General features: G+C 49.1%; 1 protein-coding gene across 1 annotated transcript; it reads left to right on the top strand.

Annotated features, from left to right (window-relative positions):
- The first annotated feature begins 21,484 nt into the window (after window positions 1-21,484).
- SEMA5B (semaphorin 5B) lies at window positions 21,485-62,365 on the top strand. Its single transcript, XM_049628307.1, has 21 exons — window positions 21,485-21,741; window positions 26,897-26,996; window positions 31,893-31,938; window positions 42,202-42,264; window positions 42,588-42,686; window positions 43,213-43,426; window positions 44,110-44,395; window positions 46,728-46,863; window positions 48,048-48,255; window positions 48,353-48,560; window positions 55,612-55,729; window positions 55,871-56,052; window positions 57,066-57,209; window positions 57,410-57,557; window positions 57,676-57,901; window positions 58,098-58,316; window positions 58,795-58,965; window positions 59,069-59,218; window positions 59,540-59,584; window positions 60,024-60,229; window positions 60,458-62,365. Exons 1-21 carry the CDS (start codon window positions 21,588-21,590, stop codon window positions 60,614-60,616), a joined length of 3,282 nt encoding a protein of 1,093 aa, XP_049484264.1. The 5' UTR covers window positions 21,485-21,587; the 3' UTR covers window positions 60,617-62,365.
- The last annotated feature ends 8,560 nt before the right edge of the window (window positions 62,366-70,925 follow it).

The following is a 70,925-nucleotide window of genomic DNA, read 5'->3' as shown; positions in this document are numbered from 1 at the left end:
CCATCTGGGAATGATAAGCCACAGGGCAGTACCCAAGGACCAAGTGTTGGTTGATCCCTCCCTTTGGAGGGAGGAAAAGGATGCCTATAACTCCCCAGGTCTCCTGGCTTTTGATCCAGCCCTTCTTATGAGAGTTGCCCCAATGGACAGAGCTCAGAGGATCCTCTGAAAAGAAGAGGCCATTCTGTTCACCTCCCAGAAAGAGGACAGAAGAGGGGCCTTATTTCCTCTGTGGAGTTTGTTGGCTTGGCAAAGGGGGCACTGGAGTTAGGCTGATGTGGATTCCAGGCCCAGAACTGTCACTTCCTAGCTGTGGGGCTGAAGCAAGTTGTAAACATCTCTGCACCTTAGCTCTTCAGCCGTAGTGGGGCAATAATCGCTGCCTTCCAGGACTGCTGCAGCCATTAAATGAGATCCTATTCATGAAAGTTTCTGATGCATGTTTGCCATTTATTAGATGGGTGGCCACCCTTCCTTCAGTGTACAAATGACTTTCAACTTCTTAAGGACATGATTACCTCTGGAGCTGACACTTACTGAGAAAAGCCTAGCAAGTATTAGAAGGTAAGGACGTATCAGGCCCTCTGTTGTAGGACCACTAGGCCAGAGCAGTGGTTCCTGAAATGTGGCCCTGGACTCGGCAGCACCTGGGAACTTGCTAGAAATGCAAATCTTGGGCTCCACCTCAGAACCACTGAATCAGAAATTCTGGGGAAGGGGCCCAGCAATGTCTTTTAACAAGCCCTCCGGGCGATTCTGATGCATGCTAAAATGTGAGAACCTCTGGGCTGGAGACTGCAAATTGGCTGTCAGGGGGCCAAATTCTTCTACAGATGTGTTTTGTTTGGCTTCTGTCATCAGCTGGAGCTGAATAGCAGCTGCCCCTGAGGAGTGGCTGTGTCCTTTTGAAGGGGTTACAGTCTTCACTCTGCTGCTCCCTTCTGCGTTACACCAGCTGGCCCCACTTACTGGGCCGCCCAGCCCCTGTCGGCAGGCATCTGAATTTGCAGCCAGGGCTCTGGGTCAGGGGACTGTGTAGATCTGACTCATAGAGAGGCAGCAGCTCTGCTTCAGCTGCTCCTGAGCATCAGGAGGTCAGGAGAATGCCCAGAGATGCTGAGCCACCCGGCCCAGCAGGAAATAGGTACAGGGTAGCGGTTTTCTCCTTCCCCAAACCAGCAGTCAGGTCCTGCTGATTTCACTTCAGGATTTGGTTTGAAGTGTTGTGAATTCCCAGCACATCATACACACCCACATTCAACTCTAGGTCCAAAAATACCTTCCGCAGCCAAATAGAGATGATTTTTACATTCCCCACTACCTTGGATTATCTGCCTGGCTGCTCTGTGCCACCCCCGCTATTGGCCCAGCTGATGAGCAGTGACTGGAAAGTGATGGCTAACGTGGAGGAGCAGAAGGGCCGGTGCCTCCAGCTCCCCAGCAGTGAGCAGCTCAGCTAGGTGTGGGGACTTTGTCCACCCCAGAAGTATCAATACAGGTGGGCTCTGGGAAGGCTTGGAGGACCGGGGCGGCGGGGGGGGGGGGGGTGCTGTGATGTCTGGGGGATGGAGCAGGATGGAGGTGGAGCTGGGAGCTCTCATTGCTGAGGCTAGAACAGAGAAGCACAACTGAAAATGGACCCAGAACCCTGCATGGAGTAGGATGGGATGGGATGTGGGGCGGACGCTCTGGGCTGTGGGAGAGGAACTGAGCTGGACTCAGCCTTGGACACAGGGGTGCAGAGGAGACTCAGGAAGCTTCCCTGTTCTGTACCCCCATGCCACCCCAATGCCCGCCTTCCTTCTAGAGGGAACACCCCTCTACAGGAGCCCCGTCTAGAGACAGGAAGCAGGCTGGCTAAGAGCACAGGCTTTGGCATCAAACGGATCTGAGGTCAGATCCCAGCTCAGCTCACTGCCTGTATGACTCTGGACAAGCCACCCAACCTCTCTGTTTTCTCACCTGTCAAAAGTCAGTAAAGCCTATTTTATAGGCATTTGGTGAAGATAAAATGAGACAACATTTGTAAAACAATTAGCACACTGTGTCATAGAATAAAGAACACAAAAAGCTTACATATAATTATAATTATCAGAGAGCAGAAACTGTATTTTCCACTGGAAGACCTGGTATTGAATTTTGGCAAGCTGGGATCATTGGTGAGGAAAATGGATTCGGATGTAAGCATTAATAAGTGAGCAGAAGGTCATGTAATTCTCAAAAGAGGAGTCCCCCAACGAAAGAGACACTGTCCTTCCCCAGTACTTGGGGCCCGTGGCATTTATTAGGGCCCTTGATAAGTGTTGGTTCATGTAGCAGAAGAGATGCAAGAATGTCCTGTTAGTGATGGGTACCAGACACTGATGAGGTCACTGAGAGATGTGGTTAATGTGAAGTGACCCCTCCCCTCCTCAAATCCAGCTGCCTTGGAGTGGGGAGGAGCTATTTTACCTAGAACCTGGGGAGAATGAACAGAATTACCTCAGATGTCCACACAAAGCATTATTAACCCCAGGAAGATCCAAATTTTTACCTGCTTTCCCCCTGCCCTTTCTTACAAAGAAATGATTATTTCCAATTGTGTTTGGTGTGGGGTTTGGGATGCAAATAACTGCCCTCTTTTCCAATCTAAAAGGGACAGTTCTTGGGCGAGGGACGCCTCCGGCCCTCTCAGCCCCACCCCCACCCCACTGCTAGATCACCCCCAGGACCACTGTTCCTTCTGACCCAGGTTCATTGCTTCTGGGGAGACTAGCCCTGAAAAAAGGGCCTGAGGTGGGAGATTAGCATCCATGCATTTCTGATTCTGTCCAGCTGTGTAAGTGGCTTAGTGAAAACTAAAGCAACCCATAATTATCACAATTATAATGAGCAGGGAGAGCACGGGTGCAGAAGTATAATCCAAATTAAACTGCGAAAGGGAGTCACACTATCCCCCAAGGCTTTTTCTGCACAAATACCGTGTGAGTCTATGAGCCTAAACATTCCTGGGGGCCAACCCTGGTAATCGGGTGACATGGAGACCATTTGATTTCTGGATTCACAGCTTTCCAGGAAAACACTGTGGGGCCTTGGAAAGGATGCACACCTTTCCTTGGAGGAGGGAGATGCAGACACCAGCCCTGGCGAAGGTTCCAGCCCTGGCAGGGATGGAGGTCTGGGCCTGGCCCACACTTTGCCTTGCATACAGGGTGAGGGGAAGAGCCCCAGACCAAACAATGTGTGCAGTTTAGTCCCGACCCCAGCTCACTCCTTCCCCTAGCTCCTCATCAGCCCTCCTCTGCAAAGCCTCTGAAGGGCTTTTCTTAGGGCAGTTTCCCTAGAAGCGGAGCCTGACCTGGGATTCTTGTGCAAGTGATTGACTGGGAGAGCCCTTGTAAGCACCTGAGAGGGAAGCAGGATGGGACAGAAGACAAAGCCAGGTGAAAATGCACTGTCCGGGGAAGCCTGCCTGATCCCGCTGGGAGCTCTGGGGTGTGAATTACGCAACAGAACTTGGTACATCCAAGACAGGGGGCTGGGCTTTTATACTTCTGTGTCAGTCGTGATTGCCCCCTAGTCTCCCAGGCGTATCTCCACAAGGCGACTGCCCTGGGCTCAGGGCCAGCCTCTCGAGAAGGTTGCTGGGACATGGGGGATGGGTACCCTGGCCCAGGAATGGGGGTCTGGGCAAGGCGCCAACAGCACCTGCTACACAGCTATTCCAGTCCCACATCAGTCCTCTCCTCTTTCTCTCCTGTGAAAAGCCGCATTAATTAAACTCAAGAAGTTCCTCATGTACTTCTGAAGACCATATAGAGGTCATTTGTGGGGTGGTTGTAAGAGGGAAGTCTAAAGTTCTTCTCTAGCCTAAAGTCTACAAGATTGCACTCAAAAGTGAATAATTATTGGGATAATTCTTCCAAGACTAATCACACATAAAGGCTTATTTTAATAAACATTCTTACAATGAGATTTCGTGCTGACTTGATTCCCAAAAGGGCACTGCGAAACAGCTTTTATTATTATTCCCATTATACAAACTGTTGCTTAGAATGTTTATGTGTTTTACATAAGGTGACTCAGCTAAATCAAAGTAGTCCATTTCTAACAGTAAAGTTTCAGGTGGTACTACAGACATCTAGGGACTATTCTTTTTAGGGGAGCTCTTTCCTAAAAAGAGCTCTTTAAATCGTCAAACTCTTAGCACCTCTCCAAAGCATCAACCTCAAATGAAAATTTCTATCAACTGTCTTCAGTGTTCAAGACACTGGTAGTTTCTGGGGACTTTAAAAATATTGTGGCATCTGCCTAAGGGGCTTTCTTTCAGTCTAACCAGGGAGTCAGATATATAACAAAGAGGGAGGTTGGATCGAATGCCAACTGAGAGGATTAGGTGGGCATCATAGGAACTGGATGTGGGGGGGGGGGTCTTCTGAAGGTGAGAGGTGCTCCAGGCTGGCCTTGGAGAAGGGTGGGTCTTGAATCGGCTAGATTCAAGCTAGCTGCTAAATAATCCCTTCCTGCCAGCTGGTTGTCACTGGGAGACCTGTGCCAAGCAGTGGCACATCCGTCCGTTCATCCATTCATTCACACAACACGTGTCAGCTGAGTTCCCATTACATGGCAGGCTCTGTGCTTGGTTCTGGCAGGGCAGTGGGGAGAGGGCTCCCCCTGAAACTCACCATCTCATGCAAACATGGCCCACACTGCTGTCATCTTTCCGGTCCCTAATCCCTGGGCCTATGCAGTCCAGGCTGAGCAGCAGTGTCTGCTCTTTACTTCGCTCAACTCTACATAAGCAAGTGGTCGGTTTGTTCCCTCCCAAGAGAGAAGAGGTTTTAGAGGAGGGAGTGTGTCACCTAGGAATGCTTTTGGCTGCAAGCAACGGAGAACACCACCAGAATAACTTTAAACATGAGGACGTATTTAACCGCTCAAAGGTGGTCGGAGGTGACAGCAGCTGCTGGCCTTTGCTCCCTGGCTCAACAGCATCAGGATATTCTGATTCTCTCAGCCTGTCTCTCATTGTGCCAACGTGGCTACCATAGCTCAAGACATCACATTCCTCTGCGGGGCAGGAAGGTGGCAGGAGGGGCCAGCTGACTCTATTCTCTTATAAGGAAAGCAGCACTTTCCCAGAATCTGCAGCTGACTTCTGTTTATTTCTAATTGGCTGCACATAGCCACCTCACTGCATGCAAGTTGGGAAAGCATCTTACCCGGGGCTGGCAGCGTGGCCACTCTGCAACATGGGGGTGTCACTGAAGATGATGGGGGAATGAACGTCACTAGTGCTGCCGCAAGAAGAGCTGTGGACTTCCTTGTACAAACCTGGGAGGTGAGCTTCTGCCCCTAGCTCCTGCCCAAGAAACTTTTGTACTGATCCGAGCCCCCCCTGCTGAATCGTAACCTGCCTCTTTCTAGCCTGTCCTTTTCCCCTTCCTCACATGGAGACCGTCTCTCCTCCTCCCCACCCCCGGCCCACTGCCAGCCACAACCTCCCCATTCCCCGCATCTGCCTTCTGCCCTCCTGGTTTTCACTTTACTTTTACCCACCGTGGAGCCCCTTTGGGAAAGGAAAATGGGAGGGAGGATGAAAGAGCAGGGGAAGTGTTAATTAAACACCAGATGTTTAACTCTGTTAATTAATGGCTCTCTTACCCTGAGTGGCATCAGCCTTCTCTTATCTGTCTCCTTCACCCTTTCTGATCTCTGTAAACCTGAAGAGGCCAATATTGGTGCAGGGGGCCTGAGACCAGCAGAGGGAATATGGAGAAAGTGGCTCAGGAGGGGGTTCCTTTGTCCCGAGGGGGGGTTCCCTTGTCCAGGAGAGGAGCATGGACATGCTGGCATACTGGCGTTGGGAACAGAGGAAAGTCATAGTGGGAGAGAGGATGAAGCCCTGAGGTCACAGACCTGTTTTGTCTGGTGCACACAGGGACTGGAAAAATGCAAGTATTTGCCGCCATTTAAAAATAAGGGAATTTCAGGGCACCTGAGTGGCTCAGTCAGTTAAGCGTCCCACTCTTGATCTCAGCCCAGGTCATGATCTCTTGGCTCATGGGTCTGAGCTCTGCATCAGGCTCTGTGCTGATGGTGCAGAGCCTGCCTGGGATTCTGTCTCTCCTTCTCTTTACCCCTCCCCCACGTGTGCTTACTCTCCCTCTCCCTCTCTCTTTCAAAATAAATAAACATAAAAATAAGGGAATTTCACATAAATCCAGATGGATGTGTAGACTTTCTTTAAAAATGGGCAGATGTGGGATACCTGGGTGGCTCGGTCGGTTGAGCATCTGACTTCAGCTCAGGTCATGATCTCGCGGTTTTTGAGTCTGAGCCCCACATGGGGCTCGTTGCTGTCAGCCTGTCCGCGTCTGTCCCTCTCTCTCTGCCCCTCCCCTGCTTGTACTCTCTCAAAAATAGATAAATATATATTTTTTTAATGGACAGATCAAGCCCTATGTCCTGAGAAGGCAACAGTCAGCTGGAGAAGAGGGAACTGACACACAGCTGTCCTGTCCAGATGGAGTATGTGTCTTTCCATCCTCCACTGCCCCCTCCCTCACCACCTCGCTCATGTGTCCCTGCTGCCCGAGGACTCCTGGGTTTGGGATCCATTACAGAGACACAAGTCCCAGGACTTGACAATGGGTTGGGTATGGGAGATGAGGAAGGGGGTAGTCTGGGAATGCCGAGATGTGAGTCAGGATACCTTGGGGGGCGGGGGGGGGGTTGTAGTTCCATTGACAGAAATGGGGGACATGGGAGGAGTAAGTTAAGGAAGAAAAGTGACAAATTAATTTGGGGCAGGCTGCAGTGGACATGTCTGTGTGACCTGAGGTAGAGATGGAGTGTGACCACACTCCGTGTGGTCTGGCGTTTGAAGAGAGGGGCTGGAGATCTGGGCAGCTGAGGGAGCTGGAGTGCAGGTGGGAACACTGGGAAGAGGGAGCGGGGGCTGAGACCATCCTGGGAGCAGAGTGAGAGAAGAGGGAATTGAGAATAGAAACTTGGAGAACCACGTATCTTGGAGAAAGAGCTAGAAATGAAAGTTAGGGCCGACTGAGAGGTTGGGAAGAACGTGGACAGTGAAATGACAGAGAAGTAGGCATCGCGTCCAAGATTTTTATGGCACCTTCCTCTATATTACTTGCTTTGAAGCCCAAGGGGTACTTCCAGCAAGCTCTATGGCCCAAGGGAGGGAAATGGGGCTAAAGCCCTTGTTCCTCTGGTGCTCTGTGTTTGCTGGCTCCCCAAAGATGCGTGAAATCAAGCATTTACATCATGGCAGTTCTACCCTTTTCAGGCCACCCAGAGTCTTTTCTCTAAGAACTTTAGAATGAAAGGCTTTGTCCCTACTGGAAAGTTGCAGTATCATCCTGGAAACGACCCACTAGGTAAGCAGCAGCCCTGAGTGTGGATGTAGGAGGGGTACAGCTTCTGTAGCCAACACAGACACACAACTCCTTGCCACCCCAAAAATCTCTCCTCTCTCGGGAGAGGCGGAAGGAACAGGGCTGTGGAGTCAGAGAGGCCTGGGGCCAGTCCCCAGCCTGTGGCTGTCCTTTCTGTCACCTCTCTGCCGCTGCTTCGTCCATGTGCAGAATGAGGGAATGTTGCCATGAGGATTAAGTGGCTGGCTTTCGTGGGGTGGGGCCGTCCAGGCTGGAGTCTGGGCCCGTCACCCCCAACAGAAGCTCCTTCCCACTCCCCCTGACACCAGCAGCACAGAAGGCAGCAGATGTTACTCGTCTCACTTCATTTCAATAGATTTACAAGCATCCCTTTATGTGTTACTGAAAAATTGGGTGTAAATCCTATTTTAAGAACACAGTGGAACTCATTACTTGAAGAAAGCTTTGGAAAATCCTTTTGGGAAGTGAAGAATAATCATGCTTTGGTAAAACTTTTGTGCCAATATTCAAGAATTTCTTTGTCTGAAGTGCGGTTCACCTGTAAAGTCTTTCTCGTGACCTCCTCTTTTCATCTTGTGACCATCTTCTTTTCCACGGGACACACTGTGCCCCTTCCCTGTGTGTGCTGTCCAATGTGTAGCCCCCTCTCCCTGCCCCCTAGGGTTCTCCTATCACACCCCCTGACCACTCTCCCCCACCCCCAGACTGTGTGGCCCTGACTTGCCCGTGACTCTTTACTGGCTGCTGCTCTTCCTTCTTCCAAAATTCAGGCACAGATCAGTCTCTGGACATTAGATATGTTTGCCACGTGTGACCACTTGGGTGGGAATATGTATGACGGGTGTGGTAGGCCACTAAAGATACCCTTGTCCTTATCCCTGGAACCTGTGAGTATGTTACCTTATGCAGCAAAAGGGACTTTGCAGATGTGGTTCAGCTGAGGATGCTGAGATGGGGAGAGCATCCTGGATTATCCAGGTGGGCCCATCATAATCACAGGGGGCCTGAAAAGCAGAGACTCTTGGGGTGCTTGGGTGGCTCAGTCGGTTAAGCGTCCAACTTCTGCTCAGGTCACGATCTCACGGTTCGGTTCGTGAGTTCGAGCTCCGCATCAGGCTCTGTGCTGACAGCTCGGAGCCTGGAGCCTGCTTTGGATTCTGTGTCTTCATCTCTCTCTCTGCCCCTCCCAGCTTGTGCTCTTTCTCTCTGTCTCAAAAACAAATAAACATTAAAAAAAATTTTTAAAGGGGCACCTGGGTGGCTCAGTTGGGTTTCTGACTTCAGCTTCAGGTCATGATCTCATGGTTTGTGGGTTCGAGCCCCGTGTTGGGCTCTGTACTGACAGCTGAGAGCCGGGAGCCTGCTAAGGATTCTGTGTCTCCCCCTCTCTCAACCCCTCCCCTGCTCATGCTCTATTATCTCTCTCTCTCTCTCTCTCTCTCTCAAAAATGAATAAACCTTAGAGGAAAAAAAAAAAGCAGAGACTCTTTCCCAGCTTTGATAGAGAGGGATGTAAGTATGGACGAATGGGTAAAGGGAGCCAGTGTTGCTGGCTCTGAGATGGAATATGGGAGGCCTCTAGAAGCTAGAAAAAGCAAGGAAATGGATTCTCCCCTAGGGCCTCTGGAAAGGCAGGCAGCCGTACTGACACCATGATTTTAGCCCAGCAGAACCCAAGTCGGACTTGTTACCCACAGAGCTGTAAGAGAATAAATGTGTCACCTGAGGCCATGAGGTCTGTAGTAATTGGTTTCAGCAGCAACAGGAAGCAAGTGCAGGGGCAACCACCCTGTCTGTGGAGCAGTCTGACCTCACACCTGACCTTGTCTCTTTTGCCTCCTTCACCTCGTGCTTATGGACTCACCCAAAAATTCCCCCTTTTGCTGAGTGATTTCAGCTGGTTCTGGGGCCTGTGTCTCTTGGGTGCCCTATGGCTCCCCTCCATCTCTGGCTGCCCACACCTCATCCCTGAGCCGCTCGATGTCTCAGCCACACAGCCAAGCTGTGGATGGACAGTAGGGGGCCTCTTCTCACTCAGTTCAGGGGTAAGGTGTGCCAGTAGCTCACCTCCTGGGATCTCCTGGTCCTCCTTGGACCAGTGGATTTTAGGAGTTCTTTTTTTTTTTTTTTTTTAATTGTGTCAACATACACAGAAGATAAGACTTACCTTCTTAGCCATTTTGAAGTATACAGCTCAGTAGTATTGGTACATTCACATTGTTGTGCAACCATTACCACCATCCGTCTCCAGCTCTCTTTCCTCTTGCAAACTGAAACTCTGCACCCATTAAATAATGACCTCCCCATCTTCCCTTCTCCCTGGTTCCTGGGAACCACTACTCTACTTCCTGTGTCTATGAATTTGCCCATTCTAGGTACCTCATCTAAGTTGAATCACATATTTGGCCTTTTGTGTCTGGCTTATTTTATTCTGCATAAGGTCCTCCAAGTTCATCCACGTCACAACATGTGTCAGAATTTCCTTCCTTTTTAGGCTGAATAATATTTCATTGTATGTATGTACCACATCTTGTTTATCGATTCGCCTGCCAGTGGACACTTAGGTTGCTTCCCACTTTTGGCTGTTGTGAATAATGCTGCTGGGAACATAGGTGTCCAAATACCTTTTCCAGTCCCTGCTTTCAGTTCTTTGGGGTGTGTACCCAAAGTGGAATTGCTGGATCAGATGATGATTCTATTTTTTTTACGTTTATTTTACTTTTGAGAGACAGAGAGAGACTGGAGCGAGAGTGGGGGAGAAGCAGAGAGATTGGGACACGGAATCCAAAGCAGACTCCAAGCTCTGAGCTGTCAGCGCAGAGCCCGATGTGGGGCTCCAACTCACAAATTGAGAGATCATGACCTGAGCAGAGGTCGGATGCTTAGCCGACTGAGCCACCCAGGTGCCCCGTTTCTACTTTTAATTTACTGAGGAACCACCATGTTGTTTTGCATAGCTGCTGTGCCATTTTACATTCCCACCAACCCATTTTAGCCATTTTTAAGTGTCCAGGTCAGTGGTCTTCCATACATTCACACTGCTGTGCAACCGTCAGCACCACCCAGGGTGTGGAGAGCCATGCTCAGGAGAGTGAGTGGAGACGGGCCCTCTTTGCAAAGGTTTATGTCGAGCAAGTGAATCTGTCATTGAAACCCCGAGGAAGCCCAGGCCTTCAGCTGGATTTGCCTTCTATTTTTGAGCTGTAGGCATGTTTTCAAATGCAGTTTTCCTTTTATGCAGTAACTGAATATCTGATAGCAAAATGTTTCCACAGAGAGAGCTTGCCCATGGGGAGGAGGAAAAGGAGGCTGCTCTAATGAATAGATAAGCTTGATTTGTGTTTGGCAACATCCTTAGCATTTAATTCTAGCAATTAAAGTAGGCAAGTCTCCTTTGTTTTCCTTTTCCTTGCAAAAACAATAAAATATCACAGAATGTTTGGGGGAAGAATCCCTACTCATTGTCATACTACCTTTGTGGGACCACTATCACCATTCAGGACAGTTATCTGTGCAAGGCACGAACCAAACATTTATTCACCCTGCTTCGCTTAAGCTGCGTGGCAACTGTGAGGCAGTGTCCTGGGCCTAACCCATGGCATCTCCCTTCTGCACTCATTCTCTCTTTGTGCGTTTGGTCCAGCTTCCTCCACACACGTGTTGTTTCCTACAAAGTTGCCCCCATGAGGTTCACGTTTGCTTGCTTTCCCAAGTAATGTGAACATTCCCTTTGTACTCCTGTTTTCAATTCTTACCTTGTGTGGACATACTTTGTTCACAGGAGCAAGTCCAGGCTCCGTGATTATAAATACAGAATGACTGAATGCATTAGAGGGTTCCCATCTGCGAATGATCACTGGAGCAGCCTGAGCCCTGGTGAGAAGCTCCGGAAGCTATGTCAAATAATGCCATTTTCGGGGCGCCTGGGTGGCGCAGTCGGGTAGGCGTCCGACTTCATCCAGGTCACGATCTCACGGTCCGTGAGTTCGAGCCCCGCGTCAGGCTCTGGGCTGATGGCTCGGAGCCTGGAGCCTGTTTCCGATTCTGTGTCTCCCTCTCTCTCTGCCCCTCCCCCGTTCATGCTCTGTCTCTCTCTGTCCCAAAAATAAATAAACGTTGAAAAAAATAAAAAAAATAAAAAAAAAAATAATGCCATTTTCCTGCCTGGTGCACTGAGACTGTGTAAGGGAGAGGCTCTGGAGCCTGACTGCCTGGGTTTGGATCTGGATACCAGTTTGACCATATGCAAGCTACTTAACTGGTTGATGCCTCAGTTTCCCTGTCTATGAAATGGGTATGATAATAGTATGTGCCTCACAGGGTTATTGTGTGGATTAAATGGCATAACAAGCATAGAATACCACCTGAGGGTCGCCTGGGTGGCTCAGTCAGTTGAGCGTCCTACTTCAGCTCAGGTCATGATCTTGGGCTGGAGCCCCGCATCAGGCCCTGTGCTGACAGCTCAGAGCCTGGAGCTTGCTTTTGATTCTGTGTCTCCCTCTCTCTCTGCCTCTCCCCTGCTAGCACTCTGTCTCTCTCTGTCTTTCAAAAAAAAAATAAAATAAAACAGTAAAAAATTTTTTTAAAAAAGAATACCACCTGATGTATGAAAACATGTCTCTGTTGTTGCTCTTTACTTAGTTTTGGATCTCCCACCACCTCCCTGCCCAACCTTGAGCTAGATACGCTCCCCCAAGCCTCAGTTTCCTCATCTGTAAAATATGGGGTTGAACTAAATGATCTTCAAGAGCCCTTCCTGTTTAACTTTTTATGATCACCCTTTTCCTTTTATCTTCCCCCTGGGTCTCACTGCAGTTGGGAGGATGTGGGTGGGATGGCAAGGACTGCCCAACGCTGATAGGGCAAATGCACAACCTGGAGTTTGCTAGGAACAGACAGAGGAGAGGAGAACCCAAGCAGGGCCTGGCCTGGCCAGAGAGCAGAGAGCATGGTGCAAAGGCAGGGAGTGAACTTGACCTGGGACAGGGGGAGCATCCCCACCCCCACTCCCAGGTCCCAGAGCTGAAAAGTGCTAAGTTTTTCCGAGCCTCTGTCCCTCCCCCACCTGGTCCCAACCCTTCCCTCTGGGCCCCAGTCGCCCAGATGGTCTAAATGGGAAGAAAAGAGGAAAATCCGTATCCAATCTGCTCTATTCAGAGCAATGGGAAGGAATCTGCATCTCAATTTTATCTTTGTGCTGAGCCTGGCTAAACTTTGCCCCCCAAGTGGTGAGTGATGGGTGGGTGGGAAGATGGCATTGGTGGCCCCCGTGGGGGAGTGAGGGGCACCCCTGCGCCTTCCCCTCCTTACCAAACCGCAGACAGAATGCATTCTTTCCTGCTCTTGGTTTCCCCCTGTTTCCTCTTCTTTTCTTTTCCTTCTCTTTTTCTCCCTCTTTCCCAGGCAGGCAGCCAAGTGGGGACTTTGAATGGTGGCAAGAAGGGAGGGGCCGGGAAGGAGGAGCAGCAGTGCACCCTTCCTGGAAGGTACTCAAGGGCTCCTGGGCTGAGCTTGAGGTGGGGACAAACAGAAGCGTCTCATTCTCTCCCACCCACCCTGGCCCCTAGCTGTACAGCCTGTGCTGGGGGGTGGGCTGTGGCTGTCAGTGCTCTGGCTGGGGTCTGGATTCTGCGCTGTCTGTAGGCAACCTCTGGAATTTCCTTCTCCATAGCCGCTCAAGACCTGGAAAACTGGCTCCCACAGCCCAAACTCACAGGAGACTGATTTGCAGCAGGAAGTCAGTTTAATAATTTATAGCCAGAAAGTGCTCTCCCTGGTTGGGAAGCCAACTCAGGAAACCAAATTAAATTCTGAAGGCTGCTTGGAGAGTGCATGGAGTTAGGGCTCTGGAAGGTGCCAGGAGGGCTGAGGCCAGTTCTCCTCCAGGGAGGACACTGTGTGTGTAGTGGCCTGTGTCTACAGCAGACAGTTTCAGGTTCAAATCCCTACTCAGTTATTAACTGGCACTAGGACCTGGGGCATGGTCCTCAGCCTGGCTAACCTCTGTTTCTTCATATCAGCTATGAATGATGATCTTCGAACGATGATTACAAGGGCATCTCTCAGCTTTCTTGCCAAAATGCCATGAGGTCTTGCAGGGAAAGAGCTTAGCACAGTACCTGGCACTTCTCTATACACAGCAACCATGCTTATTTAAGCCCTTATCTTTAGGGTTGTAGGTTGTCTTTTCCTTTCCAATTACTCTTTTTATCAATCAAAAGGAAAGAGGTCCCTGGTCTCTCTGGAGAGGACCCCCTGGCAGTAGCAATTTGAGTGGTCTTCCCCTTTGACTCATCCCTATGACACACCCTCTCCTACCTGATCCCTCAGTCACTCCCAGCCTTTTTGCAGGGCCACTGCCTGCAGTTGAGCTGATATGTCCCCTGCGGGGAGCAGGTGGAGCTGAGATGTGCCGTGCTCCAGGCGTGGGGCTCAAGTCTCTTGGAGCAAGAGGCACACCCACTTCCATTCTCTGAGTTGTCCTGCAGACTGATGGCTGCTTTAACCTATTGCTGTCACTGTCCACTGTCACCCAACTTCCCAAAGCACAGATGTGACCACATCCTTCCACTGCCCCAGCCACTAACTAGTCCTCTGTTTCAGCAGAAGGAAATCTCGCAACGCTTTAGGTTTAGTCTCGCCATGATTTGGCCTTGGTCTTCCTCTCCAGACTCAGCTCCCTCTGCCCCGTTCTCCAGCCTTGCTAGATTATGTGAGGATGGTCCAGGGCCAAGTCTTTGCCTGTGCTGTTTGCCATTCCATCGTTCTGGAATGCTCTTTGCCCATGATGGCCGGGAAGCTCCCATCTTCTTTCCTTCAAGGCCCTATTTGAGTTCTCCCTTCTGCAGGAGGCATCTTAGACCTCCGGCCCCTGGCATTCCTCTCTCTCCCTTTCCCAGGTCACCTTGCACCTGTCTCAGGCCCCCCTCGTCATCTGCTTCCTGCTCATCTTGCACTCAGGCCTCCATCTCCTTTGTAGGACTGTAACCTGCCGGACACTGGGACCCCTTTGTTCCTCCCGGCACTGAATGGCTTGATGAATGAAGATGGTCTCCAGTGCAGTAGTTCAGCTTCTTCCCGCTGCAGGAAGGTCTGGGCAGTCAGCGCTCCAGCAAGCAGCACAGTCTGCTTTGGGCTTTTGGAGGGGATTCAGCCCGCTCTCTCTCTCTGTCTCTCATAACACATACACACACACACACACACACGCGCGCGCGCACACACACACACACACACACACACACAAACACACACACACATTCCACCCCTGTTTCCCTCTTCCTTTGCCCCAGAGAGAAGAGCAAAGGTCCTTGTGTAACTGGGCCTTCCAGCAGGACTGGCCCTGGCCCTCCGTCCTTCTCTTGCTTTCTCTCCTTTGCACTCAGCAATTTCATCCCCTCCCCCGGTTGCAGCTAATCCTCCTCCCACTGTCTGTGCTGGGAAAGTAAGCCCTGGAGGAGTCCCATGGAAGGCGAGGAGTCCTCAGGGGGGTGCATGTGTGGGTGTGCGTCCTCTCTCACACACAAGCACATGCATCACATGCCTCCCAGTGTCATCGGAGTGACCCCATATCGAGGACCACAGGGAATTGGGGCAGCAGCGAGAGAGAAAGCAATGGAAGCTCTGGCCAATGATTTAGGAAAATGCTTTCCTTATCACTGAAGCTTTCCCAAAATAGCAGGAGTCGGCTGCTGCTACATCTCCCTTTTTCCCCACTCCTAGAGCACCCTACCACACAGTGCCAGTGCCACGTGGCTCCACGACAGGATGAAGCACAGGCTTTCTGTGCTCCCTTACCTGTCCAGGCCCCAGCTCACTGTGTCTGCCTTGTGATATATTGTTCCTTGGAGAACTGTCTCCTCTCTTCTATTAAACTGTAAGCTCCCTGAAGGCAGGGACCATACTTTTTCAAGGAGTGTTCCCCCATCCCTCATTTCCCCCATCTGTACCAGAACCAGCACATAGTAGGTGTTCAGCAAATGCTCAGTGAAGTATTGTATAAACGACTGAATGGATGAATCTGGGAAGACATTTCAGTGACTAGGGAGTGTTTTATGTACACGAATACATTTTTACAGGTGGATTTCATAAAGGGCCTACTTGTGCCAGACATAGTTCCAAGGCAGGGAAATATTAGCCCAATTTATAGGTGACAGAACTAAGATCTGTAGAGACCTGGTGGCCTCCTGAGCTCAGGACTTGCTGTGGTAACTACAGCCCTCAGGAAGATCGAGAGGCCTCTGCTACGCACTGCCGGCGGAGAAACTCCCGGATTATTTTAGTGTCAGATCAGACAAATATACTACAAATAGAAATTCCTGTTTGTCATAGGCATATTTGGGTATAAGAATGAAAACCCAAGCTGTATGGGATAGGTTGTGTATCCCATGCTGTGTACCTTGGGGTAGCTGCTGCTCTAAGCCTGTTAGACAAAATAACTCATTCAGTCTTCATAACACCTCTCTGCAGTAGGTGTTATTCTCCCCATTTTACAGACAAGGAAACAGGCACAGAAGTATGATGAGCAAACATCACAGAAAGAAGTCTGGAGGAGGGCAGACCAGAGCTGCCTGATTCTATCATCAATCTCCCAGGTCCCACCTATCTTTCTGCACCACAGTCTGGATCACAAGGCTAAGGGATGCTAAGTAATGTAGCATCATCCATCCTAGCTACCGGCCGCTCTGGGAGAAGGAAAGCCCTCTTAGAGAGCTTCCCCACAAGCCCTACCGATGACTTCCTCACACATCTCACTGGCCACCCCTGTCTGGATGGCTTTGAGCAGGGTACCTTTCCCCCTAACCCCCACCGACGCAGAAGCTCCTTTAGGAAGGAGGCGGTGAGAATGGGCACCAAGGAGGCAATACTGTGCAGGCAACTCCTGGTCTGACACAACTCTGGCTGGCTTAAGAGAAAATGGGAGATTTTATTACAAGGATCCAGGAAGTCGGCTGATGGCTCGTGGTAGTAGAAAGTAGTCAGGCCTCAGGAAAGGGCTAGAATTGGGAGTCTGTTAGCATCCCAGAGAGGCTCTGCTGTCTGTCTCCTGTCCTGGCTCTCTGTCTTCAGACTGCCTCTGCTCCCCTTCTCAGCCCACATGACAGGTAAAAGATGGCCACCCCACAGGGCCCATGTTGCTTGTTCCAGGTTCCTCTACAACACTGACTTGACTTGACCCTGGGGGTTGGATGGGGGTTACAGCCCCACATTGCCATGAGAGAACATCTGATTGGTCTGTTTTGACATGACTATCCTTGGTGCACGCAGCTATGGTGGAGTGGGGATAGGCATATGTAAGGCTGCGGGGGCCTACCCCTTTGACCTGTGGAGGGAGGGGGGAGATAATTTCCAAAGAAGGGGGATTCTCGGGAGCTAGAAATTCACCCCCCACCCAACTATGTAGAACTCTGCTCACAAAGACCAGTCCTGTAACACTCAGTGATGTGGGGATTGACCATTCTCCTTTTTTCAGTATGGCGCCCTTGACTTTTGCTGACATTTGCTAAGCCGCAAGCCCTGGCTCATTGAGCTCTGCCTTGACCACCAGCACCCCACACCCCAGCCCCACTCCTCGGTGCCCTGCTTCTCTCCTTCCTTTGTACCCCTCTTAGGGTCTACTGGCTTCCTTACTAAGGACAGAAGGCGTCCTTGAAGGTGATGGCAAAATAGGCCTGTGCGTGTGCCCCCATGGGATCCCCGAAGTCAGCACCTTGGCCCATACTTGCATCCCTAAGGACTGGAATGCTCATCTGAATAAAGGCTGTTCCTATCTTCTTCCTGCTTAGCCTTCAGTCTGTCTCTCTCTGGGGGCTTTCTGGTCGGTGTGCTGTGTACATGTCCATCCACTGCTCTGGCTCTCTATTCCTTTTTCCTCCCTCACCTGAGTGGAGCAGATCTGGATCTAGGTCCTGCCCCCAGTCCTTCCCCACCCCCATCCACATGCTGCGTTCCCTTCCCTTCTCCTTAAAGAGCAGGCATGCTGTGCTGGGGCCCAGGTGGACCAGGTGATGGTAATCTAGTAATTATTGATTCCGGAGGGACTTGGAGGACATATTTACATAAAAACCATAATGTGAGTGGAGCTTCTGCTGTGGAAATTAGGTACTTTAAGGCCTGGCTCCTGGGGGAAGGAGGGGTCAGGGGAGGCTTGGGAATAATGAGGGGAGGGTGGCTGTCACACCGCCTCAGATGAAGGGCTGATGGCCGATGGAGGAAAAGCCCCAGCTAAGGTCTAAAAAGATGATATTTGCATAGGCATCGAATATCACCAATGAGATGTTATATCAGTCAGGGTTCCCCCCCCCCCCGGAAACAGATGGCACACTCAAACTGGGAAATGGGAGGGCAGTTTAATAAAGGAACTATTTACGAAGGTGTGGGAAGGGGTTTGGGAGCCATATGGGACTGCTCACTGGGCTCTACCCTGCCGCCGATAATGAGGGGCTGGCACCACCCCAGGCAAAGAGAGGAGGGGGGAGCTTAACTCTGACCTTCTGTGGGGGGATGTGGCTGCTCACCCAGCTGCCTCCTCTCTCTCCCATTCCTCCCATCTTCCGCCAGTGTCCCCACTGGCCAAACAGAGGGAAGGAGTCCCCTGTTGCAGCCCAGGCACTGAGCACGGAGGAGAGACAGAGTAGAGGGACAAATAGAAAGCATCCAGCACAAGTGTCAAAGGGCAAGAGGAAATTCCATAGCAGTGCCAGCCCCATGCAGCAGGAAAGACCCAGTTTAGCTCTCAGGAATAATGCCACGTGAGCGGCCATGTGAAAGTCACTCCAGGGAGGATGTCTGGGCCAAAGCTCCCTCCCAGAGGGTTTCCACTAGCAGGGGTGTCCAACCTCTCCTGGGGAGGGACAGAGAATTCCACATTTGAACCTGAGGCTGAGGGGACCAAGAGGTGCTCCAGAGACTAAGGCCCCCTGGGATCCAGGATGAGGCCAGGTAAGGGAGAAGGGAGCTCGTCCAGGTGCACCGTCTGCATAGTCACTGGGGTATTTCCTCAAAGCCTCTCAGCAACACGATGACAGGAGTTACCCCATCTCACACAGGTGTGAGGAAACAGACAAGAAGACAGTCATCCTACTCTCATTTTCCAGACCTAGAGTAAGGTAGTGGTGGTAGGAAAGGAAGAGAGGAGGGGTTAGGAGCAAAGGGTGTTCGAGAGGAAAGGAACCCTAGTCCCTGCAGAGGTTTGTCACAGTCATCTTTGGAATCACTCACCTGCTGGTCCCAGGACCCCACCTCCAGTGGAAGGGGTTCTGATTTGTCCCCACCTCCAGCAGGGAATCCCTGATCTAGTCCAACCTTTTATTTCACAGATGACGACAGTGTCACCAAGGAGGTCTATCGGTGGGTTAGGGACCTGTGAGGGATGTGATGTCAGCAAGGCTTGGTGGGTGACACGTTGGATGGGCCAGGAAAGGAGGGAGGTGGGAGCTGATTCAGAGTGTCTGAGTCAAGCTCCAGAGGAAGTGTTGTGCTGCCCCATATTCGAAGTTTTAGGGAACCAAAACTAGTCTGGGTTTGTGAGTTCGAGCCCCGAATCTGACTCTGAGCTGACAGCGCAAAGCCTACTTGGGATTTTCTGGCTCCCTCTCTCTCTGCCCCTCTCCTACTCTCTTCCCCACCCCCACCTCAAAATAAATAAACTTTAAAAAAATAAAAAGTTTTTGAGGTTTTTATTGAATGGGTGATATTAAACATTTAATAATCAAAAGTGAAAATAATATAAAAAGGTATATATATTGGGGCACCTGGGTGGCTCAGTCAATTAAGCGTCCAACTTCGGCTCAGGTCATGATCTGATGGTCTGTGAGTTTGAGCCCTGCATCGAGCTCTGTGCTGACCTCTCAGAGCTTGGAGCCTGCTTTGGATTCTGTGTCTCCTGCTCGCTCTCTCTCTCTCTCTCTCCCCCCTCATCCCCCACTAGTGCTCTGTCTCTCAAACATAAATAAATGTAAAAAAATTTTTTTAAGGTATATATTAAGGAGCATCTGTCATGATTTTGCTATTTATAGGTAGCCTGATTTAAAATTAGTTTGGGTTTATTTTTCCAGTGTCTGTTAATGCTCATACCAGCAATTATAAATATGTATTCTTATTTCCACCTTCTTTTTTACACAAAAGGTATCAAGCTAATACCCTGTTCTGCATTGGGTTTTTTCCAGTCACTATACCTGGAGATTTCTCCATATTGAAATCTAGCGAAAAATCCCCATTCTTTTCTAGAGCTGTGTAGTATTCCGTTACACAAATACACTCTCGCGTATTCAAGCAGTCTCCAGTTGCTAGGTGTTTGGTTGTTTCCTGTCTTCTGTTACTTCAAAGAATGCCCCCAAGGAGTAATCTTGTGCATAAATCACCTGGCACATGTACAGGTGCCTGTTTAGTCTATTTTTGCTTCTCAACTATCTCTGGTGAAGGAGCAGGTTTTACATTTCAATTTACAATCTGTCGCAGATGGATACTTACATAAAATTCAATAAAAGTGAATTACTGGAGAAGTGAATTGACAAAAAAACTATGAAAAATACAAACCTCCAAATTTTATTAGATCCAATAGACATAAAAATTACTCTGTCACATTACTATAAAGATTTTTAAACACTCTCAAGTTTCTGCATTTATCTTACGACGAAGTTGTCACAGTTTGTGGATTTGACACTGATCTGCGGACCGCACTTTGAGTAGCACTGGTTAAGACTCCCAGAAATTAGATCAAAAGGTACATGCCTCTGTCGTTTTGCCAGATTCCTCTCCATAGGGCTTGTACCATTGTTGCACGATGGTATATGAGAGTGCCCCCTTCCCCACAGCCTCGCCGAGAGTGTCATCTGTCTTGGAATTTTGCTAAACTCATAGGTGAACAGTAGTAGCTCAGTCTAGGTTTTAATCTGCATTGTTCTTATTGTGAGTGAAAATAGCGTCTTAATTAATTAAAGTATTTATTTATTTACAGAGAGAGAGAGAGAACGCATGCACACATGCACAAGCAGTGGAGGGGCAGAGAGAGAGGGACAGAGAGAATCTTAAGCAGGCTCCATCCACACCGAACTGGCTGCAGGGCTAGATCTCATGACTCTGAGATCATGACCTGAGCTAAAATCAAGAGTCAGATGCTTGAGGCACCTGGGTGGCTCAGTGCCTTGAGTGTCCAACTTCAGCTCAGGTCATGATCTCATGGCTCGTGGGTTTGAGCCCTGTGTCAGGCTCTGTGCTGACAGCTCAGAGCCTGGAGCCTGCTTCGGATTCTGTGTCTCCTTCTCTCTGCCTCTCCCTCACTCACACTGTCTCTCTCTCTCTCTCTCTCGAAAATAAATAAATGTTACAAAAAAAAAAAAGAGTCGGATACTTAACAACTGAGCCACCCAGGTGCTCCAGTGTCATTCATATCTTTAAGCCCTATTTGTACATATATTCTTTGCCTATTTTGTACTGTATTATTGACCTTTTTCCTCTTGATTCCCAGGAATTATTTATACATTAGGAATATTAGCCCCTTGTCTGTGATATGTAATGCAAATATTTTTTTCCAGTTTGTCATTTGCCTTTTGATTTTGTTTGGTGTTTGTTTGCGGGGGGTGGGGGGCATGCAGAAGTTTGAAGTTTTATGTAGTTAAATATGTCAATCTTTTCTTTAATAGCTTCTGGATTTTGAGTCCCGGTTCTTTATTCCAAAATTATAAAGAATTCTGCCCGCATTTTCTTCTAGTATTTTTATGGTTTTATTCTTAACACCTAAATCTTTTATCCAGTAAGAATTTTTCCTAGTACAAGGTGTGGGTTATGGATCCAAATTTATCTTTTTACAAATGGCTACCCACGTGTCCTAGCTCCACTTATTAAGATCCCTAGATACCACCTTTATCATTAAAACTAATTTTACGCCATTTGGGATCATAATAGAAAAAGCTCTATAATTTGTCAGTTTTATCCAGAATACCATTGCAAGGGAAATTAGCTCTCCAGATATGATCTATAACTCTGTGTTACTAGAGCAGAGTAAACTATAAGTAACATAGGTAAAATGTAAATGTATTTAAACAAGCAAACACAGCCCATGGGCCTGCCAACAACCATGGAGGAAACTGGGAGAAGTGGGCCTTGCTGAGGGAGCTCGTGGTGAGAGTCAATGTTTGCATTGCAGACCTTACCTGCCTGCCTCCGGAGCTAGGACTGCAGAGGGGCCCAACGATGGTGTTCCTGGGACCCCTGGCTGTCACCCTGTTGCCGCCCAGCCTCACACTGCTGGTGTTCCACCTGTCCAGCTCCCAGGATGTCGTCACTGAACCTAGCAGTGAGCAGCAGCTGTGCACCCTGAGGGAACACCCCACTGTGGCCTTTGCAGGTGAGAGCCACTTCCCACTCGGTCCTTTTTGCAATGGCTGTGCCTTGAAGGACTTAGGTCTGAACTCAGCAGGGTCTCTTTGATGTTGGAAGTCCTGGGATGTTCCCCTAGGGATAAATGTTAGAAGGATGAGTAGCCATGGGCTGTAGGGGTCTGATTTTAGTCTCCAATTTATTTAAGCTTCCATCCATGTTTACCTGGAGGAGGAGGGCACCTTGCTCTGGCATTCCTGCTAGGAGGAGGGGTTGTGGGTACTCTGGGTAGAGTGGACAAGGGTTCATCGGCCATCTCATCTCTAGCTCTTCTGGAAGCATGAGTATTTCTTAGCTTCGTTGGGGGGCCAGAATGAAGATGACTCACTCCTTAGGAGGTGCCTGGAAATCTCTGGAAGGCTTCCTTCTGCTCTAAGATGGTTGCAGATGCCTGTCTTCAGGGCCCTGGGAACCCACAGGGAAACGGGTCCTTGGTGACTGATAACTCCCTCTGTCTGTCAAGGAAGGGCATGAGAGTGTCCTGTTAAAGTGTTTCCCAAACTGGGATTTGTGAATCACTGGGCGTATTCTGAGAGGCCTATAAATTCTCAATAAGGGTTTCTAAAATTAATACATACAGTCGATGATAATCGAAAACCAAAACAAAACATAAACACCAGAACATGCAGGATGTTTTCCCATGACCTGTTGGCCAGTTTGGGGCTCCCTGGTGGTGCTAGGACCACATCAGCACTTCCGAATCCGTCACCTGCATGGCAGCTCACACTGGGATCTGCGGATGTAGCTTCAGAGGTCCCCAGGTTCTTAAGTCTGATAGACACCTGCCCTATTTCCTCATCACAAGTACCCTGCAAGGAGGCAAGGCAAGGACTGTCACCTCCCTTTACAAATGGGAGGGCTGAGGTGTAGAGGGTGGGAGAGACTTGTCAGAGGCGGGCCTTCACATTGGGCACCCAGTGCTCTTTCTACTCCCCGTGGCAGAGCGATCGGGGCTCCACCTTCTAGGTGCCACGGGCAGGAGGGTGAGGAGCCGTCCTCGGGATTCCACACAGCTAATCGAGAGGGCAGAGATGGAAACCAGAGCAGAAAAATAAATGCCCGAGTGCGAGGCTGGCATGGGATTTGGGGGATAGGAGGGGTGGTATGGATAGGTGTTGGGGTTAGCAAGGTGGGGAGGCTGGGGCGGCTGGGAAGTGTGGGATTCCCAGCTGTGGGCTGGCTCCTGCCTCAGGGAGGAGAATTTGCAGCTGTCTTCTCAGTGCTGTCTTGTTTGAGCTGGGATCCAAGGCTTTGAAGGCTTAAGTGGATTAAAGTAAATTAGCAATGTCCTTAAGCCTACAAAACACGCGTACACTCTCAGACTTCTGATGGCTCCCAGCATGCTGGTGGCTGTCACTGAAGGGAAGGACCAAGTGCGGGACAGAAGGAGCAGGACTCTCAGGGCTATCCTCACCTTGGATGCCCCATGGCAACTCCTAATGAACCATTTCCTCTGAGGGGCTTTGCTGGAGGCCACTGTTGGCCTGGTGGATTCTTGGGGCAGGTACAACGGAAGGAGAGCAAGAGAATTTCTGTCCCCCAGCCAGGCTGGTCTGTACTGGGGCAAACTAGATAGGGGGGTAGGGGTAATGGACAGGTGGAAGATGTGTTCCTTGAATGCCTGGCTTTATTCCCACCATTTTTTATCTTAAGGTGTATATTACTTGAATGAAATAACCTCCTTCCCCACCCTCTTTCAGAATGGAGGAATGAGGCTCAGATTGTCATGGAGTAACTAAGGAATCCCCTTAGCCCCAGCAAGCAGAGATGTCCGTCATCCTAGACTGACAGCCCTAGAGTGTGGCATCATCTCTACTTTTCCTCCCCAGCCCTCCTGGCCTCCCCTCCACTCACCTGGGTCTCCGTTCTGACAGCTTTGGATTTTCCTATCCATTCACCAAATTGTTATTGGGCCCTACTTGAACCAAGGACAGGGCTAGATGCTGTGGGACTTCAGAGGTAAGAGTTTCCTCTGGGTACTCGAGTATCTCTTGTTGTTCCTTAAAGATCATTCCCTTTGGTTTGCCAGTGCAGTTGGTCCTGCACTAGGACTGGTCCTCTTGTCTCCCCACACCCTTTAGTACTGGTGAGCACACACCAGGGACTCAATTCATGTTGGGAACTGTGTTCTGGGTGATGCTGCCGTTCCAGAGAGGTTGCCATATAACCCAGCCCAGTGCCAACCCCCAGCTTCCAGGATCCCCTCAGATGTTACATTTTATTTCTGACTGATCAGTAGGCTTCCAACTCGGTAGCTGTGAGTTGCCTTCTCCCCTGACATCTGGCTGATCTGTGAATAACCCCTAAATACCCTAGAGGACCTGCCAGTTGCAGAGTCTGGCAGGCGTTTTTCCATCTTGTAAGGTTGAATTTTCTCCTTCTCTTAAGGGGGGCCCACCTGTGTCTCTCTTTGGCCTGCACGTTATTCCTTCTGCCACGGCATGGAATTTCTAGGAGGCAGGGAGAAGCCAGGATGGAGTTAACACTGACAGTGGTTAATCCACAAACTGGGTAATTGAATTGACTATAATTAAAATCACAGGCGCGTCATGGAGAATGTCATTTTTCTCGTAAAGTCGCCGTCCAAAGCCTTCCCTGCACACGGAGCTCAGAACGTGCTTGGTGTTTTAAAGACAGGTTTCCCTCTGGTCCTGTTTGCCTGTTTAATAAGAGGAAGCTGGCTCCTTTCCCAAGACAGCTCCCCCAAGATCAGCGTGCTGCACCCGCCTGCCTCTCTCCCCCCTCGCCCCTTTCCCCTTGCCCTTGTCAGTTACAAGAAACTGGAAGCGGGCCGTCACCCTCCACTCCTTCCTCTGCCCCTGCCTCCCATTGTCTTCACATCTCCTACCCTGTTTCGTCTTCCTTTCCCTTCCCTGCCCCAGGGAAGGGCCTGAGTGAAGACTGAGCTGAGAAGCCCCCACATGGAGTTTCTCCTGGTTTGCTGCACACCAGTCATGCCACCCCTTCCCCTGTTCAGCTGCCCACATCTGGAAGACCCCTGTCGGAGGGGACAAAAGGAACTAAAGGGTGACTCAGTTGCTACCGTTGGGGAGCACTCATCTGATGGTGACAGGCAAGCCCTCCATATCTTCCCCACCCCCACCACAGAAAACAGGCTTGAGCACATTCAGAGTGACAAAAAAATACACTGTGAACAGAATAGACAAGGTAGAGAGAATATGGAGCAAAATAAAATCAGGGTGGAGAGGTTGTGATCCAGGAAGTCTTCCTGGAGGAGAGTCCTTGGCTTAGTCTATAAAGTAGTATACTATTCTACCAGGATTTCTGAGTGTGGCCCTGAGGTCAACTAAAAATCCAGCTTACCCGACTCCTGATCCACTTCTTATACCGATATTGCCCAAATGCCATTGCAACTTCACGGTAATTCTTGCTAACCTATAGTCCCCTGCTGAGGACAGAGGCAGACCCAAGGGGTTTGCTACATTTTGCTGTAGAATTTCTTTCTTCTTCTTTTTTTTAATCATGCATATCACAGTTTTCTGAAAAACATCCAACTCACAAAACCTCAAGTTCTCCAGGGAGCGATTAAGTGTTTGCTTGTCGTGCAGAAATGAAGGGCTGCTTTTACTCTGTAGTGGAGGGATAATGAGCAATGATTTATTTCCCCTGGATTACACACACACACACATGCACGCACGCACTTCTCTGGGCCTTCTGTGAGCCAGTTGCTAATAGACTGTGGGGAGAAAGCACCGGGCCTCACATTCCCCCCTCATCTTTATCTCCATTGACATGAAAGTTCTCTGCCCATGGTTCTCTGGCTCTCTCGTTATTGGTCAGTTCCCTCCCGTCTATGAGGCAGAGGCTGAGGAGTGCTATTAAGGGGTTCTGGACCAGGATGGGAGAAGTGGGTCTCCAGTGGAAGGGAGAGAGGGAAGGTCAGCGTACCCTGACGTACCTTCCCCAGGCGTACCTCCCACAGACCACTGCCCCATCCATCCAGAGGGCTGTGAGATCTCCTCTCTGCCCACCAATCTCCATGGAAGACTTTGGCCTCGGCTGGGAAGCTCCTTCCTTGGAGACAGGGATAGACAGGGATAAACCCACCTTCTGTTTCCCACCTCCACGGAAGCTTGTTTGAAAACTTGGTTCTTCTTGTACAGATGGGAATTGTGGATTGATCCTGCATTTACTCAATTCCTTCCAGGTGCTGGACACAGCCTAGAGATCTAAGAAGCAAGGTCTTCCCTACCCCCCAGGGAAAACAAGGGGGATATACACCCAGCAATATGGGGGCTTTGATGGCAGTAAAGTAGAGGCTTCACCCAGGCTTTCGGGAGTCAGGAAAGGGTTCTTGGAGGAGGTAGGGTGGGGATGGGGCTGAACAGGAACTGTTCTACTGAGGGAGAACAGAAAGGCAAAGTTTGCAGGCTCTGGTGGGATAGATCTGCACAGTGTTCTAGTTTAGTATGGCTGGAGCGGTAGTTTGAGGGGAAATGTAAAATATGAAGTATGATTCTTTCTGTGGCACTAAATAATTAATGTGCCAGGCATCCAAACTGGGAAGACAGTGCAGAGCCCAAAGGCCTTCATAGGAGTTGAGACTTTTCCTGGGGTCAACTGGGAGCTATTAAAGGGTTCTAAGCTGCAGAACAACAAAACCAGATTTGCATTTTAGAAAGATCGCTCTGGTTGCTATGTAGGAAATGGACCGACCAGAGGGACAGGAGTGGAGGCCAGGCTAGATAGGATGCTCCTGGCACCAGGCCAGGCAAGAGATGATACTAGCTTGGATGGGGGTAGGGTACAGAGGGCAAAAGGGATGGATTTCTTGGAAGTGGGACAGACAAGATTTCTGAGTGTTTTTAAGTGCTGGTGAGGGTTTAGGGGAGGGAAGGATGATTACAGTTTTCCCTTTGGGCAGCTAGGGGTTAGGTGGAGCCCTTCTCTGAGATAGCGGACATAGCAGGAACAGTGGCGACACCCCCACCCCCTCTCCCCCAGCTGGCTGCTCACAGAGGGGCCAAGTGGAACCCAGGTTTAGGGGGTGCCAAGTCTGCTTCCACCTCACCGCTCGCTGATGTTCGCCCTTTCATTGTGGGGTCCAGTGCTGGCACAGCTGGTCCAACAGTAACTGGAATGCTTGCCTCTCCCTCCACCAGATCTGAAGCCGTGGGTCTTCAACTTCACCTACCCTGGAGCCCGAGACTTCTCCCAGCTTGCTCTGGATCCCTCCAGGAACCAGCTCATCGTGGGAGCCAGGTAACGAGGTGCAGGAGGGTTGGTGCCACGAGGGGTAGTGTGCTTAGGATTGGATGGAGGGAATATCATTTGGGATGAGCCCGCTATGGGCAGGCCCTCATCCTGGGCCCGTGTTCCTCTCTGCCAGGCCCTCTCTGTATCTGAATGTCTGTCTCCCACAAGATGAAGCATTAGTTGGAGCAAGGCGGGGAGGAGGGTGACCTCTAGACCCCCAGATTCCGTGGCTGGTAGTTTTCAAGAGCAGGAACACCTGCTGGCCACCTTCTACCCCGCGTCCCTACCCTGCTTCCTGGACTGCCCAGGCAAAGTCCTCCCTGAGAGCTCCATGCAGGGAAGGTGCCCAAGAGCCCCCTGCTGGCTGGCTGGCCGCCTGCACCTGGGATGCTGGACTCAGGCCGTGGCCTTCTTGTATGAAGCACCTCACTTCCCTCCCTGTTGCCTAATCTTGTTTAGCCTCACTATTCTGGCTCTAGGGAGGGCTTGTGGAGACCTTACAAAATTGTAGACTCTTAGCTCTAGTAGAGAAGGGAGCTTAGAGATGGTTTACTCCAGTGGGTCTCAGAGAGTGATCCCCGGACCAGTGGTACCAACAGCACCAGGAACTTGTTAGAAATGTAAATTCTTGGGCCTCACCCCAGGCCTGCTGAATCAGAAACCCTGGGGGTGGGGCCCAGCAATGTGTTTTAGCAAGCCCTCCAGGTGAGTCTGAGGACTCCTAGGTTTGAAAATCACTAGTCTAATCTAACTGCCTTCAATTTCAATATGAGGAGACAAGGGACAGGAGAGGGGAATTGACCTTCCCAAGATCCCATTGAACAAGACGACAACAGAGTATGGGGCTAGAACTCCTGTCTCCTTACCTCTGGGCTAGAGTTTTTTTCTGCCAAGTCCCTTATCACCTTTGACTGCACTGGTGTTTTTCAGAAGCTCTCCACCCCAGATGTTCAGATTCAGCAGGTCTGAAGGTAGGGGAGGGTGGCCACTAGGTTGGGCAACCCCAGGCTATCCTGCGTGGCTTACCAACCTTGACCTTCAGGTTTTCCAGAGTGTACCCACCCCCTATTTACATTATGAAAAGGAAGCAAGCCAAGCAGAGCTCTGGACAAAGACCAGAGGAGCTGCACTGCTCTTAGGATACTGACCTCTGAACCATCTGTAAAGTCTGGCTTCCAGTCTTCTGTGTTGCCAACCTCTCAGGACTGTTGTGAAGCCAGGGCTGAAAGCATTTTTTTAATTAACTAATTATTTTGCATCAGCGATATGAATGTGTCATGGTAAAACATTCAAAAAGTACAAAAGAATATACAATGAAAGACACACACACACACCAAACAGGACGCCTTCTTGGAGGCACATCCTGTGACGAGTATGTGTCCTTCCAGAGGTAATCTGTGCTTACGCAAATATACAAGGGTATGGGCTTTATTTTTCCCAGCAAATAAAATACCGTTAACCCTTGAACAACATGGGGAGTTAAGGGCACTGACCTCCCTCCCCTTCCGTGCAGTTGAAAATCTACCTATAACTTTTGGCTCCCCAAGCCTAACTACTCAAAGCCTACTGTTGATTGGAAGCCTTACTGATAACATAAATGGTCGATGAACACGTATTTTGTGTGTTATATGTATTATATAATGTGTTCTTACAACAAAATAAGCTAGGGAAAAAAGTGTTATTAAGAGAATCATAAGAAAGAGCAAACACATTTACAGTACGGTATTGAAAAGAAATCTGTGTGTAGAACAAACTGGAGTTGTTCAAGGGTCAGCTGTAATGGTTTTACTTTTTATTTTCAGATAATTATGGATTTCCATGCAGTTGTAGGAAGTCAGTCCACATACCCTTCACCCAGCTTCCCCCGGTGGTGACATCTTGCATAATGACAGTGCATTGCAGTTAGGAAGCTGACATTGAGACCATCTTCCCTTATTCAGGTCCTGCCAGTCTCACAGCTGTACTTCTTAAACCCAAAAGGATACCACTGATGCCTCTGCTCTGAACCTTGTGGACACATTTTGAAAACTGCCGGTCTTTCTGTGCCAGCCATGTGACAGGCACTATTTTATGTACCATATATGTAGTAAAGCATCTAGAGCATATAGTAAATCAGGCATATAATAAATCACCTAACCTTCACATGAACGCCGGGCAGAGGGTTCTGTAATTATCCCTACTGTATGGATTAGGAAACTGAAGCTCAGAAGGGTTAGGCCGCCTGCCTGTGTTCTCGCTGCTGTTTCGGATCCACTCTGGGGCTTCCCCAAATGACAGGCATGCCTTTTCCTGGCATTTTGAGCCTGGCTGTGCCCTCAGAGACAGGGGACAGTCAGGCAGGACATGGTCCCTTGCGCCCCTCACAGCAAATGAAGTGGTTCCTCAGTTTCTTCTCCCCCGTTCTCTAGGGAGAAAGAACTTTCCTTCCTCCCGTCCTTCTGCCTGACATTCTCCCTCTTCTTTCTGACCCCCTAGGTCTCTGGAATTCAGCTGGAAATATTTTTTATTTATTTATACCCTGCCTTGTTCCATAGGGGATTTAGGGGCAGGTCAGGCTGAAGAGATTTCTCTCTGTTCTCGTCTCCAAGAGGAGCAGACTACGTTGCTGTGATAAACGATTTTTGATGGGATAAAAATTAATAAAGTGATGCAATGTTTCCCCTAATTTTCTAAAGCTGTGAGCAGATGCCTCTGTTACCTGAGCAGACAGCTGGGGCAGAGTCCGAGTCCATCTGTTCTCAGGCCAGGAGGGAGGGGGTGGGGAAGCTCTGCAGGGCAGGGGGCTGGGGAGGGACAGCAGAGGCCTGCAGCCAAGGTCAATGGCGAGGCCTGTCCGGCCCCAGAACAGCAAAGAAGCTAAGCGGCGTCTGGGCCTGGAGCCAGAGCTGGGGACAAGAAGCCTCCAGGCTGAAGTGTCTCCTTCAGGCCCCTGGATTCATTCAACAGGGACCCCTCCACCCCCCATCTCCTCCTGGCCCACTCCACAGCGTTTCCCTTCAATTCTCTTCTCAGTACAGCCGAGGTAGGCCAGAATGTTCTAAAGCAATTATTCCTAAAAACCTCAGGAACCAAAAGGGGAATAGCTAAAAGAAAATGTTAGAAGGAGAGAAAAAAAAATTCTTAGGGAAAACCAAGACTTTACATCTGTTTGATATTAATAAAGCCTTTTAACATGCACCACACCATCCCCTGTCTCCACAGTCCTGTGAAATGAGAAAGACGGCGTTAGTTTCTCCATTTTACAGACACAGACACTGAGGCCCCCACAATGTCCCCAGAAAGTAGCCAAGCTGGGATTCTCCCTGCCTCCGCTGCAGGGTCTACTCTGTGAGCCTGCAGCCACTTTTGTGTGGCGTGTTGACTGTGGCCCTGTCCCCCTCCAAGTCTGTGCATAGTGATAGTGGGCTTGTGGCTCCAGAGTCCAGGCAAAGCAATTTCCTCAGTGTCTGACTGTGAGTACTCGATGGGTGACTAACTGAGGTAGTAGTATCATTATCACTGCTATTTAAGGCCTTTTTAAAAATTACGACTATATTATTTTTAGAGCATTTCTAGGCTGACAGCAGACTTGATAAGAAGGTACACATGTTTCCCATGTGTCTCCTGATCCCATAGCCTCCACCACCAGAGGGGTACATTTGTTGTCGCTGAAGAACTGCATTGACACATACATCATTATCACCCCACATCTATAGTTTATATTATGGTCTCTTAGTGTTGTACATTCTGGGAGTTCGGACAAAGGTATAATGACATGTATCCAGTGTTACAGCGTCATACAGAGGAGGTTCACTGCCCTAAAAATCCTGTGTTCCACCTGTTCATCCTCCCTCTCCTCAACCACTGATCTCTTACTGTCTCCATAGTTTTGCCTTTCCCAAAATGTCATATAATTGGAATCATACAGTGTGTAGCCTTTTCAGATTGGCTTCTTTCACTTAGTATTATGCATCTAAGTTTCCTCCATGTCTTTTCATGACTTGATAGCTCATTTCCTTTTTGCTCTGAATAATATTCTATTATCTGGATACACCACAGTGTATTTATCCATTCACCTGCTGAAAGGCTTCTTGGTTGCTTCCAAGTTTGAGCAATTGTGAATAATGCTGCTATAAACATCCATGTGCAGGTTTTTGTGTGGACACGTTTCTTTATTTAAGGTTTTTGAGCAGGAGGCTAATGTGATGAAAACAGTATTTGAGGCAGATGAGGCTGCCAGCCCCATGTGGGCTGTGGGGGGGGGCGCAGGAGAGGAATCGTGGGGGCGCTGAGGGGGCCACTGGGGCAAAAGTGGATAGGGTGATCCAGGGAGGGGATCGTGGGAAGGTCAGATCTAGAGTCACCGCAGGCAGGGGCTGCAGGAGATGAGGAGGCAGACAGGACTCCGGGGGCCCCAGGCATGGTGTTGGGAGAGATGGCTGGTCTGTCTGAGGAGGTGAGTCAGACAGGAGTGGGTCTGGGTGGAAGGAAGGAGATGGTGTGTTTAGGCTCCTGCAGGAGCTCCATGAGGCATCACGTTTAACAGAAGTGGGCTCTCTGGCTGGGAGAAAGGTGATGGGGCTGCTCCCTGGACCTGCCAGGACAGCCAGGGAGCAGGGACGGTGTGGGCTTCAGGAGTAGACAAGTCTGGGCGTGAATCCCAACTCCTTCACTTACTGTCTATGACTTGGCCAACCTGTTTCCTCATCTGTAAATGCAGTTTTCCCTCTCCACTCATGGAGTTTCTGTGAGGGTTAACAGAGCCAATGGAGATAAAACTCTCCCAGGGGGTTGACCCACCACAGGCCCTCTGCAGTCTGCACCCTGTCCTGGCACCTTATGAAGCTAGAGCCAGGAAGCTGCTTCCCGGGGACCTACCTGCAGAACCAGCTTGATTTATGATTCTTGTCTCTGTTTTCACAGGAACTACCTCTTCAGACTCAGCCTTGCCAATGTTTCCCTCCTTCAGGTACATTTGCCTCCCTTCCCTTCCCTTTCTTTGTGATTTCCCCGGTATTTGGGAGCTGGGGCTGGGGTAGCACAGGGAGCAAGGTTCAGAATTCAGCCCCTATGGTTGAAAACAGGAGCCCCATGCTCTTTTCACTGGCCGTGGACTCACGCTGGCTTCCAGGTCTTACAGCCGGGAAGGTATTTGGAAGTGAGGGTCACCCACATAAACATGGAGGCACACATGGGACTCCTGCATTGTGCAGGGGAACTGCTGACAAGGGGAGAGAAGGAGCACCCAAGTGAGAATGACCAACTGGCTTTGTGTGCCTGAGACTGAGGGGTCTTGGGATGCAGGACTTTAGGTGCTAAATCTGGGAGAGAATTGGGCAAACTGGACTGGTTGGTCATTCTAGGTCTTACAGAAAGGACTGAGTTTTGGCCTCAAGAGAAAGGGTATCCCTGGTTCCTTTTTTAGCTTGGCCTGAGTGATCCCATTCTAACTCAGCGTTTTCACTGGACTGTGATTGATTTATTATCTGCTGCCAAGAAGGACTCCCCAAGCATAATTCCCTAAGTGCTCTAGGAGGCATTTTAATGGGACTCCTTGATCCAGAACATTTATCCCAGATTGAGAAACAGATGCCAAACCATCTCTGCAGAGGCGGAACTTTCTAGATGAAAGAAGTCCATCTCTTCCTCAATGAGGGGAAAGCCTCCGTTCTTGTGTCTAGGAGGCTTGAGTATTTGTTGTGCATCAGATCTGAGCTGGGGGAGGAGGGGTTGTAAGACAAGCAGAGTCTCTGACCTCTAGGGCTCACTGTATAGCCAAGAAAAGATAGTGAGTGATGCATCTAACCTAATTACAGAATGGTTAAAGGAGGCAGTCAGGTGCTGGACGGTTTGGGGTACAGTCTCACTGCAAATGGCATCCGGGCAAGGGAACACCTCCTTGGTGAGCTGTTGTGACATTCTGGTCTGACCTTTTCTAGCTGCACCTGGGTGTATACCCCCATGGGCCATTGCAGCTGACTGCCAGAGGGGAGGCATAAGGGAGCAGAAAAGGTCTGACCATCAGAAGGGAGGAACTAGGGCAAATAGAAAGGAAACACCATCCATTCATTTATGGCTCCATCTATCCTTCAGTCCTTACCCTTACCAGCCAAGCTGCCATCCATTCATCCAACTACCCACCCAATTAACATTTATTGAGTACCTACAGAATGCTGGGTCTGGTTGGAGCCATGGTACTAAGCATTTGAGATCCAAAGTTGAATAAGGCTTAGTCCCTGGCCTCAAGGAATAAGCAGATGAGATCACAAAGTATTCCCTGTCCTGGATGGGATTTCTGTGGCATGATCTTGGGGCCTGGGCTAGAGCAGCCTCAGTGACCTGCTGGCTTGGTCACAAGCAGCCCATCTAGAGCCTACTTACCAACTGACATCCACAGAAAATGAAACCAAGTTGCCAAGCGCAGCAGGTCAGGGCCTGGGGAGAGTGGGCGCAGAGGTGGTTCAAAGTGGGTGAGAGGAAGTGGAGCTGGGCAGGGGTCCTACCCTGAGCTCAGGCAGTCGGCTTTTTGTTAGGTTCCCAAGGTCTGCAAGTGAAGATCTTCTAGGAGCAGTAAAGTGGTCCCAGAGAGAAAGAGAAACAGATGCTGTGCAAAGCATGCAGGGAGGGGTGAAGGCTAGGTTCAGTGGTGGCACTGGTGGCACCAGAGGCACTAGAAACCCATCAGGCTCAGCATGGTCTGCAAAGCCTTCTCGGAAAGCTGCCCTTGGCCTGGAGCTTGAAGGATGGGGATTTTCCAGGCAGCTCAGGAGGGGACACAGAGGTGTGAAATAGCCTGGAGCACTGAGGGACTTGGTGGCAGGATCATGGGGTGTGAGTGGGGAAAGGGTGGGAGATGAGGCCTGGGAAAAGAGAGAGACCACTTTGCACCTGGCCTGGTGCAGAGAATGGGTTAGTCAGGGGAGCCTGTTAGGAGGCCACTGCAATAGCCCAGGTGAGTGATGGGGAAAACTGAACTAAGGCAGGGGGTGGGGATGGAGAGAAGAAGGAGGAAGATCTGCAGGTGATGGAAACACAGAAGGTCACAACATCAAACAGCTCCAGGGCGCATCAGGCACACTGTCTTTTGTGTGAAGGAGGAAGGGAAGTTAGCAGCTCTGGGGGGCTCGGCCAAAGGCTTGGCCCACGGTGGTGCCATCCAGGGCTCTGGCTTACAAAGCTGGGTAGCATAAATCAGGTTGGGAATGAAGCTATCCTGGCTCTTGGCAGTAGTTCTGCCTTGACTGCCCAGTAGAATCACCAGGAGAGATTTGAAAAACACTGATGCTTGGTCCCAACCTCAGAGATTCTGACTTGATCTGTCTGAGGTGCAGCTGGGCACTGGGAATTTAAAAAAAAAATTTTTTTAATGTTAATTTATTTTTGAGAGACAAGAGAGAGACAGAGCATGAGCGAGGGAGGAGCAGAGAGAGAGGGAGACACAGAATCTGAAGCAGGCTCCAGGCTCTGAGCTGTCAGCAAAGAGCCTGATGTGGGACTTGAACTCACAAACTGTGAGGTCATGACCTGAGCTGAAATCGATGCTTAACCAACTGAGCCACCCAGGCGCCCCGGCACTGGGATTTTTTAAAGCTCCCAGGTGCTTACAGCACGCAGCCAAATTTAGGAACCGCTGCTCTAGGATGTCAATGCCTTTTCTGTAGGTGCTGCCTGCCTGGTTTGGCTTCTGACAGTTGGCCCACAGTTCCCGGGTCCCATACCTTATCAGATGTTAGGACTCTCGGGCTTGATGATGAGGCCTGACATTTGGTTCAAACCTCTCTGTGTTGAGTTGGCCTCTGCCGTGAGAAGATATCTTATGCTAACCCCATAACTCGCACTTGGAGCAAAGGCTCAGCTGCAGGGGCTTCTCTGAAGGTTGCTGCCAACCAGCCACAGGTACACTAGGAATTGGTTTCACCACCTTCCCAAGATGTCTCTTTGGAGCCTGATCTCAGGAGTCTAGACTAGATTTTCCATGACAGAATAAGGAGAGGATTTCATGTCCACATCCCTACCATAGTGGACTACCATCTGACCACAAAGGGGAAAGAAAGGGAGAGAAGTTAGAGTGGGCTGTCCAGCATTCCTGGGCAGACTGGAGGTGAACCCCCGGCTCAGGTCCCCTGGTCTGTCATCTGGCCTGGTGAGAAAGCCTTGACTTTTGACCACAGAAGCCTGGCCTCCGCAAGTACCCTTCCATTGCCCTATTTGGGGCTTTGGGGTTCCTGCTCATAAGCTTTCAGTCCTCAGCATCTGCTATCACAATTGCTTACAGAAACCAAGTGCTAACCAAGAGCTGACCACCAGTGTCAGGAGGAGGTAGGACCCAGCCCTCCAAGCCAGCTTCCTCTACTGTCCATACTTCCTGGGGGTGCAAAGCGGTAACTCTAAGTTACAGCCAAATGATCCACTGACTCCAAGGAAGGATTTAACAATGCTTTATTGATAGCTTAAATAATTAACATCCCTTAAAAAAATCTAAATACAAACAGTTTATGCAAACCAGTGTCCATTAAAAGGACTTCTAAGTGCCTAACCCCTATTAAACAGTTTACGTGAACTACTAGTCCTTCAGGAAAATCTAAATACCCAGCCTCCTTCCCAATTCTCCAAGCACAAGAGGTGAGATACAGGTAGCAGCACAGAGGGCAGTGCATGAGTGCGTGCATACCTGTGTGTGTGTGTGTGTGTGTGTGTTTACTGCTGCTTGCAGTCAGGAAGGGGAAATAAAATCAGCTCCTCTGTGATGGTTATTTATCAGTGTAACCTGAACTGGTTTGGAGAAAGAAAAGGTGGCGAGTGGTCAACAGTGTCAGGGGGTTGCTGTGTGATGAGCTATCCTGGATTTGGCAATTTTCTGGCCTTTGCCAGAGTAGTTCAGGGAATGATGTGTCTGGAGGCCTAATTGCAATGGATTCATGATCTTGGGCTGCTAGATGTCCTGGAAGTGCAGAAACACGGACTTTTTCTACACATACCCCATCAGGATACACATGGGGCTTTGTTGGGCCTTGGCAGACAGTGAAGCTGATTCTGAGCTCTCTTCTAGTTATCTCTACATTCTCCAAGCTGGTCTGGCAGGTCTCAAGTTATTTGAAATCTAAACTGTCTGCTGAATGGTGGACCTAATGCTCAGAAAATGTTTTAATGATCAGCCATTGTCGCTGGTGTCCAAGGAAGTTGCTGGGTCTGCAAGGAGATTATCCAGGCCCTGGCCGTCTTGCCTGCTCTCTCCCGTAGCAGAAAACCATACAGTTACTCTGTTACTGGAGATTGCCGTATTAGAATTTCTGGGACAGTCCTAGTTTAAAACTTTATGCATGGCAGATTGATTGATCATACATGTATATCTCTACTCCTTCACAAAACCCACTAAAAAGACAGTGAGGAATTTTAAAAGGTATAGGTCCACAATGACAGAGAGAACAGAAGAGACATCAATGGAGAAGAGATTAAACATATTTTAGGGAGATGGAAAGTGGATGGATAGTCATAATTGACTAGGCAGAACAGAACAGTTTACAGAGGAAAATATGGCAGAGAAGCAAACTGATCCCAGCCCCTGGAAGGGCTTAGAAGTTGGGATGTTGGGTATTGTGGAATGTGAAGATGAGGTATAAGGTGGGGGGGGGGGCAGTTGAAATTGTCTAAATTGAGAGATTGTAATCCAGGGATTCTATCCCATCCTACACAGCAATCCCTTCATCCATTTCACCCCTTCCCCAACAAAGAGAGACTAAGACCCTTACTCTAAAGAGCCAACTGGTGAGTCTCCAAATTTGGAGACTCCAAGAAAGCTGAAGGACACTAACGGGGTATGGTGCTAGAACAATGTTTCTCTTCTTTCTCTCTTTATACAATTTATTTACTGAAGAAACCTGGTCATTTGTCCAATAGCATTTTCCACAGTCCAGATTTTTCTGATTGCAATCCAAGTGGTACATCTTAACATGTTCCACTATTCTCTGTATCATCTGTAAATTGATGCTAGATCTAAAGACTTTATTCAGTTTAGATTCCAGCAAGGTTACTTCATAAGTGTTTTGTGTACTTTTTTTTAGGAGGTATGTTGTATATGATTTTCTCTGTGTTTTTTTTAAATGTTAGCAGCCATTGATTGTTTCCCAGATCCATTAATGTTGTGGAGATTACATTGTATTAGTTGGACTTCTACAAAGAAAAACTTCTCATCTCCTATTTGGTTACCCAATGATAGAGTGGTATAGGAAAAGCAGGGTAAATGTTTGATATTCTTCCTTTATCTACCACCTTTCAAAGAATGAGCTGTTTTCCTAGTGTCTGCGATGATCAATTAATCTTATTCTTTTATTATTATTATTATTATTATTATTACAAACTCAAAATGGCTTTAAACACTATTGATGTGTCTCAGTCCATTGCACTTATCTTTCATGGCTATGCCATCTCTTCCAGGACAAAGCCTCTTCAGGTTGGTTCCTGGGTCCTTTGACATGATGGCCCTTTTGCCTTTGGTTGCATCCTTGCTATTTGGTGTGAAGAGATGCTCCAGGCTCACCTTGTACATTTCCTAACCTCAGACCCGGACTCAGCCATTACTCTAAGATGCCGGTTCCTTTCAGTGGGAAATGGTTAGTTGATTTATTTTAAATACAAACAAATAGCCCCAAATCACTAGACATTTGAAAAAAAGCCTATAAAGTGAAAGAGAAAGATCAAAACAAACAAGCAGAAGGAATGAAGAAAGGTGCAGGGACAATTAGAGAAATATAAGAAAACATCTTAAAAAGTAATTAGAAAAAACTCATTGAATCTTCTGATATATAAAAATACATTTTTTTAATATACTAAAAATGTGATTGGGGAAATAAAAATCGAATTGAAGAATATAAGATGAAGTTGAATAAAAATCTCCCTGGAATTAGAACAAGAAAAAAATAAGAAATCACGAACAGGAGAGAAATAACAGAATATTAGAGGATCCATGCACAACGGCCATCACTTGGTTGGATTCATAAGAGTTACAAAAAAGAGAACAGAGGAAAAGTTGAGGAAGAAATTAAGGATGAAATAACATAAGAAAATCTGCCAGCATGGAGGATGAGGCTTCACACTGAAAGGGCCGAGTGAGTTCCCAAAAAGGTCATGCACTAAGACACCTCAGTTGGAAATTCAGGATATTGTAATGAAACAGAAGATCCAAAAAGTTTCTAGAGCCTAAAGAAAAAGAAAAAACTAGAAAAGTTGGGGAATAAGAATTACATCAGACTTCTCAATCGCAACACTGGAATCTAGAAAACAGTGGGGGAATGAATGCCTTTAAAATTCTGAGTGAAAATTATTTTTAACCTAGAATTCTGTATCAAAGCTATCAATCAAGTATGGAGGTAAAATGATTCAGACATGCAAAAATTTTTATCTTTTTAAAAAAAATTGTTAATGTTTATTTTGAGAGAGAGAGCGTGCACACTCCCATGCATGTGGGGGAGGGGCAGAGAGAGAGAGGGAGAGAGGGAATCCCAAGCAGACTCTGCACTGACAGTGCAGAGCCTATCGTGGGGCTCAATCTCATGAACCATGAGATCATGACCTGAGCCAATATCAAGAGTTTGATGTTTAACCCACTGAGTCACCCATGTGCCCCAATGAATTTTTAAAAATTGATCTATCATGTTCCTTTTCTTAGGAAGATAGTGGAGATGTGTTTTACCAAAATAAGTAAATCAAAAAATTGGGAAACATAGGATTCAGTGAAAAGGAGAGGAGAGAAGGTAAGTCCCTTCAGGATAACAGCCAAGCAGGGAAGCCCCAGGAGCAACCAGTCCACAATGGGGCAGGAGGCTGGAGCCCAGGGGCAGAAGAAAGAGGATGGGACTGAATAGATGATCAGAACCATTTGTGTTTACATTTAATAAATGATATCGAGAGGGATTTGTAGCAGCTGTTGGACATTGACCAATAACTTGGTCATCATTCCTGGTATTCCGGTAACAGCACACATTAACATTTCAGGATCATATGAGGAGGGAATTTGAGTCCTGGTTTTTTCAGAAAACCTTCTGTGGATACCTTCTGGTAAGATCAAGAGAGTATCAGCATCCAAACTTGCAGAATGGGAACAATAGCTTGGAAGAAAACTCTGGAGACCAGAGTGGAATATTCTTTAAGAACTGTGGTATCACTGAAACCCTGGGTGGTTCAAAAAATGATACTCTAAAACAAGCAAACAAACAAAACAAATGAGCACTGACAACCAAAGAGAAAAGTGATTCAGAAGAGGTGAACTCGGAATTCAAAGAAGGTTTTGGAATAATTAATTTTGCTTACATTTTTCTTTGTTGTACTCATAAGATTGATAGGTGATAAAAATTGTAGGTCTCAGTAAGAGCATTTTGAATAAGTTTACATTAAAAATTTAAGCAATAAAGTATTTGATTGGCAGCATATTTTCTTTCTTGGTGTTTCATATTACAATCAATGGTGTCTTACATTCAGTGAAATCCAGGGTACTGACTGGTAGTAGTGAACAATTTTTATATATTCATAATAATGTAAATACTGATGATTTTAATTTAAAATTAAATAATTATATTAATATATTAAATTAGTTTAATATTACATAATTATAGTGGGAGGATGAGGAGAAGGGAAATGTATGTGTGCTTTAACGTGGGGGGAGAATGGGATGGGTGAGTGGGAAAAATCTTCACCCCCATTAACAGGAAGTAAGAAGAAAAAGTCTGAGTTTGATACATATTTTCAAGAAATTGGATTAAAAGACACACACACACAGAGAAACAGCTAAAAGCATTGAAAGAAGTTGTCCTTAGGAAATGGGATTGGGGCGGAGGAGGAGTGAGTTGTTGGGGTTTTTTTTAAATAATTTTTTCATATCCTCTAACTTTTTCAACTCTGTGCATCATTACTCTTTTTTTTATCATTACTTTGATATAAATAATTTTTTAAATAAAATAAAAATTTTAAAAATGACTCAAACAAGCCTGTTCTGTGCTGTTATCATTATAAATATACATATTCTTTACAGGCCATATGTTCTAACTTTGGGTTTGAGAAATCTATTCACTGTGAGAAGCTGCAGGATGTAACAGAGAGAGCTCAGCTCTGGTGTCAGCTATCCGGGTTTGCATCTTGGGTCTGCTGCTTACTAGCTTTGTGACCTTGGGCAAGTTGCTCAACTTCTCTGAACTTTATTTTCCTCACCTGTAAAATGAGCAGAAGTCTAAATGTTTTTTAGTGGCTGCAGTGAAGATCCAAGAGAGGTGTGTCAGTCCCTGGCACAGAGCCTGTCCGGGTGTCTGCTTTTCATTTGTACATTTGTACATTTGTACAACTGCCCCACCCACCCACCCAATGGAAATCTCACCCCCTTATGAGCAAGGCCCCTTTGCCCACCACCAGCACCCCCCCCACACCCCAACAGCTATCCATTATCCAGAGTCTTAAGCCTGGACATCTACAGTGTCTATGGGTCACTGCTCTTTTCTGACCCCAAAGGCCCTGAAATTGCTTGTTTATGTCCCTCTTCTCACATCAGGCTCAGCCAGGGAACTGATGGGGTCCGGAGGGTGACAATGGCTCCATTGTTCCTGTCCAGATAAACCTCATGGCTCTGTGGCCAGATGCCAGGGTCATGGGCCCTCCTTCAAGGTCTGGGAGCAGAGGCCTGCCTGAGCTCCGGGCCCGGCATGGCAGGGTGAGCCCAGCCTGCTCAAAGGTCTGATGGCGGCATGACCAACTTGCCCCCCGGCTCCTGAATCCAGGGTCTGCAGGAACCAGCCCTCCCTCTGCCCCACAAAGCAGCCATCTCAGAGCTGTGGGTGGATTGCAGCCTGCTGCTCCCTCTTCAGGCAACCCCCCTCCACACCCCAACCCTGGAGCTCTGCAGGCAGGGACTTCACGGCTAGAAGAAGCTCTGTGAGAAATGAAAAGCAGATGGGGTTTTTCCCCCCTGTTTGGATGGAAGACCTGCTTGCTCAAGGCTCCCTCTCCTAGGACAGGTAGGCAGTTCATGTTTATACATGTGACCCAGAAATATATAATGAGCCACACACCAGGGCTGTTGACATTGCCTGGACCTGGAGGGTAGCAATCTTCCCTCCAGATGCTCTTCAGAGGCTGGGAGGGATGTCTCAGAGTGGAGACAGAATAGGTGAAGGGGCAGAGGGGTTCCCAGGTGGGGAATAGCCCTCTCCTAATGCCATGGACACTTGGAAACATGAGGCCCTGAGTGAAAACTGTGTCCCCTAGCACCCCATGGTGCACCCCATAATAGAGCACGAGTGATGCTACAAGGGAAACAAGAAGGGAAGCAGACAGCACAGAATCTGGAAGAGAGGTAGCAATTAAGAAATAGGAATCCCAGGGTCGCCTGGGTGGCTCGGTTGGTTAAGCGTCTGACTTCGGCTCAGGTCATGATCTCATGCTTTGTGAGTTCAAGCCCCACATTGGGCTCTGCACTGACAGTGCAGAGTCTTGGGATTCTCTCTCTCCCTCTCTCTTTGCCCCTCCCCCACTTGCATGCGCTTGCTCTCTCTCTCTCTCTCTCTCTCAAAATAAATCAATAAATTTTTTTAAAAAGAAAAAAAAATAGGGAGCCCAAGGTCCTGATACAGCAGGATAAAGAGAAAAAACACACAGAGCCTTTGAATCAAGAATGAGGGTTCCAATTCCTGCTCTAGCACATGGCAGCAGCAAGTCACACAGAATCTGAGTTTCTTCATCTGTTAAGGAAAAAAAAAAAAACACTTTGCAGGATAATAGTGGGAAAATTAAATAGATCTATCTCTGAGGTTTGCAAAATCTAGGCTTTCTTCCCACTCATTTGAGAGACATCTGACACATAGGGAGCACATTTTCCATCTCGGGCTCTGGGTCTGGGGTGGTTCTGAAGGTCGTCCTTGGCCACTTCCAGCTCCCTGGCTGACCTGGGGAAGGAAGGACAGAGAGTCCTGGGACAGAGCTGCATGGGGGTAATTCAGCATGAGGAAGTTGTTACTCTAGGCCTCCCTGACCCAGGCAGGTGGGGAGGGACTGAGGGCACATCCTCCTTAAAGGTCTCTGAGTAAGGAGATCTGGCAGCCCTCTGGGTCCGAGTAGATGTGGTGAGGGGAACCCTTACCCTGCAGGCTGTCATTGACCCTTTCCCAGCTTCCGGTCCACTCCCGACCCTGACTGCTGCCTGCCCCGGCCGTGAGTGCCATGGCCATATGATGTCTGTGTGCTCCTCCCGCAGGCCACAGAGTGGGCCTCCAATGAGGACACGCGTCGCTCCTGCCAAAGCAAAGGGAAGACTGAGGTATGTGGCCCTGGTGGGTGCAGGCGTCTGGCTTAGAGCTGTCAGGTGTGTGGTTGTGGGGATGGAGGGTCACCATGTGGGCACGAGGCTGCCTGTGTTTGAAGCCCAGCCTGATCCGATTGGTCAGCGATGCAGCCACCTGGCCTGGGAGGGAGATGTGAGGGCAGGGGATGTCCACAGATGCAACCTGAACTTCAGAGCAGGGCACATCTGGGGCAGAGGGGAGTGCTTTCAAATGTCTGTGGGGCAGTGGTGTGAGGGAAAGACACCCAGCCCCACACCCGGTGTTCTTGTTCCTTTATTACTTCCCCTTCTTGCTTCAGGAGGAATGTCAGAACTACGTGCGAGTCCTGATTGTCACTGGCCGGAAAGTGTTCATGTGTGGGACCAATGCCTTTTCCCCAGTGTGCTCCAGCAGACAGGTGGGGCCCCCTCAGGGCAAGACAAACTGAAGGGGTCACAAGAGGTTGTCTTTCCCAGGCACTACACAGCCTTGGGGTGGGTGGCCAAATTTAGGCACACACACACACACACACACACAAAAGAATGTCCAATTAAATTTAATTTCAGATAAACATCAAATTATATTTAGTGTAAGTATGTCCCATGGGAGATTTGGGATACACTTATACTAAACAATTATTCATTAGTCATCAAAAATTCAACTGGGCCTGCTGTATTTTATCAGTCAGCCTCACCTTGGAGGGTTCTGACTGGGATGCAGGGAACAGAGGCAGATGGAGCTCCTGTGACTCAGTCTCCCCCCTCCATGATGGCTGCTCCCTCAGGGGGGCTATGTGTGGGGGAGGGAGTGAGGAAGAGGTTGGAGACAGAGAAAGGCCCCAAGAGACCAGGAACCCAGGAGGAAGCAAACTCTGGGGTTGCAGGGGAGAACAGGGAGCCCCTGGGTGTCAGGGAAAAGTGCCCCTATCTGCCCGTCGTCCCCAGGTGGGGAACCTCAGCCGGACCATAGAGAAGATCAATGGTGTGGCCCGCTGCCCCTACGACCCGCGCCACAACTCCACAGCTGTCATCTCCTCTCAGGGGGAGCTCTACGCGGCTACCGTCATCGACTTCTCAGGTCGGGACCCCGCCATCTACCGAAGCCTGGGCAGCGGGCCACCTCTTCGCACCGCCCAGTATAACTCCAAGTGGCTCAATGGTAAGGGGGCACAGCCCCAGGGGTGGGGGTTCTCCTGCCAGCCAGCCCACCTGACCCCTATCAATCCACCTTCCTTCCCAGCCTCTGAAAGGGCTCACACTTGCTTCATCAAAAGGCCCAGAGGCAGGGAGATATTTGCCCAAGGACCATAGCACATCAGAGATGGACTCCGGATGAAACCACAGATGTCCTGAGTACCCAGAACAGATGAAGGGGAGGCTGTGAGGGCAGAGGAGGAGTTAGGAACTAATTAGGAGAAAGGGTTATGGGAAAGAATAGATTGGGAGAGGGTGGTATGAGTTTCAACCCCCTGGCGTTGAATTCCAGCTTCTCCCCTGACTGGCTATGTGGCCTTGAGCAAGTACTTGACCTCCCTCTGCCACAGTGTTCTCATCCATAACATGGGGATAATCATAGCACTTACCTCATAGGTTGCTAAGAGGATCCTATAAAGTACTTATAATATTGTCTGGTATGCAGTGAGTACTTGGAAGCACGTGTTAACTATCATTATACCTGCACTTTGCATTAGAGGTAGGAACAGGGTTAGTTAGAGCGCCCAGGTGCCCAAGCTGGCCAGGGTGTCAGGATGCCCATCCGGGGAAACGGAACTAGTAGGTACTCCAGACTCTGTCCCCTTCCTCCCTGCTGGCCCGACCCACTCCTCCTCTTCTGCCCCCCAGAGCCAAACTTTGTGGCAGCCTACGACATCGGGCTGTTCGCCTACTTCTTCCTGCGGGAGAACGCGGTGGAGCATGACTGCGGACGCACGGTGTATTCTCGTGTGGCCCGAGTATGCAAGAATGACGTGGGCGGCCGCTTCCTGCTGGAGGACACGTGGACCACGTTCATGAAGGCCCGGCTCAACTGCTCCCGCCCGGGCGAGGTCCCCTTCTACTACAATGAGCTGCAGAGTGCCTTCCACCTGCCTGAGCAGGACCTCATCTATGGGGTCTTCACCACCAACGTGTGAGTCCCTTGCCCTCTGCCGCCCCTTCCGGTCCTCGCAGCCTGGTGGGAGTGGGCAGGTCCCTCTTTGAGCCCTTGTTTCTCCTTCTGTAAGATGGGGAATGCGTGCCTTCCGCCCTGGGTAGTCTGAGTGTAACAGCACTCTATCTGGTCTTAAGGGTTAACTTGCTCCCAGATAACGCACTCCTTACTTGCTTGTGACTTGCTGCCTCTGGAGTGGTAAGCACTTATTCTAGATTGCCATGAAGGGCAGGCCTAGACCAGATCTGAAGAAAGTAAATGGAGCTGGATTATGGCTCTGTGGAGGAAGAAATTGCTGGTGGTGAAAGGGAAATAGCCCTCCTAGGGGATGGAAGCCCCGGAGGGTCCAGGAGCAGCCCTTTACTGGTAAGCTCAGAGGGAAGTCTTTCTGGTCCCTTCCACCTCAGGACTCCGTGAACCTGCTAAACCTAACCAGCAAAGTCTTCTGGCAGTCCTGATGGCACTGGGAAACACAGGCTGGGAATTAGAACTCCTTTTGTTTCCTTGGTATAAGGAGATCATGAGACTCTGCCCCCACCGCCTCCTTCTGTGTAAAGGCTGACCCAATCAGGTGATTTTCTTATACAGAATGCTGAATGGGCAGCACAGACCAAGGAACACATCTGTAGTGCAGGATGCTGCTGGGGCTTCTTTGTGAGGACCTCTGAAACATATGCGCCCTAGACTGGTGTTTGCTTACCCTTGGCCCCAGGTAGCAGGGATTGGATGAGGGCCAGGCTAGCTATAGGAAGGACGGTCTGAGGGGATGCACAGGGATGGGAGGAAAGCTGGGAAACAGGAACAGAGAGGCTATCCAAGGCAAGGGACAGACATGCAGCATAGCCCATACAGCCATGAGCTGATAGCCAGGACTTAGTGACCAGCCTGGCAGTCAGCACCAGAAAGTGTGCAGCCATGAGCAAAGGGCAGGAGCTTCTGGAGAGGCATCGGGGGGAAATGATGACATTGGTATGGATTGTAAGGAGCTTATGTATTGTGTGCCTTTTCCATGCCAGGTGTGTGTCATGGTGGGGGGTGGGGGGGAAGCAGGGATGCATTAAAAAAAAGACCTGGTTCTGCCCTTAAGAAGTTTACATTCTAGAAATAGTGGTTATTAAACACCCAGTTTTAACTGTGATAAATGCTACAAAGGGCAAAGGCAGTGTGCTGAGAGCCTCTACCAATGTGGAGGGGTGGTGATCAGGGAAGCCTTCCTGTAGGAAGTGACATCTACAGGATGAATGGGAGTTAACTAGGAAAGAGTTTGGGGGTGGGAAGAAAGAAATGTTTGAGGAACTTAGTGGAGACCAGCATGACAGGAGCCTGGAGGGTGAGGAAGAGGAGAACAGGAGAGGAGGCTGAGGGGCTGGGACAAGAAGAATTATGTCCCAAAGACCTTACAGACTGCTTAAGTGTTTTGATCTTTATTCTAAGAGCAAGGGGAAATTATTGAAGGCTTAAAGCTGACCAGAGACTAGCTTGGATGTGCATTTTGAAATGTTTGCTGTGGCTGCTGTGTGGAGAATGGATTCCAGGAGACTGAACAGGCTACAGGGAGGCCAGCCAAGAGGACAACACAGCATCCAGCAGGAGATGAGGGTAGCTGACCCCAGATGGGGGCGGGGGGTGGGGTGGGAAGTAGACACAGACTAAATGCAGAGAACAGAACTGGAAACATTTGGGGGAGTGGTGTAGCCTCTGTGACCTGTTCACATCAGACTCATAGAAACACCTAATTCTGGGACTGAAAGGGTCTTAAGAGGTCATCCGGCTCAGAGTATTGTGGGATGCAGCATGAATCAGTGGTTTGATAACCAGCTTTAAAAATAAAATAAAATGAAGACAGCAGAATAGAATGGAATAGAAGTATCAGAGTACAATAATGTATTTAGTAAGGGCCAGTATTGTTTCATGAAGATTCTTCACAGATGTGTGTGCTCATGTGTGTGCTATTCTGAGTTGTAATATGAAATGTATCTCTTACAGTGGGCTGTGGCCAGAATGTTTGAAAAACACTAACTTTTTTGAGCCTCCCACTGGAGAAGGGAAAGGGATGAGGAAGTAGCACAGAATGACCCCCCCAGTGCTTCTCGTCAGGGGGCTTCCCCCCCCCCCGAGTTTCCAGAGTTTGAGGGCCATATCTCCTCCTCCTGTGACACCCCATGGTGTGGGAAGCACCAGGCTCACCCAGGTCCTCAGCCAGCCTCGGAGCCGGGCCATGGCGTGACGTGACAGCTGGCGGGGGGGAGGTGGGGTTACAGGCATTGAGCCCCACAGGGAGGGCAGCATCCCGCCATCTCTTGCCTTTCAGAAACAGCATTGCCGCTTCTGCTGTCTGCGCCTTCAACCTCAGTGCCATCTCCCAGGCTTTTAATGGCCCATTTCGCTCCCAGGAGAACCCCAGGGCTGCCTGGCTCCCCATCGCTAACCCCATCCCCAACTTCCAGGTACAACTTTTCCTCCCTGTTCCCTCTCCTCACAGACCACCTTTCCCTAGCCGAGCAGCCACCAGCTGGCTCTCAGCTGCTCAGCACGAACACCAAACCTGCCCCTGCGGGTCTGCACCCATCTGTGCCGTCTGCAATAGTTCCCTAAGAGGGTGGTAACATCTAAGACTGTGGACTGAGAAAGGGAGAGTGGGTAGGATGCAGAGCAAGGGAGCATGCTCTGAGCCATCTCTAAATGTGATGTCTCACCCCCAGGGAGACTCAATGTAGGGGACCAGGAAAGCACTCACAAGCTGTCTGGCCAGAATTTGGGGATTTTAGCTGGAGTTTGCTTATAGTCTCCCCAGCCTGGGTACTCATTCCTGGAGGGTCTGAGTGCCAGGAGTGGTCAGCGCCGAGCCGTTGGGTAATGAAAGCATACCTAGTGCTGTGGTGGAGAAGAGGAAAGAGCCATGAGGCAAAGGAACCTACAGGTGGTTGACTTTCACATCCATCCAACTTCCTGCCCAAGGGGCAGTATGGAGCAGGGGAAGACCTCACCATTTGCAATGGGATTATCCTGACCCAGATCTAGCCCTCCCTCTGGGTGATCTTGACCTTGGCCAAGTCACCCAACCTCCTTGAGCCTCTTTACCCTTCTCTGGTACATAGGGATAATGCTCTCAACCTCAAAGATAAATGCAAGGGTTAATATGTACCTGACACAGTGCATGGACTGTAGAAGTGCTCAATAAATGGTAGTTCCCTTCCAGCTTGGGTTTAGAAGGCATAAGAGCTTGGAGCTGGTAGGAACCCACGAAAGGAAAGGCAGGTTGTGGCCCAGCATGGGGGAGGAGCCCCTACAGCAACAGCATAAAATCACAGGACACTGTTTTTGGCACTCAAATGATTCATTTTTAGATAATCCCAGCTCCTATTTCATCTCCCCGTCCTCTTCACCATCCCCAGAACGTCCCTCCTCCCCATCTTCCCTGCCTCATGTTCCCTTAGTTCTCAAAAAAGAGGTATTGCTCCCTGGAAGGGGTTGCAGCCGCCCCCTCCCCGCCGCAGCGATGTTGGGGGTGGGAAGCTGGGATTGGAGAATCAGAACCTGCCACCTGGGTTACGATGAGGAAGGAGAGGGATAGGGGACTGAGGCAGCCGGTTGGCTGGGCACGTGTGACCCCACCCCCTCCCCGCTGCAGTGCGGCACCCTGCCAGAGGTGGGCCCCAACGAGAACCTGACAGAGCGAAGCCTGCAGGACGCACAGCGCCTTTTCCTGATGAGCGAAGCTGTGCAGCCGGTAACGCCCGAGCCCTGTGTCACCCAGGACAGCGTGCGCTTCTCACACCTCGTAGTAGACCTTGTGCAGGCCAAGGACACGCTCTACCACGTGCTCTACATCGGCACGGGTGAGCCTCCCCGTCCAGCCCGGCTCTCGGTGGGGTAGAGGTTGAGGGGCGGGGGCTGGGCTGGTCCTTCAAGGCCACCTGCGTCTGGCCCCTGCAGAGTCGGGCACCATCCTCAAGGCACTGTCCACGACGAGCCGCAGCCTCCGCGGCTGCTACCTGGAGGAGCTGCACGTCCTGCCCCCTGGGCGCCGCGAGCCCCTGCGCAGCCTCCGCATCCTGCACAGCGCCCGCGCGCTCTTCGTGGGGCTGAGCGACGGCGTGCTGCGGGTCCCGCTGGAGAGGTGCGCCGCCTACCGCAGCCAGGGGTAAGCGGGGGCCGCGGGACGGCGGGTGGGCGGGCTCCGGGCCTCCCGAGGCTTACGCCCGCCAATCGCACCTCGGAGGTGGCGCCTAAGAGGCAGAGCTTTGGAGCCACCCAGGGTGGCATCCTGACCCAGTCTCGTTATTTGCCTTTGGACAAGTCACTTAACCTCTCTGAACCTTGGTTTCCTTCTCATAAAATATCTGCAGGGATTTTGTAAAGGTTAATTGAGATAGTCTGCCTAAACCACTTATCACTGCCTGGGGGAGAAGTGTGTGCTTAGCAAATGGTGGTGGCTGCTGTTACCCCTGTTGTCAACCCCAAAGTTAAGGCCTCCCAGCCAGCTCTAGCTTAGCTGATTTATTCTCAGCCCCTTTAATTCAGAGAAAGGTCTTTATCTTTGAAACCACAGTACTTACTACCTAGATGTGGAGGGGGAGATGAGAGATGATACTTTTGAGTCAGCACCAGGTCTTTGCTTTTCTTCCTTCCTGACTTAGAGGAGGCAGAGAGGACTGGCTTGGGTGGGGTGGAGGTGAGGAACCATGTGGAGTTGTTTGTTGTGTTTGCTTCCCAACTGCTTCTGAGACCTTAAGCTTCAAGTGGATTCACAAATTTGGCAATAACGGCACTGGCATTTAGGGGGGAAAACAAAAAGCCTATTCCAAAGCCAAATAGAAATGCATCTCAGATGCCTACCACGTGAAGCTCCCCTGAGCTGTGCCCCCTCATTTTTGAGATAATCAAAGGCTGCCTTGGCTGGCATAGCCACAGCCACATGGGCTCCTGTGGCCTTTGCAACACAGAAACCTCCTGGCTGTGCCCATCTGTCCTGAGAATTTAGAGACAAATGGTATCCCTGCTGCCAAGGGTCGTTCTCCAGCCCCTGTGGGGTGTGCTGGGAGCTGGGCAGAGGTCTGGAGGGCAGGGGAGGACACTGGATGGCCATGGTGTGGCAGCCAGAGAGGAAGAAAGGGAGGGCAGTGCGCAGACACTCAGGCTCCCCTCAGTCTGAACACATGGCTCCGTCAGCAAAACACCAAACATTTACTAAGCCCTCCCACGCTCAGAGCACTTTGCAAAGCTGTCCGTGTGAGAGGGGAGAGGCAAGAACGCGGCCTAGAACACTCTCGTTTCCCTCAGAGCTGTAGATGTCTGGCTGGGGAGAGAACCTCACCCTGTGTTGGACGTGTGAGGCATACTAGGCAGGGCTTATGTGGCAGAATGGGACACACCTAGGATTCTCCCTCAGCTCCGTCATCTACTGGCTGTGTCATCTTGAGCAAGTTACTTTACCTGTTGAGCTTTCCTCTCAGGGGAAAATGGGGAAACTGTGATGGAGTAAACGATAGTTGGTTTTGGCAGAGATGTTGTAAGGATTGGGAATTACATCCATGAAGTGCCTAGCCCAACAAGTCGTAGCTAGTGTCCTTATTCCTTTCCCATCTCCACAAATGCATTTAGGGGCCCTGCAGCCTCCTGGGATCTCTGGAGTCTCAGCATCTCTGACATTGAGTACAGGTAATACTGCGTGGCATGAATGATAGGCTGTCTACTGGCGGTGTTTCTCCCATATCTTGTATTCTTCTTTAACTCGTGTGTTGTTATTAAACTTTTCACATATGCCTTGTTCTTTAAATGATTGTTGTTGGTTTTTTTTAATTTATTTTTGAGAGAGAGGCAGAGTGTTACTGGGGGAGGGGCAGAGAGAGAGGGAGACACAGAATCCGAAACAAGCTCCAGACTCTGAGCTGTCAGCACAGATTCCAATTTGGGGCTTGAAGCCCACGAGCCATGAGATCATGACCTGAGCTGAGGTCGGACGCTTAACCGACTGAGCCACCCAGGTGCCCCTCACATGTGCCTTGTTCTTTGAGAGGTTGTAAATCCTTGAAGGCAAACTCACTGTCCCAGTACTTTTTCTTTTTTTTTTTTTTTTTTAATTTTTTTTTTCAACGTTTTTTATTTTATTTTTGGGACAGAGAGAGACAGAGCATGAACGGGGGAGGGGCAGAGAGAGAGGGAGACACAGAATCGGAAACAGGCTCCAGGCTCCGAGCCATCAGCCCAGAGCCCGACGCGGGGCTCGAACTCACGGACCGCGAGATCGTGACCTGGCTGAAGTCGGATGCTTAACCGACTGCGCCACCCAGGCACCCCTGTCCCAGTACTTTTTCTACTTCACCAGGGGACCGTGCCCAGCCCCAGGCACAAAATGGCCTTCCACACATGACTGATCCATCAGCAGATTGATTATTTGGCCTGAGACAGGAGGTTGGTGCAGGAGAGGAGTGAGGAATAGTACTGAGGCCAGCTGAGAATGCCAAGGGAGGATTTGATCCCAATCTGTGGCTATAGGCACTGAAGTGGGGGAAGTGGAGTGACAGGCAGTGTGAATAGGTGTTTGACAGCCATCAAGGAGACAGTGGCGTGCAGCACTGTAGAGGGTCAGATGGTCGGCCAGCATGAGGTAGTGCAGCTCCAGGCTGGATATCAAGTAATGGGGTCTGCAGTGGAACCAGAGGAAGGAAGACGCTGGGACATTTCACCACTCACATGGTGCTGCAGAGAGGGGACAGGGAGGGTGCAGAGCATGGCCAGGTGGAACAGCAAGGGAGAAAGAAGTCAGTTTGGAATCTGATCCTTTCACCCTGTTTGAACTCCTGAATTTGGGATCTGAACCTTTGATGTGTACAGTGAGATCCTGCCATAAAACTAGAGGTGGACCTGAAAATGTGAGGTCTCATTATTGCAAAGTTAATAAAATGACCAGGGTGAGGCTGTGTAGCCACCAATACATGCACTCCAGAGTCTGGAAGCCAACTATCACACTATATGAGAATCTGTGCTATTGTGGGGCAGATTGTCACACGGGTTTACTGTGTCCCGGGATAGACATTTCATGCCTTTTTCCTCGTTCCTAACAGAACTGGCAGGAGGGTGAGGATGGATGCGCAGAGGCCTCTTCACGCTCCCTCCTGTGCCCAGAATCCAGGGGCTTGTCTCCAGCCCTCTCCTTTCACTCAGGCAAATCTCAGCCCCATAGGGCATGACCAGGATCCTGGCCTGGCCAGAGAGAGACCAGGGCTCACAAAAGGTGGAGCAGAGGGAATCAGCTGCTGACTGGCTCTAAAAAGCAGATGCTTTGTGCATGAACCACCCCTTCCTCCTTCCAGCATGCCCTTCCTGAGGCACTGGAGGAGGCGTGGGGGTGCCTACACCAGCTCACTCAGGAACGTGGATCAGAGTATCTCCTTCCCACCTCCCTCCCAGGCAGGAAATCTGGGTTTTCCTCCACTGCCATCTTAAATAATGGCCACTTGCTCTCAAGCTCCACCTTGGACAGCTCCCATTGTGAAACTATTGCTGCAGGGTTCTGGAATCCGCCTGCTTTCAACTTCCACCATCCATCTCTGTCCTGCCTCCCAGCCCATGGAATGAACCTGTTCCCTTTTGTAATGGCTGCTTAAGACACTGCAGTAAAAAAGACATGGTAATATATTATCAGTCTAATTGCTGCTTCTATGGAAGGAACTCTCAATTGCTACCCATTCTTACAGTCAGACACACTTTAATTCTCTCCTTGGAGCTTTAATTTTCTTAAGAACATTCCCTGCTCTGTAAGCTTTGGAGTGGTCTTTGGCCCAAAGCAGCAAATGTGGACAAGGAGAGAGCTCAAGCATTGGCTCCAAGGGAGTCGTGCAAGCTTCCTCAGGCAGCCAGAGCCAGGGGCAGGGGCAGGGGCAGGGGCAGGGGCAGGCCAGGGCAGGCGTATCTGTGGAGAATCTAGTCTCCTCTCTGGGAGAACTGAGAGCAGGCTGAGAGGGCGAGGGAGCCTAAGCGGGGCAGGGGTGGGAGTTAGGGTGTTTGGGCCAGCATCCAATCTGTGTTTTTCTTCCATCCTTATTCTTTTCTTATTCTGTCATGGATTGGAAAGACAAGACATTTCATCTCTTAGCTTAAGAACCCTGACCAATGTAGCCTTAGAAAAGCAATGATCAACCATGCTATACTTTAGAATCACCTGGGGAGTGTTTAAAAGATTCCAGTGCCTGGGCCTCCTCTGATCCAGAAGGCCCAGATATAGGTGGGTTTTTTATTTTGTTTGCTGAAGCTTTTAAAAAAGATCACCAGGAGATTCTAATTTGCAATCAAAACTGGAAACAATTGTCCTAGAACTGGTTAGACCCTAGATTAAAGAAGTAGCATGAGGCAAATTGCAATCTTCCAGTATTTTATCTGCTTTTATCTTGTATAAACCGATTCAGATTTTCTGCTTGTATCCATATTCTCTACTGGCAGACATTTGTTTTTGATGAATAGAATCTTATTTATTATTATTAATCACTAGTCATGGCTTTTTTTCCATTTAATTTATGTAGCTTACAAAGTGCCACATCAGCTGCTTCTAGAGTTTGATACTGCCTTCTGAGGGCTGAGGGAAATACCCTCAGGAGTGGGTTTTATTGAGTTCTGATTGGTTGAATTTGCTAGCAGCAAATTTGGTTCAAATGTCAGCCAGAGGAGCAGAATCTCAAAACCACATGCTACTGGGACTACTTTGCATATGTACTGCATTTAGTCCCATGATGTCTAGTTTGATTCATTCGGCTGGTGAAACACCCCCACATCAAACCTTTGGATCCCCGATGAAAATATGAACACACTTATATTGTACAATTTACACAAATTGTTCTTGAGTGAATAAAATGGAAACAGATTCTTGAGTAACAGATGAATGTTTTGGATTTCTGGGTGGGCCAGAGTGTGCTTACTGGGGTCCATCAAGGCCCTCGCCCATTGAAGCCCCAGGCATCACCTCCCTTACATGAGACCAGGGGCTGCCTGAGCAAGGGGCATCATTGTCTTCTTCTGGCATCATTGGGGCCAGAATCATTGGGGCATCATTGTTGCTTCTCTGGCAACAAGGGGAAGCCCCAACCCTCTTCTTCTTCGTAAGGTCTCTCATATAAGCTCTTCTGTCCCTGGAACCTGACACGGTCTGTTGAACCACTGAAAATAAAGAACTCACCTGACAGGAGACTTTCCCTGAAGCTTCAAGTGAAAAGAGATTCTATCCTGAAAACACCAAAAAGAGCAACCCCTTGACTCTTTCATGTATTCCTTTAACCCTTGGCCCCTTTGGCCAATCAGAAATCACTCTGTAGTGTCACGTCATGGTGTGGACTCCCCCACCCTCCTTGCAGTCCAGAACCTCCTTTACCTGAAAGCTTTTCTGCTTCCTAACTTCCAATTTCTGCCCCCAGTCCCAGTGCTCTCTCTAGACCCGCTCTTGCAGGCCCACTGCAGTGGAGCAGCCAGGCCTAGGAAAAAGGGTGGAAGCTGGGGAAAGGAGGCAGAAAGGATCCAGGGTATCCCCTGGGGTCGGCAGTAGGCTCTCTGGGTATTGTAGGGAACTTCCTTCAGGTGCCAGAGTCTGATGCTCTCTTTGCTTAGCAATGAACAGCAAATCCTGATTCTATAATTTCCACACTCGGGTGCCTGGGTGGCTCAGTCTGTTAAGCGTCTGACTCTTGATCTTGGCTCAGGTCATGATTTCACGGTTTTGTGGGTTGAGCCCTGCATCGGGCTCTGTGCTGACAGCACAGAGCCTGCTTGGGATCTCTGTCTGCCTCTCTCTCTGCCCCTCCCCGACTTGTGCTCTCTCTGTTTCTCTCAAAATAAATAAATAACCTTAAAATGTTTTCCATACTCTTTTTTTTACCTCCTTGAAGGCTTACTAGTAGATATTTGATTATTTTTACATATTTGTTTGTTGTTTGTTTGTTTTTAGTTATCTCTACGCCCAACACGGGGGCTCAAACTCATCACCCTGAGATCAAGTGTTGCTCTTCTGACTGAGCCAGCCAGGCACCCTGAGATTTAATTTGTTGTTGTTGTTGTTGTTAAAAAAAAAAACTGTAAAGGATACAAAGATTAAGTCTGAAAGAGAAAGGGAAGAGAGGAGGCCTAGAATATGAGAAGTAAAGGCACTTGGTGCATTCATTGGTGTGTGATCAATTACCTTTTCTGGGTCATTGCAGATAGGCCAACCCTGAGGGACCAGGAAGGGGGACCTGGGATGTGTGACCCCTCTCCCAGCAGCCTGAGCTCATTCTCATGATGCTAACACACTGGACTCTGGTTCCTGCCCCTGAGCAGCACAAGCATGTGGATGCCCCAGGCGACCTTGAACTATGCCTAGGTGTTCCCTGACCCTGTGCCTGTGTTTTAAGGCATGGGCCTATGTGCACTCAGTGTGTGAAATCAGACACAGCCTCCAGCTGGGAAGGAAGAGCGTGGTGGGAAAAGCGTGGTCAGAAAGTCTAGGTTCTAGCCCCAACTCTGCCATGTGCAATTTGTGTGATCTCGGGGAAACTCCTCTTCCTTCTCTCTGTTTCTTCCTTTGTACAACAAAAAGGTTGTACTGTGGATCCCAGTAACTCTCAACTTGGCTCCCATTAGAATCACCTGGGAACTTTTAAAAACCTCCCTATCCCAGAGATTTTTGTTGGGGTGGGGGTGGGGGGGTTATCAATATCAATAATATTTTGAATCACATTAGTGATTCTAATGTGCAGCCAGGGTTGAGAACCACTGGGCCAGACCGTCTCTAAGATGCTTTCCATCATTAATGTTTTAGGACTCTATTATAGTGTCTGATAGACACTACTTTGGATTTCTGTTTACCACATCTTCTCCAGTGGACCTAGATGAAGAGAATGGGGCACCCAGGCTTGGGGAAGGCGAGGTTAAGTGTGTGGGGTCTGGAAGGCATGGGTTTTAATCCTTGTCCAGCTCTTTGGGTTTCCTGCATATATCGTGGGGATAATAACAGTACCTTCCTCATTGGGTTGCTGTATTAAATTAATTCATGCTTGTAAAGTGTTTTAAAGGATTCCCGGCACGCAGTAAGTGTTCAATGAGCTTAGTTATTGCTGTGAAGGGCGACTGGATGGATAAGGGCACCCAGAGGAGAGTACCTAGGTGTGTTAATGGGATACAGGTGAGACTGAGAGGCAGCTGGCTTGAGTCTCAGGACCTCTGTCTGGCAGGGCATGCCTGGGGGCACGGGACCCATACTGCGGCTGGGACGGGAAGCAGCAACGTTGCAGCACGCTTGAGGACAGCTCCAACATGAGCCTCTGGACGCAGAACATAACCACGTGTCCTGTGAGAACCCTTTCATGCTCCCCACCTGGGACCTCTCCCCCTAATTCAGGCTGTGACTGTCCATCAGAATCCCCATATCCCCTGGGACCTGGTGCCTTCCCTATCCCTGACTTGTGTGACCTGTTTGCTATGTATTTGCAGGTGCGGAATGTGACTCGGGATGGGGGCTTCGGCCAGTGGTCACCATGGCAACCATGTGAGCACTTAGATGGGGACAATTCGGGCTCTTGCCTTTGTCGGGCCCGAGCCTGTGACTCCCCCCGACCCCGCTGTGGAGGCCGAGACTGCCTGGGGCCAGCCATCCACATTGCCAACTGTTCCAGGTATATGAGGATACAGGACTTGGGTGGTGGCTGCCTGCCTTGTACTGGAGGAGGGTGGAATAGAGGAAATGGGGCATCTTCAGGCAGGTGTTCCCACAAAGAGACAGAAACCACTTCAGAGCTGTGCAGGAGACTGGAAAGGTAGCTAAAACATGAGCCTTGGGGGAGTTTCGACTCTAGTGGGAGAGAAGTCTCTGCCTCGTGGGGGCTCTTGATACAAAGAGGAAGGCTGTACAGGCACAGGAGTCACAGACGACAGCCTCAGTAAGCCTTGCTGTTGTTCCAAACACAAGGGACAGCAGGGGATGTTAGTAAAGTAGGCAGACCGGGTGCCAATCCTGAAATGCCACTCTAGGTGCAACCTTGGACTCTCTTAAAATAACTCAAATCTATATATGTTTATTGATTTGACGGTCAAAACAACCTCATGGGGGTAGGAATACAATCATTATCCTTACTTTAATGATAAGAGTATCATTGCAAGGCACAGAAATTTTCAGTAACAGTTCCAGGCTTATACAGCCAGTAAGCGGTACAGCCAGAACTTGAAAACTGGAATCAAAGTAGACAACAGTGAATAGTGTCTGAGGTTGGAGCAAAGCACGTGTTGATGTAGAACAGGGGAGAGAGCATGGGTTTGAGTGCAAAGCTTGGACAACAAGGAAGGCTGAAACAAATGTTGCGTATTGTAAAGGCAACTGAGGCCTTCTCTAGAGAATGTGTCCTTTTGCTGTGTGAGTATCTCCATGCCTATGCCCTATCTCTATGCCCTTAGCCCCGAGCACCTCCTGATATATGGAAGAAGGTTCACAACACATGTTTGGGGAATGAAGGAACAAATGATCACATAAATAAGTCTGCCTGAGACGGCCCGGTTAGGAGCTGATATTTTCTGTGTCACTGTCTGACAACTTCCAGACAACAACATAAAACCCACCCGCCCAGAGACAGACTAGATCTGGGTAGCCAGGACTCAGAGCGTCATCTGTCCCTGTCCCCTCTGACCCCACCAGGAATGGGGCGTGGACGCCGTGGTCCTCGTGGGCCCTGTGCAGCACGTCCTGTGGGATCGGATTCCAGGTCCGCCAGCGAAGTTGCAGCAACCCTGCTCCCCGCCACGGGGGCCGAATCTGCGTGGGCAAGAGCCGGGAGGAGCGGTGAGCGAGGGTGTGGCCAGAGTTTCCTCAGACAAGCTAGCCCTGAGGTCCCAGACCTCCCCGGCCTCCTAGAAAGTGGCCTGGATTCTCTGAGTGTTGCGGTGGATTCTTGACCTTCCCGGCTTGCACTCCCAGTGACCTCTTGTTAGGGAAGGGGCTGCCTACTCTCCCCCGCCCCCAACACACACCCTTCCCCTCAGGTTCTGTAACGAAAACACGCCTTGCCCGGTGCCCATCTTCTGGGCGTCGTGGGGTTCCTGGAGCAAGTGCAGCAGCAACTGTGGGGGCGGCGTGCAATCGCGGCGGCGGTCCTGTGAGAACGGCAACTCCTGCCCAGGCTGCGGCGTGGTGAGGGCCTGAAGAGGGGGCGCGGGCAGGAGGGCCTGCACCAAGGGGAGAGCGGGAGGGGGCGCAGGGCCGGCCTGGGGCTGTAAGTCACGAGACAGCGCGTGCTCCCATCCCGAAGGAGTTCAAGACGTGCAACCCAGACGGCTGCCCGGAAGTGCGGCGCAACACCCCTTGGACACCTTGGCTGCCGGTGAACGTGACTCAGGGCGGGGCGCGGCAGGAACAACGCTTCCGCTTCACGTGCCGCGCGCCCCTGCCCGACCCCCACGGCCTGCAGTTTGGCCGGAGGAGGACGGAGACCAGAACCTGCCCCGCGGATGGCTCGGGCGCCTGCGACACCGATGGTACAGCGCCGCGCGGCCCCTTCCCTCCCAGGCTCAGAGTGCTGGCGCGGGGCTGGGGGAGGCCGGGGTCCGGTGGAGCTCAGGGCGGTGAATCGCGGGGTTTGGAAGGAGCCAGAAGGACTGTGTGTGGGGCGGGAGTGGGGGCCGCTGGGTGTCCTGTCGCTGAGGCCAGTCTCCCCACCCGTGCCCCACCCAGCCCTGGTGGAGGATCTCCTGCGCAGCGGGGCCACTTCCCCGCACTCTGTGAGCGGGGGCTGGGCCGCGTGGGGCCCGTGGTCGTCCTGCTCCCGGGACTGCGAGCTGGGCTTCCGTGTCCGCAAGAGAACGTGCACGAACCCGGAGCCCCGCAACGGAGGCCTGCCATGCGTGGGCGACGCTGCCGAGTACCAGGACTGCAACCCCCAGGCTTGTCCAGGTGACCTTCCGCTTAGGAATCCCCATCTAGGAGACCCCCCTAGGCTACACCTCATGCCCAGAGGACCTCGTCTTCCTCGTTTTTTGTTTTTGTTTCTGTTTTGTTTTTGTTTTTGGCTGCTCTGTCCACTGGGCCCTAGAGCAAGTTTGTGCCCTGAACTTGGATACAGTGGCTTGTCCCACAGAGCAGGGCCTTTTCTCACCTTCCGTGTCACTCTCTTCTCTGTCCCTAGTAGGTTAGCTAGCTAAGGAGATTGATTTGAGGTGGAGTTGGTTTTTGATGTCTCCTTTGCAGCCTCATTTCCCCACTGCACCCCTGAGGGGATAGGGGCAATCCTTAACAGTGGGCTGTGGGGGTGGTGCAAATGATGGGGTCAGGGTGGCCCAGGGCAGGGTGGCCTAGCGTGCCATAAGGTAGAAGACTGTCTTGGGCTGTGCCTGCACCTGCAGCCCCCATCACACACCCTGTCCACTTGCAGTGCGGGGTGCTTGGTCCTGCTGGACTTCATGGTCCCCATGCTCAGCATCTTGTGGTGGAGGCCACTATCAACGAACACGTTCCTGCACCAGCCCCGCGCCCTCCCCGGGCGAGGACATCTGTCTTGGTCTGCACACAGAGGAGGCGCTGTGTGCTACACAGGCTTGCCCAGGTATTGAGAACATCCTGCCAGGGCTGGGGAGCACCATGGATCCCTCGGATCCCCACCAGGGGGTCCCAGAGCGGTTAACTTCATCCCAGCCCACAACCCACAGAAGGCTGGTCACCGTGGTCTGAGTGGAGTGCATGCACTGAGGACGGAGTCCAAAGCCGCAGCCGGCACTGTGAGGAGCTGGTCCCAGGGCCCAGCACCTGTGCTGGAAACAGCAGCCAGAGCCGCCCCTGCCCCTACAGCGAGATTCCTGGTAGGTCCTCAAGCCAGCACCTTCACACCCACCCTTCCTATCCTGTGTCCCCAACTTCCTTCTCCTTCTGAAGAATCTTGGTGGGTCCAGGATGAAACACCAGAGTGGGAGGGGCACACACTTTGAGCTTTTGCCCCTTCTCACCTAGAGAATGGGCTGACCCCCCATTCTGAGAGAGTGGGGACAGGGTGGAATGAAGGCCCCCAGGCCCCGTCCCACAGCTCAGCACTGACGCATGGGTCTTCCTAAAGATATACCTAGACCAAGAGGGACCCTTCTTTCCTCCCTGCCCCAACACCCTCTCTGTTTGTCTTCCTGCAGTGATCCTGCCTGCCTCTAGCATGGAGGAGGCCACCAGCTGTGGAGGTAAAAGGAACCTGCCCCACCTCGTGATGCTTTCTCCCTCTCCTCCCCAAGGAGGAGACCAGCCCTACCCTGAAATCTGGAGTTTCTCAATTTCTTGCTCCAGAGAGACAAACCTTGTGGAGATCCTGGCTGCTTTAGACCATATGTGGGGGCGGGGGCTGGGAGGTTCCATCCATGCCCCCCAACTAGCCAACGGTCACCAAGTCTGTATTCAAGAAGAGTCACCCAACTCCACACCCTGTGGTTGCCTCCTCTGACCTAAACCAGAGGTGTCCCGTAAGAGAGGCCCCTGGCGGCAGGCTGCCCCGCCTTCCTGTTTTCGTGGGCTCTGGCCTCAAAGCCCTTTCTTTAGAACTCAGAGTTTCCTGCTGGGAGGCAGTCAGGAGTCTTTTCTCTTCGCAGTGGCCCTTTCCTTACCACTTGCCTCTGCCTCTCCCAGGGTTCAGTCTTATCCACCTGGTAGCCACAGGTGTCTCCTGCTTCCTGGGCTCTGGGCTGCTGACCTTGGCGGTGTACCTGTCCTGCCAGCACTGCCAGCGCCAGTCCCAGGAATCCACACTGGTCCATCCTGCCACCCCCAACCACCTGCACTACAAGGGTGGGGGCACCCCCAAGAACGAGAAGTACACGCCCATGGAGTTCAAGGTGGGAGCCTACCTGTAGAAGCAGAGTGCAGGGTAAAGGGGGCAGTGGTTCTGGCCCTGAGCTGGGCATGACTGGGCTGGGCGCTCGGGAGGGCACAGGGTATCGTGAGCTGCGTCAGCAGCCAGAATGTTTTTTCACTGACTAGTCCCTGATCTCCTTGCCCTGGCCTGTCGCCTTTCCCCATCCCTCCCTCACCCCTTTCTTTCTGGTTCCTACCTTCTTCCACAGACCCTGAACAAGAATAACCTGATCCCTGATGACAGAGCCAATTTCTACCCACTGCAGCAGACCAATGTGTACACAACCACCTACTATCCCAGCCCGCTGAACAAACACAGCTTCCGGCCTGAGGCCTCACCTGGACAACGGTGCTTCCCCAACAGCTGATAACACTGTCCTGGGGACTTGGGCTCCTTGCCTTTTTAAGGCACAGAGCAGGTGGAAATGGGACGGTGGAGCCAGTTTGGTTTTCTCCTTCTGCACCAGGCCAAGAACTTGCTGCCTTGCCTGTGGGGGTCCCATCCGACTTCAAAGAGCTCTGGCTGGCGGTGACCATGGGGGAGAGGGCTGGCTTCAGGCTGGCACGTGGCTGCAGTTCCAGCACAGCCCAGGTCTCTCATGGCCTCCTTGCAATTCACTACCGTGCTGATATCCCCTGCCTTGTCTGGGCTGTGGACCTACTGGGTGTGCGAGGAACTGGAGAGTGGAGATGGCCGAACAGCAGGCTCTTAAGTTTGGGTTGGAAATGACACTCATGTGGCCATCACAGGCCAAGGCTGTCCCTCTCTGGCTGGCCTCAGGAAGGGCGTAGGCTACATCCTGATTATCTCTGAGAGGAACCAATCAAATGGCCCCAGAAGCTCTGGATTCTCCACCCAGGGCTGGGCCGCTGTGGTGCTGCCCCAGTGTGACCTGGGGACCAAGGCTGGCCCAGGTTGTCCACCTTTGCCTAGCACTCTGTACTTTCCCCAGGGACATCCCTCTGGTCAGAGGCAGTGAGGGCTGGGGACTGAAGATTGAACTTTGCTAAGAAGCCCTTTAATCTGGGCTGGCACAGGCCTCAGCTTTACCATCAGAATGCACAACAGGTGGCCCAAGAGAAAGGGAAGCAGGAGTCCAGCCTCCATGCCACTATGGAGACTGTCTTCTAGCTGCTGCTTAGTAGAGATGGTGGCTGAGACCTGCTTGGGAGTCTCTGCTGGCCCTTCATCTGTTCAGGAACACACACACACACCCACCTCCCCCCACACACACACACAAACACTCACAACATGCTACAGTAACAAAAAGGATGTTGGGCTGTGGCATTATTAAAGATGATATCCAGTCTCCAAATGTAATTCTGTCTTTGTGCATATGTGTGTGAGCTCCTCTTGGTGTGGGTTAGAGCAATCAGAGCAATGCACTGGACTAATAGATGGTCTTCTCGGGGTGGAGAAAATGACCCACATAGAGCCTGACTTTCATAGAGGGGATCTTTCCACTTGTGAGTATATGTACATACTTTTTGGAAAATAAATTAGGGACAAGCAAAACCCTAAGTAGGAACACAAGGTACACCAAAGGCAACACAATAGGAGATTTTTCTGCCCATTCCCTTAGCAGCTCTTCTAGGCAACCACTCCAGGGTGGAAATGCATGAGCCCAGCAGGAGAGTAGTAATGAGGGCTGTTTTATGAGGTATTTATAAGGCTTAGTTTAATAAAGCTGAAAATGACTGAGAAATGAATATGCCTCTGAAGTGGGAGAAGCCCAGTATAGTTTATGATGGATTAAGGAAAACCTTGAAGCCTCAGTCCACCAAGCCAGAGAGGGAGAGAGAGGTGAATTGATGGACATGTCAAATTCAGAGAGCAATTTCCCAACTTAATTGACTGGGTCAGTTCTCCTTGGGCCCCCAGGGAGTTCTACTTGTAGGCCAGGCTGTAAACCCTGTGATCCTAGTGGTGAGGAGGAGGAAAAGAGCCTTCCTGGGCCCTGGGTCTTGGAATCCCTTGTGCTTACTGGGACAAATGAAGTAGCAGTGTCCTCAGACCTGGGTGGAGCCCAGTCAGATAGAGAGCTCAGGGGACATAGTAGTCCTTCTGCTTTGGAATTTTCTTATTGGGTTCCTGTTAACATCATGAGTCCAGAGCCTGTGGGAGCCTGTGGGGTGTGGTAGATCTTGGGGTCTCTGATTCTCTTGGACCTGGTTCAGGCAGTGAAGATCAAGAGTGTTCAAGGGTCCAAAGTTCCTTCTTCACAAGGGCCACTCATATGTCCAAGTGGAGGGACTGGACAGGTCTGTAGGAAGTGGTAATGGAGAAACACCCAGCTAACAGTCACCCTGTATTGACTGGAATGGCATCAGTGGGAACAAAAAGCTGCAGATGCTGTGGCAAAGCACCACACACACACACACACTGAATTCTCTTTTTATACAAACTGTTGTGGCTCTGGAGGCATGACCATTCAGAATGCATTAAGGGACCCACACTGTATGCAAATTAGCTTGAATGATTGGCGAGGGCTGCTCCATAGCCAGCCCTGGTCCACAGATGAAGAAGCCAAGAATGTACTCCTGGGAGGCTGTGGTGCTCTCTGGCAGGTACTTGAGGCCGCATGGATGGCTGCATGGTGTCAAGAAGTTGAAGTGTGAAAGACAAGGGGACTTCTTAGGTCCAGCTGGCTCAGCAAAAGAGGGAAGGAAATACAGGGTTGGGTGCTCTAGGCCTTCTTGGGCTTTCTTGACTTCAGATAACGTGTGTGTGTGTGTGTGTGTGTGTTATTAAAGTAATACATGTGCATCGCAGAAAATTTGGAGGATATAGGAAACCAAAACCATAATCACAGTTATGGTAAAAACCAAGGCAGAGACTTGGGGATTTAAATGGTGGCATGGAGACATTTCTTCTCCCCTTCTCTCAACATCACTCCAAAAGCAAAGAGGCCAAAAAACAAAAGCTGTCACTATTTTCAATAAGACTAGGATGTATTTATACTCCCAAGTCATAATACATGAATACAGAAAGCAAAGGAACAGCAGTCATCCAGAAGAGTGGGTGTGGGTCAAACCTAAGCACCCATGCAGTTTCAGAAACAATCAGAAATTGGAGGAACCTGATATCAGGGAAGGTGGGGTCCAGGTGGGAGCCTAAAAATGCGAGTTTGGTTGAAAATCTTTATGTAAGCTTCAGCTAGGCCTTCAAGTTGTCTTTACTCTCTAGTCTTACAGCTAGGTCACCACTTCTTTGTCTCCACCGAGGGCAATAAGTATGTACCCTTGTGGGGCACCAGGGTGGCTCAGTCAGTTGGGCATCTCACTCTTGATTTTGGCTCAGGTCAAGATCCCAGTGTCTCAGGATCAAGCCCAGGGTCTTGGGCTCCACACTAACAATGTGAAGCCTGCTTGGGATTCTATCTCTCTCTCTCCCTCTGTCCCTCTCCCTTGTTCACATGCTCTCTCTTTAAAAAAAAAAAAGAAAGAAAGAAAGAAAGAAAGAAAGAAAGAAAGAAAAAGTTTTGTTCCCTTGAGACACTGAACCAGAGAGGCCCTAGACATGAGGATACCGGGCACAGAGGTGGGTATGTGATGAGGGTCTGTTTGGACAACCAGAGGAATAAAAAAGATTATGATTATCAGTGGGGTTCAGCAGTTGCCTTTTCCAGCTAACTCCAGGACTCTGGCACCTAAGCTTCTACCACTTTCCCTCCTCCAGGCAGGAGATTGAAAGATGATTCTTTGAAGAAACAAACTAAGTCTATAGGTTCTGAAAAAAAATAAGCCAGCTGGTACACAGAACTTGTAGTCGGTTTTCAGCATCTCACTCATAAATAGGAATATACAAATAAAGATCATAGACATCAGAGAAAAAAGTGCCGCCATGAAAGAAAGACCAAAACAAGTAAGCAAATAGAGGAACTCAATGAAAACAGATATGGTATATGCACAGAACATTTTAAAGACTCCATAATTCTTCAGAATAAGTGAAGATACTGCATTCATGAAATAAGAACAAGATAACTTAGAAGTTAAAATATGGCAGCAGAAAAAATTAATAAAGGGTTTAAAGATAAAGGAAGTTTCCCAAAATATTGAACAAAAAGATAAATGGAAAATAAGAGAGAAAAAGAAGAAAATTAGAGGACCATGGTGCCTAGCTGGCTCAGTCGGTTTTGTGTGGGACTCTTGATCTTGGGGGTATAAGTTTGAGCCCCACATTTTTGTCAAGATTACTTAAAAAATAAAATCTTTTTTAAAAAATTGGAAAAATTTAGGAAATTTTCTAAATTTTTCTTTAAAAAATTTAGGAAATTATCAAAGAAAGAATATAGGAAAATTTGCCAGAACCAAAGGATGAGGTCTTCAGATCAAAGGTCCACCCAGTACCTAGCACCATGAGGCACCTAAACATGACATTTCAAAACAACAGCCTTGAAGAGAAGATTCCCACAGACAAAAAAAATTAGGAATATGAATGTATAAACCTCTTACTAACAAGATTTAAATTTAGAATACAGTGGAAATTATCCTCAAAATTCCGAAATAAAAATAATATTTGGTTGTGAATTTTATACCCAGCCAAACTATGAGTCATATGAGAGTAGAATAAAGACATTTTCAGACTTTCAGAGATTTGATATATTTCACATGTTCTCTTGTTTCAGTAAAACAAGAGTAAACAAAGAAAATGTGGATGCAAGGAAAAGGAAATCTAACACAGGAAGGGGGTGAGGAGAGATATCAGGCTGACAGCCATGCGGCAGGCACAGAGAGCCACAATCCAGATTAGTATAGGAGGACAGCCTGTACCCAGAGAGCCAGGGAACACAAATTCAGATTATCTGGAAGGTTTGTATGGAAAATTATATGAAGATTTATTTTATAAAACTGTTGGGGGGGTACAGAGATACTTAAAATTGGCTTCAAAGGATACTAAGGGGAAAAAGGCATTTTTTTTGCATGATTTATTTTTAAAAACTTTATTAAAATATAGGTACAGAAAAACCACACAGGGGTGCCTGGGTGGCTCAGTCAGTTAAGCGGCTGACTTTGGCTCAGGTCATGATCTTGCAGTCTGTGAGTTCGAGCCCCGCATCGGGCTCTGTGCTGACAGCTCGGAGCCTGGAGCCTGTTTCAGATTCTGTGTCTCCCTCTCTCTGACCCTCCCCTGTTCATGCTCTGTCTCTCCCTGTCTCAAAAATAAATAAAACGTTAAAAAAAATTTTTTTAAAAGAAAAACCACACAGAACAAAAGTATAGCTTACTGCATATTGGGTAAATACCTTTGTAATTACCATCCAGGTCAAGAGACAGAATTCCACAAACACTCCATGTCCCTCTCTTCTATCCCATCCTTGTCACAGCCCCCTCCTTCCAAATGGGAGATAATTATTAACCCCCCCAAAAAACAAAAGAGCATACAGAAAAGGAAATGTAATCATTGTTTATCACTTGGTGGAACCATGATATTTATATAATCATCCTAATTAAAACACTGTATATGGGGACACCTGGGTGGATCAATCAGTTAAGCATCTGACTTTGGCTCAGGTCATGATCTTACCGTTCATGGGTCTGAGTTCTGTGTCAGGCTCTGTGCTGACAGCGTGGAGCCTGCTTGGTATTCTCTCTCCCCTTCTCTCTCTGACCCTCCCTGACTTGCACTTTCTCTCTCAAAATAAAAAACAAAATAAATAAATAAATAAATAAAACACTTATATGGACTTAAGCATAACTTGTACTACAGATATATTATACTTTTTGTTGTTGTTATCATGGGGAGACATCACCAGAAGGACAAGCCTTAACTTTTGGTACCAGCTGAATGTTGGGTAAATATTAGGAAAGAAAGGAATAAAACATTTTAAATAATTTTTTTCCCTGACTATAACTATGGTATATGTTCATTAAAGAAATTTGGGGGGAAACCCAAAAAACATAAAAAGAAAATACAAATGCCCTAAAATCCAACCAAGAATTAACCATTGTTATTTTATTATGTTCTCTTTCAGGCATTTTTTTATAGCTGTGTGTGAGTTTGAGAGTATTTTATAAAATAAAGATATACTATGTACATGGTTCTTATTCTGATTATTATTATTATTATTATCATTATTATTTTTAATGTTTATTTATTTTTGAGAGACAAAGCGCAAGCAAGGGAGGGGTAGAGAGAAAGAGGGAGACACGGAATCTGAAGCAGGCTCCAGGCTCTGAGCTGCCAGCACAGAGCCCGACGTGGGGCTCGAATTCACTAACCATGAAATCATGACCTGAGATGAAGTCAGATGCTTAACCAACTGAACCACCCAGGCACCCTAGTTTTTATTCTGATTTTAACATGTAACATTAAATCACTCTTTCCCCACATTGTTAAAAATTCTGTGAGCCTCAAGACCTCTTTCGGTGGCTGCTCTATGAATGGGTCAGGGACTGGAGAGAGGGCCTTGTTTGCAGAGCTCCACAGGTAGCAGCAGTGTATCCACACTCTTACCCCTTGAAAAAGAGAAAGTTCAATTTTTATATATTTCATTTGTTTACACCACTGACGAAGATTTACTTTGAAAAAGTTTGCATAGTGCTTGAAAAATACTGGCCTAAAACATTCTGTTATCTAAATTATATTTCTGTTATATATTCTATCACATACATTTATTCTACTCTATTATATAAATGTATCATTATTGCATAAATTTTATCATAATTTATTTAAACAACTCTCCTTTGTTTCAAAAAACTTTTTTACCCAAAAAATACTTTTATGGACCTTTTGTCCATATCTTTGACTCTATAGCCTTAGGATAAATTCCCAGGAGTGAAGGCTCTTAACTTCTCTGGGTGGGTCTCTTGCTGATGAGAGTACTCTCCCACCAGCAGTGTATTCTCATTTTATTATTAGTGACCCTATCGGCAGCACTGATAAGTGCTATCCCCTCCAAACGCTGGACCAAGCGCTGTGCATTGATACCTTGTTCAGTTCTCACAGCAATCTTAAGACAAAGCTACTACCATTAACATGCCAATTCACAGATGAGGAAATGGAAATTTACTAAATCTAAGTAACTTGCTCATACTCACATAGCTAGTCAGTGATTGACCCAGAATTTCACCCTAGGGAAAGTCCATGTGCTTGTCGTCAATTGTTTTTTAAAGTACAATTGTATAAATTTCCACGTAAACACAGGTAGTGAGTGACCCTTTCCCCCATACACATATTGGTCACTTGCATTTCTACTTTTTAAGGGAGGTGTTCTGTACCTTTTCTCTTAGGCAATGATCTTTTCCCTACTGCTTTGTGTGTAAAATATACAAAGGAGCTCTTGTGTATAAATATATTAATCCTTTCGTCAAAAAGAATGAAATATTTCTCTAACGGATCGTATGCCTGTTGTGAAACACAGACGTTTGAATTTTTTACACATCAGACCTGCAGATTGTTTTTAATGTAAATTGCACTGATTTTGCATCAATGACCCTGAAGTAATGAGTCTTCTCACTGTCAACCACAATAGATCTCAAGGATGTAGAGTTTGGGGGACACACTTTACTCCGGCACACCTTGCACGGTGGCAGTTACCCTAAACAAATAAAGACAGGGTCCTGACTGGAATTTGGGATTTCGCTTGTGGGAGCTCATAGTCTATGGTCCCTAGAGAAGGAAGAATGCCCAAGAGTGAGAAAAAACAACTGAGTGTGTGGTGAGAGGTACATTTCTCCCGGAGAAAGAAATACAGCGAGGCCCCTTGTACCTGATAATGCAAGTGAGGTTTAGATGAAAAACAAATCCCAGGGCTCCTCTCTTGGGTGGCAGAGACCGGCCACAGTAGGGGACGGTCATGCCCAGAGTACAGGGCCCTCTGGGTCACAGCTGTGTCTCTGAGCAGTCCACTCATAACCCTCGAGCACCCAAGGTTAGGAGCTCACTGATGATGCAAGGAGACAATCTCCCCCTCGCAGTCAGGGACGTGCTGTTGACAGGAGGCTGTGTACCTGGGCAAGTGTCAGGTCTTCTCTGGGCACTGGTTTCCACCTCCTGATTCCAGAGTCATACAGCACAGTTCAAGCCTCTATATTCCAAATGAAAATGGAGTCTTACTCTGTACGTGTCATCTGGGGACAGAGCTCATTGACCGAAACTTGCTTTGGCAGCTGGCTTCGGACAGGCACCTGTTCCCATAGTACCTATTCAGAGTATTGGTTGTGTGGGAGAACGATGCTGGACAGACTGCCAAGGGCTCTGAGCCACTTGCTTCACCACTCACCAGCTGTGTGGTCTCAGCCAGGCTCATCCCTGTTTTGGGTTACAGTGTTCTGGCCTATGTAATGGCAGGGCTGGGCCCAGATTCCCTGCCAAAGTCTAGGATTCCCAGAGTTTTTTTAAAAAAAATCTTGTACATGGTATCTTTTTGTCTTTTCTTTCCTGGCAAAGTGCTCTGGTGTTGCCCCGGCCCTGGACCTTTTTCTGCCACCTTATAACTTGTCTCAGAGTCTGCTGTGCTACTCAGGGCTGGGTCATCTGCTGGGGAAATCAGGCTCCCTGGACTCACTGTCCTCACACAGGAACCAGGGAAAATGTCTTTCTCGGAGAGCCAACTAGATGAATGTTGTTTCCTGCAATGACAATGCTCTGAAAGAGAGCTTCTGTTAGATAAGAGACACCCAGCTATTATACCAAGCAATAGGGACTTGCCTCGGTCTGGAGCCCCTTGAGTTCCTAAGGCCTGATACAGTCCCTGAAGAGGGTCTTTCAAATAGCGGTCTCTGTGGCCCTGGGCCTCCTCCCAGGGCCCAGCTACTTGGGTCCCAGCCTGGCCCTCTGCTCAGGTCATCCTGTATCTCCAGTTACACTACTAGGCCACCCCAGGTGATTCACTGGAGAACCCTTGCAGGTCAGCCCAACATGGAGTCAGGCAAAGCGTCTCTCCTCACCCTAAGCTGCCAGCAAGCTGGTGCTTAAGAAGCTGGGGCTCTAATTCCGTGGCTGTGCTGACAGTGCTCATGACTGCAGGGGGACTTCAGGCCTCAGGGTCTTAGGGCAGAACTCTGAAGTCATTGGAAAATTCATTCCTATCCACAAGGTCCTTCCAAACACTCTATAAGAGATTGTTTTCCCTAGCCCAGTGTCCAGGGGCTGATGGGACACAGCACCTACCCGCCCCCACTTAGGACATTCCTAATCACTCTTCTCAGCACTGAGTACTCACAAACACAAGGTGCCACTTCCCCTACCCCAAGTAGATCTCCCTGATTTCCCAGGGGAGGGGGCCCCAACTAGCTTGGGTCATGCAGTGCTCCCAGATATAACCATATAGCACCCAATTCCTGTTTGGCCATCTGCAGCCTTGACCAACAGTGTTTCTTCGCTGGAAGGTTAACTCACAACTTTCCTTCAGTATGTATTTTTATTAATTTCTTTAATGAATACAGTGGGTATTTAAAGGGAATACATGCATGGGATCAAAACAAAAGAAAACAAAAAACAGTACAAAAAGATACCCAGTGAAAAGTGGATCTCCAATTCTTGATTCCTGAACCCCAAGTTCCTCTTCCCTGAGATGGACAGAGGCAGGCAACCACACACAGGCAAATATGTACATTTATGTGTGTGCACATAAAATGCACCAAAGTCTGGCTTTACTTGATATTCAGCCAAAAATTGGTCTTCAGCCTCAGCCTTTGGAAGTCTAAATAGCTGAATGCGTACTTCGCCGCCATTTATAGTACCCTTGAGTTTGAGTCTGGTCTATAGTCACCGTTGGTTACACATGTTACCACTGTATTAAATCAGTACAGACTCTCATGGTAGGCAAAGGGCATGCCTCTCAGATTTACTGTTAATAAATGATACTGTAAGTGTCTAGGTAAATCGTGAAGTGAAAATTTGTTTCATGTGTTACAATTCTGTCAGTGGAACTATATATGTATGTTTAATATTGTGAAAGTAAAATGTCACAGTAATTAATGATTGTCAAACTGCTAATTTTATGTTCAAACACACTTAAGCACTTTGTATTTTTTGTTAAAGTTTATTTGTTTATTTAGAAAAAGAGAGAGAGAGAGTGGAGGAGGGATAGAGGGAGAAGAAGAGAGAAAATCCCAAGAAGGCTCCAAACTGTCAGTGCATAGCCTGATGCGGGGCTTGAACTCACAAACCATGAGATCATGACCTGAGCTGAAATCAAGGGTCGGACACTTAACTGTCTGAGCCACCCACTTAAGTAGTTTAAAATAGCAAATAAATAGGAAGAAGACTGAGAGTTAAAAAGAATATTGTGAGAGAATGTTAGCTAGATAACTTTAGGAAGAACATTATAGGCTTTGTGAACCTAAAGTGTTAAGCAATTTAAAATATTACAGGGCAGAATAACAGAGATTTGATTAAATAATAATTCTAATATTTGTCAACTGGGTTGACATCTCTCTAGCATTCATTACGTTAAACAAAATAAACTGTAAGCAGTATGTTTAATTTGGGGTATTTCATTCCATTTAGGTTATGAGTCTTTCAAGAATAAATTCTACTTGGAAATTTTCATTTTATGAAAATAGATTTAAAAAAAAAGAATGGAAGCTTTTCTACTTCAACATCTCATAAGCAGAAGAAAATTACCAAATCATGTGCAATATCTATGATAAATCAGAGACAGAACAAAGAATGTAAAGGGAATAGAGAAGAGAAAAAAAGTCTGGAAAAATGTAATATTTAAAAAAATA

Source organism: Panthera uncia, chromosome C2 (genome assembly GCF_023721935.1).
Source record: "Panthera uncia isolate 11264 chromosome C2, Puncia_PCG_1.0, whole genome shotgun sequence".
Taxonomy (NCBI): domain Eukaryota; kingdom Metazoa; phylum Chordata; class Mammalia; order Carnivora; family Felidae; genus Panthera; species Panthera uncia.
This window is presented reverse-complemented; position numbering and strand designations above follow the sequence as displayed.

Coding starts and splice junctions, on each gene's coding strand:
- SEMA5B (XM_049628307.1), top strand. CDS start 21,588: ATGGTGTTCCTGGGACCCCTGGCTGTCACCCTGTTGCCGCCCAGCCTC. Junction 57,558..57,675: donor CCTGCCCAGGCTGCGGCGTG/GTGAGGGCCTGA, acceptor CCCATCCCGAAG/GAGTTCAAGACGTGCAACCC. Junction 58,317..58,794: donor CAACCCCCAGGCTTGTCCAG/GTGACCTTCCGC, acceptor GTCCACTTGCAG/TGCGGGGTGCTTGGTCCTGC.